The sequence below is a fragment of the Sminthopsis crassicaudata genome, chromosome 3, assembly GCF_048593235.1.
Source record: "Sminthopsis crassicaudata isolate SCR6 chromosome 3, ASM4859323v1, whole genome shotgun sequence".
Lineage (NCBI taxonomy): Eukaryota > Metazoa > Chordata > Mammalia > Dasyuromorphia > Dasyuridae > Sminthopsis > Sminthopsis crassicaudata.
In genome coordinates, this window is record NC_133619.1 from 101,581,220 (window position 1) to 101,653,308 (window position 72,089).

Below are 72,089 nucleotides of genomic sequence, written 5' to 3' on the forward strand. Positions count from 1 at the left end.
GCAGGAGGAGCACTTGAGGAACTGCCTTTCCACCAGGACAGCAAACACCACAGGGGTTGAACTGTCCCCCCCCTCCCCATCGAGTGTGCTGCACTATGGTAGGAATTTGGAGTCTGGCCCTGTTTCCTCTTTTATCCATCAGGATAACCGAATACCTCCAGGGGATGGTAAGTTGGATAGGCAGTGCTGATACTTTGCACTTCCTCTGACCCCTTCTATCCCTCCCCCATCAAGAGTGGAGATAGTAGGGGGGGAGAGGCTCAGGATCTTTGCCTAAAATATCTTGGTGATTTTATGGTGAGATTGAGGAACCAACTCTCTCTTTAAAAAATAATCCTAGGATAGCCATTAGCCCCAGGGAATTCAGAGCATTTTTTTTGTTTTTTTGAACTTTTTGTTCCTAGCATTTTCTCCTACTTTTCTTTGGCATTTGGTATAATTAGATGGGACATCAACATTCTTAATGCAGCCCACAAACAGGACCTGATGCAAAACAGCCCCATTCCTAAATATCCTCATTTCTACCCTGGAGGACACCCAACTTTTAATCTGTTGCTGAGATCTATTTTCTCTAGGCTTCAAGCTGAGAATTTCCAGCTGCCCTCCAGTCTGCAAAGGGGGACTGATTGGGACACCAACATACAAACAGATGCCCTGATGCTGTTTTCAGACCCCACACCTCAAACCTCACTTCCTGGCATGAACTCCCCCAAATTTCTATGACTCTTGTCAGCTTGAAGCAGCTACATGAAGTTGAGATCTTCGTCCTTTTTCCTTTACATGAATTTAAGTTTTAACTGAGTGTGGGGGGAATGAAGACAGTTGTGATCCCATTAAGAAACTATTTCCTATTGATCTGTGATTCCTTTCATATTCCCAGCCCCTCCTGGCTGAGACATATCTTCCCCAAAGAGTTGTCTTTCCAGGATGTCAGAGCCTTTGATTCAGTTACAAATCCTGGTCAAAAAGCATCCCTTTGAATTCCAGTAGGAGATCTGGGTTTGTATGAGCCTTCATTCTGATTTGCTTGGATCGCCCAGCCCCAAGGGCTCTGGTTCTAATTTGCTTAGACTTCCCAACCCACTAAGATACCCAATATAATAAGCTTCCATCAACTAAAGTCTTTGAAGATGGACTTTGGTAGTTCCCTTTGCTGCTAGGACTTTCTGTCCACTGTGAACAGTATTCTCAGTGCAAAACTCCATTTTCCATAGATCTGCCACTATAGAAGTCAGTCTCTTGGTAAACTGATTTCTATCTAACAATAAACTTTGATTTTGCAACTAATATTTGGAAATGAGTGAATTCTTTCACTCCTAAAACCTGCAGCTGTTTTAATGGGAATTGTTAATAATTCTCTTAGTGTCACTAACCTCTAGACCATCAGGAATCTAGACCACTCTAAACCTTATTTTTGATACATATTGGATTATTTACCATCTGGGATAGGGTGGGGGAAATAGAGGGGGAAAAGTGGAACACAAGGTTTTGCAAAGGTAAATGTTAAAAATTATCTATGCATATATTTTGAAAATAAAAAAATAAACAAATAAATGGACTCTTTTTACTTTTCTTGAGTTTTTCTTCTATTATCACATTGAAATGAAGGTGAAGACCTAAATACATTGTTTTTCCTTTTACCAATCTGAAAATGAACTAATTGATAACAATAGGATCAAAAATTGGAAATGCTGGCAGCTAAATAGTCCCTGGAAAAACTGAAATATTGGATGGTATAATTACAAAAACCGATTTAATTTGGTTGAATTTTGTCCTTAAGTTAAATCATAATATGATCTCCCTTATGGCTAGATACATTATCCTATTAGTATAATTATGACGAATCAAAACTTAATGCAAAATGCATTTGCTAACATTAAGACAACATGTTACAAAATGCATGGATCTGGACAACCCAAGTAAAAAACCAGTCTCAGAAATTTAATCACTCTGTGACTTTTAGCAAGTTACTTCATACCTGTTTACCTGTTTTCTAATCTGTGGAGAGGAAAATGGTGGCACTCACCTCCTAGAGTTGTTGGTGAAAATAACAAGATTATAATAAGCTTAGAAGAGAGCTTGTTCATGGTAATGATGAATTGAATAAGACCCTTCCCCATTTTGTATGGCATCATCCTCTTTTTTAATTATAAATTCCAGTAGGACACATAGCCCAAGTCTTCCTTGCTAATACTTAAATTGCTTTTGGCACTTAACCTGCCAGTCAATCATATAATAATAAAATCTTTGCTTCTTAATTTGAAAATGGTCTAAACCTAAAATTGGTTTTGAAACACTTGTGACACTGGCTTGGAACCTGAAAATCTTTTGGATTCAGCCCCTCTACCCCATTAGTGGGCAGTATAAAAATATTAGTAAATGCAAGTATTTCTTCCATATTGATCTTCAATGCAATCAATGTAGAATGTTAAAAGTAATAAAATGGATAATTTTCTAAGATAATTTGAAAATGCATTCAATTGAATTGTCATATCATTCATAAGAATTTTTCTTTCACTTTTTAAATGTATGATATTGTGAACATTAGGAAATAATTTTGTCAGAAATAGTTTTAGAAAAGTAACATCTTTTAATCTGCATTCTGATAAATTATGAATTGAGCTCTTAGAATACAGTTTGAAAACTATTAAATCTTTAATGGAGTATTTGCTTTGAAGTAGAAAATGAGAATAATTTATTATTGGGATATAGCACTGACCCTTTAAGTTGTCCTTATCTATGAAGTTCTTTGGGACTTTGTACTTGGGCAGGATCATAAGACCTTATTAACATTGCTGACCTTATATTGTAATATTCAGAAGCACTGAAATTTTGAGAAATTAGAACCATTCTCAACCATAGTGGGGAAATTACAAGTTGGCTTAAAATAAAGACAGTTCCATCTAAGACTATTTTTCCATCACTTATGAAAATTATGAAATTGTTTCTGTTTATAAATAGTATACATTAAAATTATATCTCCAAACAAACTTAGTAACTGTATTTTATCATCAGAAATTTCATTTTGCATTAGGGATTAATAAGCAATATGGATATGTTAGTCTAGAGACAAGCAATTTTTTTTCTGGAGAAAATGTGCACGTACAACTCCAGAATATTAATTTTAAAAATGAAGAATAAATGATTTTTAAAAGATTTACTTACTGTTAAATGTTAAAGAAACATGGAAAATATTTTCAAAATAATTTAAGCTGTGATTAAAGACTTTTTCTTCTATTTTAGGCAGAATATCTTGAAGCCATAATTTGATATTATTCTGTATTTTTATTATATGTATTTGTCCAACTTGTTATTAAGTCAATCCATCATTCAAGTAGATTGTCATATGATGATCAAAGCAAGTGATATCTGAGAGCTACTATCTGTGTCTGGGGAAAACAAGAGGACGATCATGCATAGGCCAAAAAAAAAAAAAAAAAAAAAAAAAAAGGATCCTCTTGGATCAGCTACACCATTGTGCTATTTCCTTTCTGAATCAAAAGTGTTCTTACCTGGTTAATTCTGATCCTGGCTTTTGATATCTTGTGAATAAATGTGGAACTTTGCTAAATGATTGGCTGTTAAATACAACTTGTGTTTAGAATCAGAGCTTAGAAAGTTTTGTTTTGTTTTGTTTTAGTTTTTTTTTTTTTTTTTTTTTTTTTATTTGTTTGTTTTTCTTTTATGGTTTGTCATATCAGTTTGTGCTCTTGAAGAGACCATTTTGATAGTGGCATAAGCATGTCCTTCCCTTTTCCTTTTTTTGCACATATGTGTAATCAAGGCAGATAAAAAGTGGAAGTTGGCATTTTCAATATTAAGTCTATAAATCAATACATAGCTTAATACCAAAACTTCTGAGTTATTATTTAAAATGTATGTAAGAAATATCTGAACTATTTTCAACTTCATATCTTGTCTCAAAGGAAAAGTGAATTCTTAAGCTGCCAATCCCTTTGTAATAGTTATATGTTCCTGTATTAAGATTAGATCTTTAAAGTATTTTATTCAACCATGATGATTTGAATATGAAACTCAACAAATGGTGGGAGGGTATAAAAATGTAATAGTTTTAGTTTTTAATGAAGTACTGAATTTTAAAAAATAACAAAATTAGACGCCCCCCTCTCTCTCTCTCTCTCTCTTTTCATTCTGTTTTATGTATTTTTATTTTAAAAAATGACCAATTTGGAAATGTTTTACATGATTGCACATATGTAATCTATGTCCAATTGCTTACCATCATAAGAAGAGGAGAAGACAGGAGTAGGAGGGATAAAAGTTGGAATTCGATACTTTAGAAAAAGCAAATATTATTATATTTTTCCTGATATTAAGTGAGTTGCTCAGTATGACACAACTAGTAATTTTTAAGTGTCCAAGGCTATATTTCAACTCAGATCCTCCTGACTTCAGAATTGGTGCTCTATTTACTGCACCATCTAGAGGCCCCAATTTTTAAACATGCAATTGGGAGCAAATAAAATATATTTTAAAATGAAACACTTAAGTGAGCATTTTGTTAGCATATTCACTTCTCTTATTATTCTAGTTCTACAGTGCTCAGTGAATATTTTTTTAATTGAATCTTTTTTTCCTTTAATGCCATTCCTATATTTTGTTAAAATAATTAAATTGGATTTTTTCACATTTTGTTTCCCCCTATTTTGCATTAAACTTGTTCCAAACAGAATTCATAATTTTCACTTACATCTTAACTTCCCTGTTTTTATGAGGGCATTAAAATCCTTTTAGATACATCAATGTTCATTCTTAGAATCATCCGAGACTCAGTCTTACTCACTTTTTTCAATTAATTATCTACTTATTTTATCCCTTTATAATTATTTACATCTGTTTGCTTTTATCCACTTTTAGAGCTACCATCTGAATTCAATATCTCATCACCTCTTACCTAATTGGCCTAATAAACATATCTAATTGGTCACTTTGGTGACTGCTCAATTCATTCTCAGTTTACCTCAAGAAGCTTGAATTGCCTCCAGTTGTTCTTTTCCTTCCATGATAAATTATGCATTCTTTTGCTAACAAGCCCTTGAAAATATTTCTGCACATATATTGTATCTAGGATATACTATATATCATGTTCATTCTTCCCAAACCCTTGGACAGAAAATCGCACTCCTTCCCTATTATGTCTAGAATAAAACACAAAATTATTCTCTTTTGCTTTTAAAGTCATTAATAATTTAGTCTCTTTTTACCTTTTCAGTTGTCTAATACCTTATTTTCTCTCTCTACTGCCACACCCTATTGAATATATCCAATTATAGTAACAATTATAACAGAATATTTAATGATACAGACAAATAACATTGTTGCCAAAAGTAATTGGGGGAGTATTTATGAATATCAGTCAGAGAAAAAAAATGCCAAGAACATATATAAGACTCATGAATAGTGGCTAGTTGTTTGCATTTTTTTTTCTTTTCTAAATGAAGAAAGTAGAAAGGTAAAGCTTTTAATCACACATGGAAAAATATGTTAAGTAGCATCTATCTAAATTGTACTGGCTTAGAATTATAAAATCAATATCTGTCATATAATTTGCCTGCTTTAGTCCCACCAAAAGTTTCTTATACAACTTATTCATTAAATAGTAGTACATGAAACAACATTAACAAGCCTTAGTAGGGCTTCAACATTAATGAATCTAATCAGGGTAATGTAAAGAAATCATTGCTAATATGCTTATATTCAAGCTAAATATGGAATAACTTGCTTTTTTCTCCCTAGGAAGACCAAGTTTCCAAAATAAAAATGAGTTTTTCTTTTCCCTAAATGGTAAAAATATTCTTCAGTGAACGAATTATTTGGACATATTGTGAAAAGAAGCAGTGCATTAATCTGGACAATAATATTCACATCATTTACTCTCTGATTTTGTTATAAAGAAAAGAAACAAAAAATAATTGGTCCACTTCCTCTCCTCCTACTTTTTTTCTCTATTTCCAAAAAAGAAGGAGGATTTTTTGGGGAAATTTTGAATATTTAATTCAGGATATTAAAAGCAATGTATGACAGAATATAGACAGTCATACTTCTATAATGTAATTCATCATGAAAAGGAACTATATGTCCATGTCAAATTTATATGAAGACTTCCATGTTTGATTTTATGACATATTTGAGAGATTTAATACTACTGTCTTATTGAATAATAAATTCTTAATTCATAAAGAATAACTGAAGTTATCCTTGTACTTTTTGAGGATTTATTTATGGAATCCTAAATAAGGAATAAAATTAATTGAAATAATTAATGGCTTCAAAAAAGTTTCATGATAGAAAATAAATTCTCAGAAAGCATAAATATTTCTTTATATTATCATCAAAGCACAGTAGAAGAGATTTTTTTAAAAAGATTCAACTTGAAATATCTATACAATATATAATTAGGTATGTACTCAGAAACATACAAGAGCTTTTAGTATTTGTAGCTAACATTCATACAATCCTTGAAAGTTTTCAAAACACTTTATAAATATTATCACATTTTATTTCCATACCAATCCTGAGAAGGAAGTACTGATGATAATAGTATTTTATAGATGAGAAAATTGAGATTATGTAACTTGCCTAATATCCCACAGCTACTTAAATGTATGATCCTAGTTTTGGACTCATGTTTCCCTGACTTGAGGTCTAGTACTTTATTTAAAAGTATGTCACCTCCTTGCATTAGTTTTACAGAGTAACTACATTTTTCTGTGTATGGAAATAAAAACAAAACTAAGTTATTGGAAAAATATTCATTGCTTATGGATGGAAGAGAAATACATGAAACCAAGATTGTACAGTTAAAAGGGGTAGGTATAGTTGAAATCCCCTCCATAGATGTCCTTCAAGTAGATCACGAAAATGTTCCAGGTTAAATCCCGATTAGAAAATTCAGAAAATGTCACAGTGAATGATTTTTTCCAGCTTGACTCCACAAAAGACAAAGAAAGTTGTACTAATAAAGCAGATTAGTTGTGATTGATTGAGCCTGGAGCTCCTTGTAACAACGACTCTAGCAATTACATGGAGAATGAACATTTGGGAAGAGGATCTTATCAGGACACTATTAGACCTACATCAGGATTCCATGACAGGAACATGTGCCTGCCAACTGATCACCATGTCACCCACTATCCAGTATTAGGTCACAGATCTATAGTATATGAAGAAAAAAAAGTGCTAAAGTGGTAGTGGTCCTGTATAGAGAGTTCTGGTGATGTCTACTGTACCAAAAACAGAAAGTTAAAAAGAAGGAAGCAATGATATATGTCCAGATATTAACAGATACCCTATTTTCCAGAGTTAAGACCAAGCAAGAAAGTTGTGTCCTGAGTTTAACAAAGTAACAATCCTTTGCACTTACCCTAAGGATGATCTCAACCTCAGTAAACCTCATGATTGGGACTTATTATTTCCCAGGGAATCTTGACCAGAGAGTTGTAATTGCAGCCAATGTACTGTGGTAGGAAGTGATCATCCATACCTTCTGTCTGACATTTTGACATTTTGAACAATTCCTGAGCTAGTATTGAACAAAACCAGGTGCTGCATTCCTGTGTCTGTTCTGCTAATTCTGGTTTTAAGTCCTGATGAATGATCACAAGGCTCAACAACTCTTAACACATGAGACAGTTACAATGCTTAATGATTCCCACAAGACCCAAGAACACTTATATCATTCTCAAAATATCAGTTATAGAAATTATTTATTCAAGAACTAAGAATGACTTATTGGTCCCACTTTTTTTGCAATTTTTATGCTTAAAAGCTATATCTTGCCATAAGTCATAGGATCTTTTACTCATGCGATGTCTGCTTGCCATTTTTTCCTCATATTGAAATTGAACTGACTATTTCTAGCCTGCTTAATTTGATTCCACTCCCACAGAAGATGACAGTTCTAACCAGTTGAAAGTGTGGCTCAGATACTAGGGACAGATTGGATTCTCATTTCTAGCGTGTAGCCCACCATATATTGTAATAACCAGGACAGGAATCCCAGACCAAAGGGGAACTTACAGTTTCATCACTCAACAAACGAAGTTTTTCTGGTTAAATGGCAGGACTTTCTAGAAGCATCTATTGCTGCTCAGATCAAAACTCAGGCCAGGAACTTACAAGTATTGTAGAGAAATGAGAATAAGGATGGATCATTATCAATGAAATTTTTGCCCCAAATTAGAACATTTTGAAAACTTGCAGTTACCCATGACATCTTGGAATAATAACACTCAATATACTAACAAAAAAAAAAAAAAAAAAAAAAAAAAAAAGAAAGAAAGAAAGTTATTGAAGCAGCCTAGAACTATGGCATAGCCAAGTCTGAAAGTGAGAAAATTGACTAGGAAAACACAAAAGCAAAAAATAAAAAAATAATAAACTAAATAAACTCAGAAAACAAAACCTAGAAAAATAATATAATACTAGAACTTTTACCACCAAAGTCTCAAAGTAAAACAAATTTGCATACAAATTTGACAAAATTCCAGGAAGCAATGAAGCAAGTGTTATAGGCAAGCAAACCAAAAAACAACAACAAATTTAAACTTATATATCTATATCTATATCTATATCTATATCTATATCTATATCTATATCTATATCTATATCTATATCTATATCTATATCTATCTATCTATATCTATCTATCTATCTATCTATACATAAGAATGATTGAGGAAATGTGTGTGTATATATATATATATATATATATATATATATATACATATATATATAATATATATATATAGAATGATTGAGGATGTATACATTATATATATATGAGAATGATTGAGGAAAATGAAGAGAAAATAAAAGAAATGAGAGCCATGGAAGGAATAATTGAAAAGGAAATTAATAGTTTAACATAAGATGTTCAGAATATTGACCAAATTAGAAACTCTTAAAAATTAAAATGGAGCAAATTGAAGTCTGATTCCATGAAACAATAAAATGTCATTAAGTAGTCAAAAGACTGAAAATGTACAATAAAATGAAGGGATATCATGGGAGAAAAGTAGATTTGAAAAATAGATTAAAGAGAAAAATATTTATAGAATCATTGGACTACATGAATGCTAATAGTATAAAAAGAGGTTCAGCTTTATATTTCAAGAAATCTTAAAGGGAAACACCCCAAAACTCTTAAAATAAGACGCTAAATGAAGATAGAAAACATCTCAATTTAGTTCCTACAAGAAATATCAAAATGAAAACTTCCAGGAAAATAGCCAAAATCCAGTTTGAGAATCAAACAAATAAACAAAAATAGCACAAATTTTCAGAAAGAAAGAATTTAAGTATCAAGGAGTCAAAGACAAGATCAATCATGATTAAGTTTTCCCTAGTATAATATAGTACAGTACCTGGAATTAAATATTTCTGAAACAAAGAATATAGCCTTTTATTCATGAATAGCTTAATCAGAAAATTAGATTAAATGCTACATTCCTGGGGAAATAATCTTTAATAAAGTAAGGGCTTCCTAACTTTGCAGATAAAAAGATCAGAGGAACATTGGAGTTTTGAAATTAAAGCACAAGAATGAAAAGATTCACAAAATGGTGAAGATGAAAAAACAAAGATACAGAGATAGAGTACAAAACAATGAGAATAAACTTCATATATTCAAATATAGGATGCTGAATGATGGATTCGTCTCTTCTTAACCATATAATCACTGAATATCATAAAAGAAGTCTAGGTGGAGGTATGCATAAATTTTTCTCTTATATCTTGGTCTTGGAAAAAAAAATGAAAGAGGGCAGATACAATATTGCAGAGAGCAGTCAGGGTTTTTTGTGACTTCTTCTGACCTTCTCTCAAACAACAGTAGATTAAAGCTCTGAACTGGAGTTGGAGTGACAGAACCCACAAATATTTAGAGTACAACACATTTCCAGAAGAAATATTCTGTTTCTCTAAATTGTGATCCTTTACTTTGGGGCAGGTCTCTTATGGGTGCTTCTGGAAGCAGCTTTGGCTTCAGTTCAGTTCAATAATTCCAAAATACAGCCAGGAGTTAAATTCCTTTACTGTCTCTTTCCAAATCTTATCTCCAGATCTTTTATTTTCTCCTTCAAGTATTCTCTCCTTCACTTGTGGCTCTGCTAGCTTTCTTAAAGGCCTCTCTCTTCCCTTTGGTTCCTGAGAGGTCTTGTCTGAGTGTCTCCAGCCTCTCCTCTTCTCAATTGTCTCCGGCCAGCACCATGGTTAAATTTCAAATGACCTTTCTTCACTGAATCCTGACTCCTTATATCCTCCCAGAGAATGGGCTTGTGGGTATTCCCTGGGCTTGTGGGAGCTCCTTAAAAGTATGCTCTCTAAAAGGTGTGAAGTCTAATGTGTGAACCAATGAGTGAACTCCTTTAAAGGTGTGAGAACTTAGTGCATAAGTCCCTTATAAGAATCCTAACAGAAAACATATATAATAATAGTAGAGTTTAAATATTTATAACTGTACATCTTTTCTTTGCTTCATTGTAGAGTCCTTTGCTCTGTGTTTACATGTGTTTACATTATTCTTTTCTCCTCCTTTCATGTACTATTCTCCTATTTCCCTTAAGCAGCCTACAATGCATACACACACATACACACATAAACATAGATATTTATACATATGTAAACATACATCTAAGATAATATTCACAAGGCTGACATATGATGTTGGTTTCTCTGTTGATTAAATCTTTACATTTGACTTTGTCTAACATCAATAATTACTAACCATACTTTTTTTTTTTCCTTTTTCCTTTTTTTTTTTTTTTAATAGTTTTTATTTACCAGATATATGCATGGGAATTTTACAATATTGACAATTGCCAAACCTTTTGTTCTAATTTTCCCCTCCTTCCCCTCTCCCCCAGATTGCAGATTGACCAATACATGTTCAATATGTTAAAGTATAAATTAAATCCTATATACATACATACAATATACATACATACATACATATATATATATATATATATATATATATATATATATATATATATATATGTATGTATATATCCAAACAGTTGTTTTGCTGTACAAAAAGAATTGGACTTTGAAATAGTGTACAATTAGCCTGTGAAGGAAATCCAAAATGTAAATATTAGGAAGGTATTCTTACTATAAATAAATAACTCCATTAGTATATAACTTTTAAGGAAATACTTTTGCATAAAGAAGTAAGAATTTGTAAGCATTTTGATTTGTAAGCATTTTAAGGATATGTAAAATCATAAAATCTAAAACTTATTTTTCAAATAGAAAAAGTTAAAACAAGGTATTTTAAAGGACATATAAAAGGTTCCTAGTTAATTTGTTAATAAATTTTGAAAGAATTCATTTTTGGTAAAACAATTAAATAGTTTTGATTTGAATTAATGTTATAATATAACTAGTGATTTAGGTCCTAGGGCAAGCAGCATGAAACAACAATTCTATAAGGCTATATGTTATGAGTAATTAAGAAATATTCAGTTAAGCAGAAAGATAGTTTCTATAGCAGTAATGTTATTAATAATATGTATTATTTTAAATAATCATTCCTCATAACTTGCTTCTGAGCTTTCCTGTTCTGAAGAAATCTATATAAAACATGGGCAAACTGATTTAATTAAATTGGATCAAAGTCTCCAGGCTCATGTTAATTCTAAAATTTCTTTAGGGTATTTTTATTTTATTTTTTACTTATTGTTTGTGTTGTTAACTATTTTGTATAAAATGGAATTCATATGATCATGAGTCTAGATCATTAGTTCATTTCTAACTGCCTAACTAAAATCTAAAAAATAATCAAACATGATAAACTGATAGAAATTGAAACAGACTCCACAAGAACAGCTAATAGGAACTATGAGTTATGTAAAAAGATTAATGAAATAAGAACAGTGAATAAGTGTGTTCAAACTCACTTTGCTCTAGCTTAAAATTAAAATATCAGTTGCAAAAAGTGGCAGAATCTTAGTGTCAAGAAACAAGCATGAGTGTCCTATGTGGATTCCCTTGCAGCTGTGACTTAATCTAAAATTTCCATCATATTGACATACCTATCAAACTATCAAAGAATTACTTTATAGATCTCAGAAAATAAAGTTTGTAGGACTAAAGAAACTCAAAAATCTTTTTTATTCATTCAAAACTAAATACAAAATAAGAAAAGAAAAATAGGAAAAAAAATATATATATACACACATGTATACACACACATGCATATATATGTCTTAGTGATGTGCCCAGCAAAACATCAGGGAGGATTCAAAGTATGTAATAATGAATTTCCATTTAAAGAAAACTGTACTGCCGAGAAGAACCAAATCTTTCATAATTGATCATAGCACAATCTTACTGTTAGTTTGTACAATATATTCCAGGTTCTGTTTATTTACTCAGCATCACTTCATGTAAAGCTTCCCAGGCCTTTCTAAAATCAGATTGTTTATAATTTTTAATATAACAATAGTATTCCATTACTTTAATATACCATTCCTCAATTGATGAGCATCTTCTCATTTTAAAATGCTTTTCCATCATAAAAAGAGCTGCTACAAACATTTCTGCCCATGTGGGTCCTTTTCCCAACTTTATAATTTCCATGAGATACAGACCCTTCTGAGTCAAAGAGTATGCACAGATTTGTAGTCCTTTGAGCATAATTCTATGTTGATTTCAAGAATGGTTGAAATATTTCACAACTCCAACAACAATGCATTAGTGTCCCAGTTTTCCCACATTCCCTCCAACATTAATTATTATCTATTCCTGTCATCTTACCGAATCTGAGAGGTTATTATAATTTACATTTCTCTAATAAACAGTGATTTAGAGCATTTTTTTCATGAGACTGGAGATGCTTTTAATTTCATTATCTGAAAATTGTCTGTTCATATTTTTGACTATTTATCAATTGGGGAATAACTTGTATTCCTTATAAATTTGACTCAGTTCTTCAAATATTTTAGAAATGGGGCCTTTATAAGAAACACTGACTTTAAACATTTCCTCAACTTTATACTTCCCTTTTAATCTTGTTTGTGTTGGTTTTGTTTATATAAAACCTTTTTAATTTAATGTAATCAAAATTGTCCCTTTCACATCCTCTAGTTCTTCTTTGGTCTTCTTCCTTCAAAAATCTGACAGATAAACCATCTCTTACTCTCCTAATTTAATTTTGGTATCACCTTTTATGCCCAAATCATTTACCCATTTTTACCTGATTTGGTATGGGATGTGAGTTACAGCTCTATGCTGAGTTTCTGACATTATTTTCAAATTTTCCCAGCAATTTTGTGAAATGTTCCTTTCCCAGAAGCTAGAATTTGGGGTTTTCTCAAATATTATTGTAGTCATTGATGATTGTGTTATGTGTATTGAACCTGTTTCACTTATCCACCACTCTATTTCTTAGCCTGTACCAAATGCTTATTTTATTACTGCTGCTTTATAATAGAGTTTTAGATATGGTATTGTAGACTACCACCCTTTTTATTTTCTTGATATTCTTACCATTTTGTTCTTCTGGATAAATTTTGTTAATTTCCTAGTTCTATAAACTTTCTTTATTTTATTTATTTTTTTTTTTTTGGTAGTTTGACCAGTATGGAACTGAAGAAGTAGCTCTATTTAGACAGAATTCTCATTTTTATTATATTAGCTTAATCTACCCATGAACAATTTATATTTTTCCAATTGGTCAAATCTATCTTTATTTGTGTGATAAATGTTTTGTAATTGTGTTCATATAGCTCCCAGATTTGCTTTGGCAGGTAGACACCCATATATGTTATTTTGTCTACAGTTATTTTAAACGGAATTTCTCTATCCATTTCTGCTGGATTTTATCAGTAATATATAGAAATGCTGATGATTTGTGCAAATTTATTTTATATCCCAAATAAACATTGTTTGGAAAGAGCCATCCACATCCAATGAAAGCTATGGAAGCTAAATGTGGATCAACACTAATTATTTTTACCTTTTAATTTTTCATAAATTTACCTTTTTGTCATGATTTTTCTCTCCCAACCTGACTCATATGAAAATATGTAAAAAATGAATTTACATGTATAACCTAAGAAATAATAAAATAAAATTTTGTAAAAAAGAAAAATAAATGAAAGTAAGAGCCATTCTCACATTGACAAATAAATCAAAATTATGAACAGTCAGTATTTAAATGAAGTAACCAAAACTATTTGAAACCATTTGAGAAAATGCTCTCAATTACTCCATTGATTAATGTATATTAAACTAATACTAAGATATTGCTTCATATCTATTACAATGTATAATAGGACAGAAAACAAGAATGACAAAAATTGAACAGGATGTAGTGCAATATTATCTCTAAAATGTAATGTTCTTTGTTGAGGTTTTCTTGGGGTTTCTGGGAGCAGCTTTCCATTCAGTTCAGTAATCACCATAAGTGTAACCAGGTGGTAAAGTCCAAATCCTTTATTATCTCTTTCAAAGTCCTAAGTCCTTCTCTTGGGACTCGGCTAGTTTTATGTAGGCCTTTTGGAGTCTTGATTTCAGTGGAGAAGAGAAGGATGAGAGCCTGCCATCAAGTTGCTGTGAGATGGGATGAATCAGTCTGAGTCCAAGGGCTTGTCCTCCAGCCTTCAGCCTCCAGCCTTCTGTCTACTTATCTCTGAATCTCTGAATGTCCTGGCTGAGCCTTCTAGTTTATATGCTCCACACTGAGTATAAACCAATCATTACATCATTAGGAAACCATTATTTGTTGTAGGATTAAATCAATTCTAAACTAGATTTAACCATTGTCTCAATTCCACTTAGTACCTTGTTTCAAGTTCTGGCCCATAAGATCTCCTTGTAGGATTAAATCAATGGTACTGAACTATGCTGAATTAGGTAACTATTTTCTCTATCAATTTCCCTGACTTATTACCTCGTAAGAATCCTTTGTTTCAAGTTCAGAGTTCTGACCTATAATAATGTAGGAAAATTGAAACAATGTATCAGCATTTTACTGATTCAACGGTTAGATAGAGCAATTTGGAACTATGCCTAAATATTTATAGCAGCCCTTTTCTGGTGGAAGAATCCACATTTCATTTTCTTTTTCTCTTCTAGTAGACAATTTAATGTTTGTGGTGATACCTAATTTTTTTTTTAATTTGAAATTTTCTCCTTATAAGTAATTTTATTTGATCATATGAATGTTCATAGCTATGATTCTTCTCATAACTTTGACTATTTATCAGTTGGGGAATGGTCTTAAACAAACATACACACACACACATGCATACACACTTACTCACACATGAGTAAGTTAGTAAAGGCTGCTTTGCAACTCCTTCAAGTGTTACGATTCACAGTTGTGAAGATTCTAGGAAAATTGACCTGCCCCTTGACCCAGGCATGGTCCTTAATAAATGTCCATCAAATGGGGAATGATTAAACAAATTGTGGTGTGTAATTGTGATAGAATACAATTGTAATAAAATAAATGATAAGTTAGATCTTCTCAGAGAAAGTTAGAAAGGCTTGTATGAACTAATATAGAGAAATGAGTATAAATAAAACATTGTATGTAAAGGACAGGATACTTAACCCTGAGCAGTCACTTCATTTGTGAATGCCCTAGTGTTACTCTGTAATCCTTTACATTGTCAGTTTCTCCTAATTCCCAGCGCATTAGAGAAGCCTCTGACCCCTGATCTTTGCAGAGTCAATCAGTGTCAACCAACCATCTCACTGCTTCTGTGGCCTTCAGAGGTCTCTAGCTATGATTTCTTGAACTATAGTTTAATAACTAATAGCACGCTCAAGAACAGCCATGTGCAAACGTAAAGTCTTTATTATACTTGCTCACATAATGCCCTGACCTATAACTCCCAGTGAACACCAGATCTGCAAGAAACCCACATGCTCACTATCAAGCTCCTTATCTCTCTTGGTGATCCATCAGGTTGGCACAGCTACTCCAGGATAAAAAGAATGTCCTCTTTCTGCACTGAGCTTAAGAAGGGTCTATGAGATCACACTCACAGCCAATCAGAGGGGGAGCTGAGTCCCTTTACCAAGGTATCTAAATATGACCAGGTTCCCGCCCATGAGGCAGTCTCTTGTCACAGAAATTACTTTCGGGCCACTCAAGATCAACCTCCTGTTTGCACTGGGCTGACCAATTGTAAAAAGACCCTACCTATTGCACACAGTAACAGCAAAATTGTAAGATGATCAGCTACTCTCAGCAATATATGATCCAACCAATTTCAAAAGACTTAGGATGAAAAATTTTATCCATCCCTAAAGAAAGAACTGATAGGCTCTGAATATAGATCAAAGCATACATTTTAACTTTATTTTTCTTGAGATTTTATTTTGGTCTATGTAATTTTATTATGTGAGTAATATGAAAATAAGTTTTGCATGATTGCACATGTATAACCTATATCAATTTTTTTGCCTTTTCAGTGAGGGATCTGGGGAGGGAGGTAGATAATTTTTAATTCAATTTTAAAAATGAATATTGAAATTAAAAATTAAAAATGAAAATTGAAATTGAAAACTCGTGATTGAGTGAAAATAAAATGTTAAATTTTTTAAAAAAAGAGTTGCTATAAGTATTTATGTACATATAGGTCATTTTATTTTTATCCCTTTGAGATACATGCTGGGCGAAGGTACATGTACAATATTATATCCATTTGGTCACAGTTACAAACTTTTCCCCAGAATGGTTGAATTACTTCAAAATTTCACCTACAGTATATTTACTCTTCCTGTTTTCTACCTCTTCTCATACTTTCTTCAGCATTTGTCATTTTATTTTTCTGTTCTATTAGAAACTTTAATCTTTTGGGTGATACCTAATTTTTTTTAATTTGAAATTTTCTCCTTATAAGTAATTTTATTTGATCATATATGAATGTTCATAGCTATGATTCTTTCTTCTCATAACTTTGACTATTTATCAGTTGGGGAATGGTTTCAAACAAACATACACATACCCACACATGCATAAGCACATACTCACACATGATAACTATAGCTCATTTCTCTTTATATGTGAGAAATGAAATGAGTGCTTGCTATAATTTTTCACATTGTCCTGCTTTAAAAAATGGCTGATTCAGTTACTAATATTTTAAAAGTTTTCTTTAATTTTTGAACCATTAAAATGTTTTTTGTTCTTCCATAATCTCTGGGAAATCAACATAATTTAATTTTTCATTGAAGGATTCAAGAAATTCAATAGAATTGGACATGTAGTTGTGAAGATATATCTGTGTCTGGAAATGACAAGTATAAGTGCAATGACTTTTCTGTCTAATAAACAATGGTGAGTATCTTTTGGAGAGTAGGCTACAAAAAGTGGATGGCAGGCACTAGGAATTAGGACTCTTGGGAGAACAGAAGAAAAAATATATATATGTATATGTATATATATATATACATATATACAGACACATATATATGGAAGAATATGTCTGTAATAAAAAGCAGGATCTTTATAACTAATATAATTTGGTCAAAATTGGCACTTTGGCCACTTTGAGCAAGAGTTCTATTTCCTAGAAAACTATTGGATCTTCAGAGAACAGATATATGGGTCCCAGGGAATAGTCATAAAATATGAAGAGAGGCATAGATCTAGAAATAAGATATATTGTCCTTAGGAACAATTAGAGATTAAGGACAAGGAGTGGGTTAATATAATACTCATGATTCATTATATATAGTGACACTTGCCGCATTCCACTGTTCTCTTCAAGACTTGATGTTTCTATGATTGAGGCACAATGAAAGGAAGTTTTATTTTTTTTAAAGTAAATATAAAAATAAAATCAAATCAAAAGAAATTCATATATCAGTGGAAGGTTGGATATATTGAAATTAATTTATTAAGATAAATTCAAAGAAAAAGAGTTATAGTCATGATATGAAAGTAATGCAATCAAAGTTTTTGTCATTGAGTCATTTAATTTATGTCTGACTCTTTGTGACTGCATTTCTTTTGTTGTTTGTGTCATTGTTGTTTTTGTTTTTGGCAAAGATACCAAAGAGATTTTCCATTTCTTTCTTCAACTCATTTTATAGTTGAGGAACTGCAGTAAACAGGGTTAAGTGATTTGCTCAGAGTCACAGAGCCAGTAAGTATCTGAAATTACAATTGAATTCAAGTTCCTGACTCCAAATCTGGTGCTATATTCATTGCATAATCTAGCAAAAATAAAAATTCATAATTTTAGTAAAGATAAAAAATAAATGACATCATTAAAGGTACACAAATAAATAATACAGTATCAAATGCATGCAACCAAATGTCAAACAAAGTATTTATGTTTATGAGGAAGAAATTACCTGAATTCTAAAATGTTGAATTTGATGGACATAATAACATCTTTCTTTTAAACAAAAAAAAAAAAAAAATAAAAAGAAAGAAAGAAAGAAAATATATAACTACAAAGAATCTTGGAGCAATTAGATTAGAAAGAACTGTATTTCTTGAAATGGTACATGAAAGAATATACACATCTCTCACCATCACATACTATATTGACTACTAAAACACAATGCTTATAAATAAGTATAAAATAGAAAGAGATATTTAAGCTTATCATTTGTAAATCATAATAAAATAAAATAATAATACTGGCAACCCAAGATATCTAGTATAGAATCTAAATCATATGCTGAAAATATATCAATTAAAGTACAAATCATTGCACTCTTTGACAAATTTGACAAATTTTGATTAGGAATTATAGTAATGCAATAACATACCAAATTTTGGGAAAGAAATTGGAGTAGGAATTCATACATAGAAAAAACACATATACATGTACTATGTATATATATATATATATATATATATATATATATATATATATATATATATATATATATGTGTGTGTGTGTATATATATATATACATATATATATATATACACACAGACAAATGTACACATACACACATGTCAATGTGTATATGTATACATTTGTGTTTATATGTATATATATATTTTGTGTGTATATATACATATATATAAATGTATATATATATATATATATATATGCACAAAAAATTAAGAAATAAAAGAAGTAAATCCAGAAAAACCTCTAGATATATATATATAAATTTAAAAGGCATAGGATAAAAAATTCAAATTCTTAATTGTGAAACCTTGAGAATGTATCAACTTCCTTTAGGCATAAAAATGAGATAATTATGAGAACTTTACAGACTTATGACAATAAAATCTCATCTTTTTGGGGGGCGGAGCCAAGATGGCGGAGAGGAAACACACTACTCAGTGAACGTCCTCACTCCCTCACAACCAATTAGATAAATTAAGTCTCAAAATTAGCTCAGGACTGATAGATACCACAAGGACTGGAAGCACGACTTACCAGCTGAAGAGAATTTGGAGTTTCAACAGGAAAGGTCAGTTCTCAGGGGAGGAATAAGAAAGACCAGCACAGACGGTGGGGTAGGGGCACACTGCGCCCATTGCGCTGGGAAGGGCTCTGGGATCAGAGAAGCCACTGAGGTAAAGGAATCTGGCACAGGCTGTTAGCTCTTCTCTGCTAATTATTTAGCAGTTCAGAAGAGAAAGCCAAAATATTTTAAAACTCAGATTAGATTTCCCCCCCCCCACCCTGGGGGTGACTCAGGCACCAGGGGGTGTGGCCTCAGCTACCGCCTGAGAATAGTTAAGAGACTGACAAGTGGGTGGATACGGCCCAAGGCAACACACACTGCCTAGCTTAGCTGGAGGGAGTGGAACTCAGCTCCAGGAAGTCCCAGAGAAGCGGAACCTTTGAACTAGGGACCTCGGTTTCTGGCAGACACTTCCAGTTTGAGCGCAGGGGCTTCTCACGTCACCTGCTGCAGACGTCCACTCCCCACCCGGACACATAGGCTGAGCTTCTTGCTGTCTTCACTATTCTACGCCCTCAAAGCACAGCAGTGCTAATCACCTCTGAGGCGCTTCCAGGGAGGGGGTGGGGAACTCTCTCCCAGAGCTCTCTCTTAGCGCGGGCGCAGGGGCCGCTGCATCCATCCGGTCTGGGAGGAAGCTGGTAAAGAAGTAAATAATTTCCTACCCCAGGGACAGACCCCAAAACATTTTTTAAGTATGAGCAAAAAAGCTAGAAAAACTATAGATTCCTTCTATACAGAGAAAGAGCGGGTATCCAACCCCGAGGAAGTTAACAGCAAAGATTCAGAAGATAACAACCTAAAGGGGAACGATTCCTGCCCCCCATCACATAACTCTCTCCTAGAAGAAGCTCTTAAGAAATTGAGGGAGATTGAAGAAAAATGGGGCAAGGAAAGGGAAGTTATGATAGAGAATAACAACGTCCTGAAATTGGAGTTGGAAAAAATAAAGAATTCACAGGAGATGCAGGGAAACAAAATTAGTGAATTAGAAAAGGTTAAAAAAACACAGGAAAGTAGGATTTCTGAATTGGAAAAGATAAAAAAGTCTCAAGAAAATAGAATTTCTGAATTGGAAAAAGAAAATAATTCTCAAAAAAAAAAAATTAGGGAAATGGAAAAAAATTCAATAGAGCAAAATAATTCATTTAAAAATGAAATTGGGCATTTACAAAAAGAACTAAAAACTGTGAAAGAAGAAAATAACTCCTTAAAAGTCAGGATGGAACAAATAGAAATGAATGATTCACAGAGAACCCAAGAATCAGTCAAACAAAACAAAAAAAATGAGAAGCTGGAGAACAACGTCAAATACTTACTGGGAAAATCTATAGACCTGGAAAATAGATCTAGGAGAGATAATCTGCGGATTATTGGACTTCCAGAAAACTATGACCAAAAAAAGAGCCTAGATTCTATTTTACAGGAAATTATCAAAGAGAACTGTCCAGAGATAATAGAAACAGAAGGGAAAGTAGATGTGGAAAGAATTCATCGAACTCCTTCTGAAATAGACCCTAAAAAAAGAACACCACGGAATATTGTGGCTAAGCTGCAGAATTACCACACAAAGGAGAAAATCCTGCAAGCAGCTAGAAAAAAACAATTTAAATACCAAGGTGCCACAATAAGGGTCACCCAAGATCTGGCTGCCTCCACATTAAAAGATAGAAGGGCCTGTAACCTGATATTCCGAAAGGCAAAAGATCAAGGACTGCAACCAAGAATGAACTACCCAGCTAAGTTTAGCATCTTTTTCCATGGAAGAAGATGGTCATTCAATGAAACAGAGGAATTCTATATGTTTCTAAGAAAAAAACCAGACTTAAACAAAAAATTTGATCTACATCCACAAGACTGAAGAGAAACAGAAAAAGGTACACAGAACCCTTGAGAACTGTAACTCTGTTGTGGGTATATAAAAAATACTCAAGGATAATTTGATTTTACTGATATAAAAGAAAAAAAGGGGGGTGTGGTAAAGGGAAGGAGGTCGGTTTAGAAAAAGGGGAAGGAGTGATAAAAAGAGGGAAACTACATCCCAGGAAGAGACATAGAAAATACACCATATCTGAGGGAACTTAGTGAGGGGGAGAATCATTGTGTGAATCTTACTCTCATCAGAAGAGGCTCAAAGAGTAAATAATTAACATATTTGTTTTTCAGAGAATTTTCTCTCACCTCATTAAAAGGGGGGAGAGGAAAAGGGGAAAGGAAAAGGAGAATAAGTGAAGGGACTTGGAGGGAGGGGGGAGGGATCCTAAAAAAAAAAAAAAAAAAAAAAAAAGAGGGAGGGTTGCGCGTCACAAGGGGGGTTTGTAAATTAAATATCGGGGAGGGGGATCAGGGGGGTCAAGGGAAAAAAGTATAATCTGGGGATAATACGATGGCAGGAAATACAGAATTAGTAATTTTAACTGTAAATGTAAATGGGATGAACGATCCCATCAAACGGAGACGGATAGCAGATTGGATCAAAAAGCAGAACCCTAAAATATGTTGTCTACAGGAAACACACTTAAAGCAGGGAGATACATACAGAGTAAAGGTAAAAGGTTGGAACAGAGCTTATTATGCTTCAGGTAAAGCCAAAAAAGCAGGGGTAGCTATCCTTATCTCAGATCAAGCAAAAGCAGAAGTAGATCTCGTTAAAAAAGATAAGGAAGGAAACTATATCCTGCTGAAAGGTAGCATAAATAATGAAGCCATATCAATACTAAACATATATGCACCAAGTGGTATAGCATCTAACTTTCTAAAGGAAAAGTTAAGAGAACTGCAAGAAGAAATAGACAGTAAAACTATAATAGTGGGAGATCTCAACCTAGCACTCTCAGATTTAGACAAATCAAACCACAAAACAAACAAGAAAGAAATTAAAAAAGTAAATAGAACATTAGAAAAACTAGGTATGATAGACCTTTGGAGAAAACTGAATGGCAATAGGAAGGAATATACTTTCTTCTCAGCAGTTCATGGATCCTATACAAAAATTGACCATATATTAGGACATAAAGATCTCAAAATTAAATGTAGGAAGGCAGAAATAATAAATGCCTTCTTCTCAGATCACAATGCAATAAAAGCTACATTCAGTAAAAAGTTAGGGGTAAATAGACCAAAAAGTAATTGGAAACTGAATAATCTCATCTTAAAGAATGACTGGGTGAAAGAGCAAATTATAGAAACAATTAACAATTTCACCCAAGATAATGATAATGATGAGACATCATATCAAAATCTTTGGGATGCAGCTAAAGCAGTAATAAGGGGAAATTTTATATCTTTAGAGGCTTATTTGAAGAAAATTGAGAAAGAGAAGATTAACGAATTGAGCTTACAACTTAAAAGTCTAGAAAAAGACCAAATTATAAACCCCCAACCAAAAATTAAACTCGAAATACAAAAATTAAAAGGAGAAATCAATAAAATTGAAAGTAAAAAAACTATTGAATTAATAAATAAAACCAAGAGTTGGTTTTATGAAAAAGCCAATAAAATAGATAAACCTTTGGTAAATTTGATCAAAAAAAAGAAAGAGGAAAATCAAATTGATAGTCTTACAAATGAAAAGGGGGATCTTTCCACCAATGAAGAGGAAATTAGAGAAATAATAAGGAGTTACTTTGCCCAACTTTATGCCAATAAATTTGATAACTTAAGTGAAATGGATGACTTTCTCCAAAAATATAGGCTCCCTAGATTAACAGAGGAGGAGATAAATTGCTTAAATAGTCCCATTTCAGAAAAAGAAATAGAACAAGCTATTAATCAACTCCCCAGGAAAAAATCCCCAGGGCCAGATGGATTCACATGTGAATTCTACCAAACATTTAAAGAACAATTAGCCCCAATGTTATATAAATTATTTGAAAAAATAGGGGATGAAGGAGTCCTACCAAACTCCTTTTATGACACAGACATGGTACTGATACCTAAACCTGGTAGATCGAAAACTGAGAAAGAAAATTATAGACCAATCTCCTTAATGAATATTGATGCTAAAATCTTAAATAAGATATTAGCAAAAAGACTTCAGAAAATCATCTCCAAGATAATACACTATGATCAAGTAGGATTTATTCCAGGAATGCAGGGCTGGTTTAATATTAGGAAAACTATTAATATAATTGACCATATTAATAATCAAATTAATAAGAACCATATGATCATCTCAATAGATGCAGAAAAAGCATTTGACAAAATCCAACATCCATTCCTACTAAAAACTCTTGAGAGTATAGGAATAAATGGATTATTCCTTAGAATAATCAGGAGTATATATTTAAGACCGTCAGTAAGCATAATATGCAATAGAAATAAACTGCAACCTTTCCCAGTAAGATCAGGAGTGAAACAAGGTTGCCCACTATCACCATTACTATTCAATATAGTACTAGAAACGCTAGCCTCGGCAATAAGAGCCGAGAAAGAGATTCAAGGAATTAGAGTAGGAAATGAGGAAATCAAACTATCACTTTTTGCAGATGACATGATGGTATACTTAGAGAACCCCAAAGACTCTGCTAAAAAACTACTAGAAATAATTCAAAATTTCAGCAAAGTGGCAGGATACAAAATAAATCCACATAAATCCTCGGCATTTTTATATATCACTAACAAAATGCAACAGCAAGAGATACAAAGAGAAATTCCATTCCAAACAAATGTTGAGAGTATAAAATATTTGGGAATCCATCTACCAAAGAAAAGTCAGGAATTATATGAGAAAAATTACAAAACACTTGCCACAAAAATAAAATCAGATTTAAATAATTGGAAAGACATTCAGTGCTCTTGGATAGGCCGAGCGAATATAATAAAGATGACAATACTCCCCAAACTAATCTATTTATTTAGTGCTATACCAATCAGACTCCCAAGAAACTATTTTAATGACCTAGAAAAAATAACAACAAAATTCTTATGGAAGAATAAAAGGTCAAGAATTGCAAGGGAACTAATGAAAAAAAACTCAGAGGAAGGTGGTCTAAGTGTACCTGATCTAAAGCTATATTATATAGCAGCAGTCACCAAAACCATTTGGTATTGGCTACGAAATAGACCGGTAGATCAGTGGAACAGATTAGATACAAAGGACAAAAAAGGGTACATCTATAGCAATCTAATCTTTGACAAACCCAAAGATTCCAACATTAGGGATAAAAATTCATTATTCGGAAAAAACTGTTGGGAAAACTGGAAATTAGTATGGCAGAAATTAGATATGGATCCACACTTAACACCATATACCAAGATAAGATCAAAATGGGTCCATGATTTAGGCATAAAGAGGGAGATAATAAATAGATTAGAGGAACAGAGGATAATCTACCTCTCAGACTTGTGGAGGAGGAAGGAATTTATGACCAGAGGAGAACTAGAGATCATTATTGATCACAAAATAGAAGATTTTGATTACATCAAACTAAAAAGTTTCTGTACAAATAATACTAATGCAAACAAGATTAGAAGGGAAGTAACAAATTGGGAAAATATTTTTAAAAACAAAGGTTCTGACAAAGGTCTCATTTCCAAAATATATAGAGAACTGACCCAAATTTATAAGAAACCGAACCATTCTCCAATTGATAAATGGTCAAAGGATATGAACAGACAATTCTCAGAGGAAGAAATTGAAACTATATCCACTCACATGAAAGAGTGTTCCAAATCACTACTGATCAGAGAAATGCAAATTAAGACCACTCTGAGATACCACTACACACCTGTCAGATTGGCTAAGATGACAGGAACAAATAATGACAAATGTTGGAGGGGATGTGGGGAAACTGGGACACTAATACATTGCTGGTGGAGTTGTGAAAGAATCCAGCCATTCTGGAGAGCAATCTGGAATTATGCCCAAAAAGTTATCAAACTGTGCATACCCTTTGACCCAGCAGCGCTACTACTGGGATTATATCCCAAAGAAATACTAAAGAGCGGAAAGAGACATATATGTGCCAAAATGTTTGTGGCAGCTCTTTTTGTTGTAGCTAGAAACTGGAGGATGAATGGATGTCCATCGGTTGGAGAATGGTTGGGTAAATTGTGGTATATGAAGGTTATGGAATATTATTGCTCGGTAAGAAATGACCAGCAGGAGGAATATAGAGAGGCCTGGAGAGACTTAAATCAACTGATGCTGAGTGAAATGAACAGAACCAGAAGATCACTGTACACTTCAACAACAATGCTGTATGAGGATGTATTCTGATGGAGGTGGAAATCTTCAACATAAAGAAGATCCAACTCACTTCCAGTTGATCAATGATGGACAGAGGTAGCTGCACCCAGAGAAGAAACACTGGGAGGGGAATGAAAATTGTTAGCACTAATATCTGTCTGCCCAGGTTGCATGTACCTTCGGATTCTAATGTTTATTGTGCAACAAGAAAGTGATATTCGCACACATGTATTGTACCTAGACTATATTGTAACACATGTAAAATGTATGGTATTGCCTGTCGTCGGGGGGAGGGAATAGAGGGAGGGGGGGTAAATTGGAAAAATGAATACAAGGGATAATATTATAAAATATATATATATATATATATATAATAAAAAAAAAAAAAAAATCTCATCTTTTTAAAAGTTCCTAAAGCATGTTTCCAGTGTTAAGGAACTATTTAAATGCTAGCTTTCACAAGCAAATAACCCCTAAAATATCAAATATTATAAAAAGTTATTATAAAAATAAAAAGTAAAAATAAAATAAAATTATTTTAAAATTTATAAACAAAAATTTTGCTCCTTTTGTTAATAAAGGAGTATTTATTAACATGGTATAGTAAGAGCTTATGAAATATCCCCCCTCCCAACAAAAATAAACACATTTGTGGCATAATCTCCCTAATGTACTTATAGCATAGGGGGAAATAGATTCCAGTATCTCTGACAAAGAAGCAATCCATGGATATGGATTTCTGGATGTCCTTTCCCCTTCTTAGGGATTTTCACAATTTTTTTTTGCTTCTTTTACTTCTTTCAGAAGCAATTTTTCCTTCAAGTGAATACTTGACCCATGGTTCCCAATACAGGTCCTGTCATTCCACAACACCGATTGATGAAAAATTCTGAACATTTTCACCCCCTCAAAATTGCATTGTTTTCCAATGAAACAGTAATATTAAAGGGAGGCTAAAGCTCATTCAAGTTTTAATGGGAAATTTGAACATCCAGTTCAAAGTCTTATATGTATTCCAAGATGTGTGCCTATGATCCATACACCCATCATCATAGTGAAGATAATTGAAGTAATGAGAATTTATGAGTTCATCAAAAAAGAGAATGTAAAAGAGACCTGAGAAGATTCATGAGGAAAGAACTTTGGGTTATAGTCATTGAAAGGGGCCATGGTATAGATGATGATACAACAGTTCCCCTTCAAAGTTATCTGATTGATTTGCATGATGGAGAAAAGAGAGAGAAATAACTTTCTAAATCTCTTACCCTTCTCCAAAGTCTGTCACCAGAACTAATCCACATCTTGATTTTAAAAATTAATTGCTGAAATTATAAGAAAGTAATTTGTTTCCTGGTATGCATTCTAAAGGGATGGGGGGAGACACAGAGACAGAGGCAGAGAGAGAGAGAGAGAGAGAGAGAGATAGAGAGAGAGAGAGAGAGAGAGAGAGAGAAAGAGAAAGAGAGAGAGAGAGACAACAGAGACAGAGAGACACACACACATAGAAAGAGAGAGATTGAGAGACAGAGACAGAGAGAGAGATAGAAACAGAGACAGAGAAAGACAAAGAGACACAGATAGAGAGAAAAAAGACAGACAGAGACATATGGACAGAGAGGAGGGAAGATAAGACTGGAAACAGAGCCAGAAAAGAAAATTAAATTGCCAAATACTACAAATTCAATGCACAATAATATTGAAATTGAAAAAGTAAAAGCTACTATGTATAATAATGTAATAATAAAACTGATAATTATAAAGAAATCAATGACTAACCACCAAAACAGGTAAAATATTCCATTTAATAAATGTGACAAAAAAACAAAGAACCTGAACAGTACATCACAATAATTAGTTATTATGATAATTACAATACTTTCTCTTAAAAGTGGTTTAGTACTGTGACCTAGAGATATTAATGCAGGATATATACTCAAAGAAAAGCAAACACAGAAAAATATTAAAAAAATTATAGTTGCATTTTGATGGTAATAATGATCAGGAATCAAAACAGGTATCCATTGATTAGGATTAAGAAACCTATTGTGACACATTAATTCAATGGAAAGTTATTGGGCTGTGAGAAACAAAAAGTATGAGGAAATCAGAAAACTTCAGCAGTCTTTTTTCATTTAACATTGTGAAATAAGAGAACCTAAGAATCAAATATTCATGTTCTGTATAACATTATAAATGAAAATAATAATTAAGATAAACTGTATACAATATAATTATGCTGACAAGTCTTACTCTTGAGAATGAATATAAGAATATACTCCACTAATTCCACTGGAATTGTGAGGGTATATAGGAGTGGAATTTCACACATGATAGTTGACATAATTATTTTATCATTTTGTTTTGGATAACCTACTTTCTGACAACATGACACCTGCTTTTGATATGACAGTAAGTCACTTGGTATAAGAGTTTGGAAGGTTACACTAATAAATGACTATGATGTAAAAACAAAAAGCATCAAAACAACTTTTGGAAAACAACAATAGCAACCACAACACAAAATGAGGGATAGGACTTTGAGTCATAATTACTTAATCAAATTAAGTGGTGAGAGCACTCTATATTCTGAAAAAAATGTTTTCTTCTATACAAGAACCTGATTTTTTTTTTCCACCAAAATCAGCTGAATGTCCTGAGTGGATTGCTTCACCAATCAGTGGTATCATGACATTTTGATTTTGTTAACAGTCCCAACTAATTTTTGCATTTTAGATCAAATGAGAGGTATTTCATTGATCTTGATTTGTTGGTAAATTGCCATGACTTATTTTAATTTAATAACAACCACCTCTCTGAAAAATGTCAGTGAGGAACTAAATAAAAAAAGCAAACCAAAAAAAAAAAAACAAACAAAAACAAAACAAAACAAAACCAAAAAAAACCCTACATTTTTTTCCATTCCTCCATTATTAACATATGGGGTTAACTACTGATCTGGGGATATATGCACAAAATTCTGTGTTCTGTGGCAATATAACTTTATACAAATTCATTTAAAAATTCACCCACACTAATAAAGACACACATGGAGAAGCACAATGTTGGTGTTGGAAAATGTTGGCAGCCTTCTTAATGATATTCATGAGTAGAGAGAATATTTCCTCTTTCGTCCTTCATAGTTTAGAAATAAATAATAAATTCCTTAGTTTGGTATCAGTGCAACATTATAGCAGTACCTTATTAACTGGATAAAACAAATGCAGCCTGAAATTTTATAATACATAATTATTAAAAGGGTATAATTATTAGAAGGGCATCTTAAAAGCTATTCAAGTTTAGGCTCTCTCACTTACCTACTGATTTTCTTGAAAATATTTAAATCTTACAGGCAGAGCCAAGATGGCTGGCTGAGAAGATACACGCGATTTTGTGAGCTCCCTTCTTCCCTCATTACCAATTAGTTAAATCAGCTCAAAAATAATGCTGGACTGATAAAAACCACAAGGAGTGGAAGCACGACTTACCAACTGAAGAGAATCTGGAGTTTCAATAGAAAAGTTTGGTTCCCAGAGGAGGAAATAAAAAGGCCACTACAGACAGGGTGAGGTGCTAGCACACTGCATGGATCAAGCTGGGGAGAGCTCTGGGATCAGAGAAGCTAATGAGATAGAATAATCTGGCACAGGCTGTTAGCTCTTCTCTGCTTATAAAACAGCAGTTCACAAGAGAAATCAAGCCACTTTAAAATATAAAGCCAGATACTAGAACCACCCCAATCTGGAAGTGACCTAATATATCTCGGCAAGGTTGTGAAGCCACCTTCTATTGTCCAGGGCTTCACCTTGGGGTAGTTAAGACCTTGAAAAGTGGGGACACGGCCCAAGGCAACATATAATCCACATAGTGCCTGGCTTGGCTGGAGGCTGTTGAACTCAGCCGTGTAAGTCCAAGAGAAGCAGAACCTTTGAAATAGTGACCACGGTTTCTGGGCAGACACTTCCAGATTGAGCACAGGGGCTTTTCACATCAGCTGCTGATATCCACGCCCCACGGGACACATTGGCTGGGCTTTGTGTCCCCTTTACTGTTCGTTCTTAAAACTCAGGGAAGTCGCTAGGACACACAATGGGGTCCTTCACTGGGCAACCTCACAGCACACAGCTGTACTAATCACACCTGAGGCACTTTCAGGGAGGGGGAGAGGAACTTTCTCCCAGAGCTCTCTCTTAGCTCAGGCACAGGAGGCGCTGCATCCATCTGGTTTGGGAGGAAGCTGGTAAAGAAATAAATAAATAATTTCTTACCCCAGAAGATTTTTTAAATATGAATAAAAAGCTAAAGAGAACCATTGATACCTTCTACACAGAGAAAGAGTGGGTATCCAACCCCGAGGAAGTTAATAGCAGACAGTCAGCAGATAACAGGCTAAAGGGAAACGATACCTGTCCCCCATCACATAACTCTCTCCTAGAAGAGACTATTAAAAAGTTAAGAGAGTTTGAAGAAAAATGGGGAAAGGAAAGAGAAGCTATGATAGAGAATAACAACATCCTGAAATTTGAGTTGGAAAAAATAAAGAATTCACAGGAGATTCAGGGAAACAAAATTTGTGAATAAGAAAAGGTTAAAAAATCACAGGAAAGTAGGATTTCTTAATTGGAAATGATAAAAAATTCTCAAGAAAGTAGGATTTCTGAATTGGAAAAGATAAAAATGTTAAAGGTTCTGATAAAGGTCTCATTTCCAAAATACATAGAAAACTGACCCTAATTTATAAGAAATCAATATTGATAAATTGATAAATTGTCAAAGGATATGAACAGACAATTCTCAGATGATGAAATGGAAATTATATCCATTCATATGAAAGAGTGTTCCAAATCCCTACTGATCAGGGAAATGCAAATTAAGACAACTCTGAGATACCACTATACACCTGTCAGATTGGCTAAGATGACAGGAACAAATAATGATGAATGTTGGAGGGGATGAGGGAAAACTGGGACACTGATACATTGTGGTTGGAGTTGTGAAAGAATCCAACCATTCTGGAGAGCAATCTGGAACTATGCCCAAAAAGTTATCAAACTGTGCATACCCTTTGATCCAGCATTGCTGCTATTGGGCTTATATCCCAAAGAAATACTGAGGAGGGGAAAGGGACCTGTATGTGCCAAAAAGAAGATCCAACTCACTTCTAGTTGATCAATGATGGACAGAAATAACTATACCCAGAGAACATCTATCTACCCAGGTTACTTATACCTTCGGAATCTAATACTTAATGTGCAACAACAAAAATGGTATTTACACACATATATTGTATCTAGGTTATATTGTAACACATGTAAAATGTATGGGATTGCCTGTCATCAAGGGGAGGGAGTAGAGGGAGGGAGGGAGGGGATAATGTGGAAAAATGAATACAAGGGATAATGTTACAAAAAAAAAAAATTACTCATGCAGATATACTGTCAAAAAAAACTTATAAATGAAATTAAAAATATATATATTTAAATCTTGAATATTAAAGCACTAAAAAAAAAACCTTTGTTGTGTATTATTTAACTACCTGGTGAAAATGTTGATTTTCTTCAACCTAAACAAAAAAATTAGCCTTGAACTCTTACAAAAGTATGATTTGAAATATAATTTGAAATTACATTAGAATTCAAAGAACTCTTAAGTAATATAATTTTAATATCATATTTTCATTATAATAGCTTTTTAATAAACTCAGATAAATAGTCAAGCAGAAGCCAAATTTGTTTAAAAATGTGCTTTACTTTATGTGTGCATGTATATATGAATAAGGTTATGTTTGGATGTTTATATAAAATCAATATATGGTATTCAATATTCATAAATGCTTTTAATAACATGTTATAAATATATTTGTTTAAATATACATCTATCTATCTCTCTATAAGGAATTGAATGTATATTATTCAGAAAAATGTGAAAACTAATTTTCTTTATTTTAGATTCATCTATATAGTATTTCAAGAATATTAATGCTCTATGGTAAATTAATTCCAGATTGGATAGGGTGTGAACCTTTATATTTAGATCTTCTACTTCTTAGAACAATAATGGAATAAAAGGTTATTGTTCTTCTAAGATTTCACATGAAACTTGGGAATTTCATGCTTTGACATTTTAAAATAGGAATGCAAATACACTGGGATGCTACTTTTCTCAAAAAAAAAAACTTCACTAAAAGTTCAGTAATGATGGAACTTATAAAAAACAAAGAAAATAAGAAAAAATGATTCAATTGCTCATGCATACATTTAATATAGCATTTTGTTTTATCTATGAAGTTGGAAACATATTACAAATTGGGTTTTTAGAAACATTAGTTTGTAGTCTGCTATTTAATGCAGAATTCTCTAAAACTTTGAAGAAGTTGTAAATAAAAAATATATTTAGAAAAAAAAAACCACTATTTTCTCTGAAATTATTCATTATATTCCAGTGATACAATTGCCATTTTTTTGCAACTTTTGGATACTTTTATAATTAAATGAAGAAAAAAAATTAATGGTTTGTTTTTCTACCTTTTTTCAATATCATAATCTCTGCAATTTAGTAAAATGATGTAAAGAAAATAGCTTAAGTGGAATGTACTTTAACCTACTGAAATTCCTGTAGAAAAAAAATCTACATTTATAAAGTAATTTTATGTTATTTTATTTCCTGAAGCTGAAGTTCAGAATATAAGTGGAAGAAATGTCTAAATTATTTTTGAATGCCAATTGCATATTAAAACAATAGAATGATATATAATTTTAGGTAGTAGCAAACTGGCTATTCAATTGAGTAATAGTAACATACACAGATCTACAGAATGATCCAAAACATGTATTTCCCTAAATAATAACTAGAAGCAAGAGACCTATCAGAAAAAGGAAAATAAAATCACCCATCTTCATCAGCAATATTAGATTTGTTACTATCATTTATTTAAATGGCATTAATAGATACTGGAATTTGTATCTCTTCTCTATTTTTCTCTGTCTCTCAGTTATCGTCTGTCTGTCTTTCTCTTTTTCTTCCTCACTTTAGTCCCAACTTACTATTTTCCATTGCTGTAGCTAGTTTTCTCTTACCTTAATGTTCTCAATCGTCACTGAAAAGCATTTCTGAGAAAATTAGTGTTGATGAGACATCCTTGGAATCAGACTTACTCTCACACGTTTTTTCAGCTTTTTAACTTTGAACAAATCAATACTTTTCAGACTCAGTTTAGTCATATATATATATATATATATATATATATATATATATATGTATATATATATATATATATATATATATTACAGACAATTTTATTATGCACTGCCAGGGTTGTGAGGATTAAAAGAGACAATATTTTAAAAGCATTTTTCAAACCTTAATGTACTGAATAGATTCTAACTACAGTGCTGTGCTAGTGATTATTATTATTAGTAGAAGTACTAGTAAATTGGTACATCTACTATTATTATAAATACTAGATACATTTGGGGCAGCTAGGTATAACAGTGGATAGAGCAGGAGATCTGGAGTTAGGAAGAATTGAATTCAAATCTGTTCTCAAAAACATACTAGCATACTAAGTCACATGTATAATAAACCCTAGACAAGTCAGTTAATCTTGTATGGAATATAAGTGAGATGGAGAAGGAAATGGCAAACTACTCCAGCATCTTTACAAGAAATTCCCAAATGAGGTTATAAAGAGTTACAAACAATAACAATAACAAAAGCTACATTTATAATGTTAATAAAATGTTAGAGAGAGATTGGCAGACAAATATAAGTGCACATATACATAAAATTAGGTTTTGATTTTTTTTATATTTATGTCCTGAGAGCATGATCACATGATGCCAAATTAAAATGAAAGCAAATAAAAATATAAGTACCTAAGCTGATCACCTTACAGAATTTGCCTCCTTTTCTAGAACTTATCCCCTTTAAGTTGGAAATAAATTTTCTCAATATTAGTATCCCTGACTCATTAATGATATTTGTTGAGCCATTTTGGTTATATTTTATTAAGATGGTTCCAGTGGGAGTTATTTTTAATTGATGGTGCTTTATACCTTGGCATACCTTGGTATCCTCCTCAAAAATGTTCTTCTTGCAATAACTCATTTTAAGGAATACTTTCTCTTCTAATAGTACTGGAACAACATGTATTCATTTTTAAAATCTGAGCTATTGCAGAATTATAAATTGAAGGGGAAATTTATTTGAATGAGGAATTATTTCATTTTCTTATTAGTTTCCTTGAAATCATTACTGTTCTGCAGGAAAGAAACAATGTTCTTAAGCACAACGGAGATTGGGTTCCAGGGTTTATCCAAAGTTAATTCGGCTCATTTTCCACTTAGCCTCTGACATACTGATTAATGTTTTTCTCGGCATATCTAAATGTTCAAGGGATTGCATGCTTACCCTCGCTTTTAACAACTACTGGCTATTTCTTATATTTGAAGTTGAAACTTGAACCCTCTTCACTCTTTCAAACTATTGGTTTTTTAACTTAGTTGTCAATTAAATGAGTTGGATAAATTTCTATGTCATTTTCAAAATTTTGTGATAAAAAACACTTTAGTCATTTCACAGTACATCATTTCATAATTTTAAAAGATAAAATATTAATGAAAATGTATGATGTATAATTTTAACTGTTTTTAAGTTGGAAAATTAGACTCATTTTTGCATGTGAATTATATGATTTTGTGGTTCCATTTTCATTCATGTTATCCATTAAGATTTTATATTAGTTTATATACACAAATACATTTTCATCAGATATAATGAATTAATCAGGGACTTTCTGTGAGAACAAAGTTTAAAAAATATAAAAGTATCTTTGATATGAGTATCATCCTTACTAATACACACCAACCCAAAGAACATTTATAAAAGGGTTGGGGGAAGGTTTTGTAATTATTTTTTTTAAATGAATGATTATGTTAAGAAAGTTAATTGGAGAAATGAGTTTCAAATTAGAAAGAGTACTATCTAGAGGACTATGATGGCTAATGCTTAATGCTTAATAGATTTTAAAATGTCACTGGTTTAATAGGCTTTATTTGCATTCAGCAGGGGAGCATTTCTAGCCATGTCATTCACCTTGCTTCTTACTTTCAGTGATAATCTTGATATTGTTTGGAAAGTTAGAATTTCTTTTGGGATTAATCAGAAAATGGCCCAAATAAGAATGAGAGAGGCTGATAAGAGGTTGGTAGTTAGTGTGAATTGCTACCCTTGCATAAATATACAATATGGAAGAGGAAAATGAGAACAATTATAGTGAACCTTAAGTGAACTATGTCCAACTATTGTTTCTAAAAGATTCTACAAAGCACATGTTCTTAGAATACTGCTGATGAAATATTTCAGTTTATTAGACAGCCAATTGTTATAGTAGTAAAACGAGCTCACTGAACAGTATTAAAGCAAAAAACAACTGATGAAATTCAGAGTATCTTGTTATCACAGGAATGGCCTTTGTTTTACATTAGAGCATATTCTACTATCCTTACATTAAAAGACAAGAGGCAGAGTTTGTAAACCTGCCTTGCATTTGCATTACAGTGTCAACTATTTCCCTTTTGATTTGGCAAAAGAGCATATTATAGTATCAAGGAATTAATAAATAGTGAGTTCAAAATTGAATTATAATTGATAACAAAAAAAAAGATTATCACAAAATGTGAGATATGTTATTCAAAATAGCAGGTTGTTGAAGACAAAATCATGTAGACAGTAACCATAAGTCTAGAAATCACTGATTCTATTTGAAAATCAACTTTGCTCCAAAAAGGGAAGAGAGCTTTCCTTTCAATTTAGAAAAGTCAGTGTGATGAGAAAGTTGATCATCACATCAAAGTTTACCTTTTACTCAGACAGTACTAAAATGATTAAGTAACAAGGAAAAAAATTCTTAGCCTGGAAAGGTTTGAAAAAGGGAGAATTAGGTTATTACTTCCACAATTGTAGACATTCAATTGTTTTCATACAATATTTCACAGACTGTCTCATTTAAATCACCAAAAAATCATTTAAAAACTGTAATGAAATCCATTTTTCAGTAAGAATGCACAGAATTTGGAGAAAGATTCTGAGGAACAAAAAAGGTCCTAGTGTGTCCTAGCACACATAAAAGTAGGTAAATATAAGGATACCTAAAAGGTAGGTATGGATTTTGCTGTGAAAGGCTTCAAATGAGAGCTGAATGTCTTTCATTTAATCCTAAAGTTAATGGGGAGCCACTGAAGTTTAATTAGTAAAGATTAACACAGTTGTATTATTTTAGGAAGTATACATCATTGACAAATGAGTATAGGATTGGAGTAGGAAGAACTGAATGAGGGTCATTAAACAAAATGTTATCAGATACCCTTATTAGCAAATTTCCCTTTTCTTTTATTAGCATTCTTTGGTTTACTACAGAGCAATGTACTTATATAGATATGAGTTAATGTATTAAAAATAATGAAAATTATTTTTTCAGCTGGAATATTATGATAGTCTTGTATCTCAGCCCTCTATTTCTGTTATTTCATCTTTCATGAAGATGGCACTTTTGAGAGTAATATTTCTATTACATCGATTTGAACATATCTCTTAGCTTAAAAATCTGCAGTGGCTCCCTATCTCTGATAAAATACAGTACAAACAAGATAGCTTGGCAATAAAAAAGACTCTACATATTGATTCTACCAACTGTCTAAAGGCTTGTATTATTCTTTATTATAACTACTTTCTGGTCAATTCGCATTATTTGATTAGATTCATCCTCATGCTTACTATCTTTAGTCCTTTGTCACTTTTTCTATATTTGCTACATTTGTGGATTGATTTCTCTATAAATTCTGTCCAGCAGACACACACGTACACAAATACACACACACACACACACACACACACACACACACATGCACAGAGTTTAATATGCTTTCTATTAACATCAGAGCTATATCTATTATAAAATTAATTTCTCATATTCCCTATATGATCACTCTTGTTTTTGTCTCAAATTTCTTTTATCACTCTGTTCAGATTTCTATGAATGTTTCCATTGTACTTTTTGCATCATTATTTTCTAAAGCAGCCTTTGAAATTTTGAGGACCTCAAAGGTCTTGCATTGATTTTAAGTTCCTAATACTGGCATAGTACATCCAAAATAGTAGTATAGATATAGATATAGATATAGATATAGATATAGATATATGGAAATATAGATATAGATATAGATATATATATATAGATATAGATATAGATATGTCTCTGTGTGTATGTACATATATATGTATATTTTTTATCCTGACATGACGGTAGAACCTGCCTGAATAGAGGCAACAATTAAGTCCAACTTTACTAATATTCCAGGCAAACAACTTCACATTTATGGCTTAAATAAAATTCTAGAGAATGGCAGAGCTAACAAAATACTAGAGTCACATATTTTTACAGACTAAAACAGCTTAGGAGATCCGCAGAAGTGCTCTGTGACACTTGGGTAAAGGGTGACTGGAGTCATATGAGGTGACAGAATCAGTGATAGGACTTAGATCCAGTTGCAACAACAGCAACAGCAGCTTTAGGAGTCCTCAACCTAAATATGGTAAAAGGGTGGGCTAAGTGATGTGGAAGAGATTGTAAGTGGCATTGTTGGCACTTGATGCAGAATCTAATGTTGATTGACAACTATTGCAATGTGCAGTTCTTGGTTACATTTCCATGGTTTGAGAAGAGTGTTTGTGGTTGTACACAAGGGAGTAAAAACTGTGGCTATAATTCCAAGACAGAGAGGTGCACTAGTGCTTCTGTGTAGAGTAATTAGGGGATCTGATAACAGTTACAGGATTCACAGAAGCACTAATAATTATGGATAAAGAGAGAGCGTGATCTTTCCTTTGTAAAGATCAGAGCACTAAGAGTAGAGTAACTATACTTCCTGGAATATAACACTTGGATATAAGTTGATTATGTTAATATGATTTAAAAGTTGAGGGAATGAAAAAAAAAAAAGAAATTATTTGAGAAAAAAAGAAAAAAAAAAGAAAAAGTAAAGGAAATAAGAATAATTTCCCTCACATAATGTAGTGGTCTAAGAAGAGCTTTTATAATGAACAGGTAATGGGGCTAAGGAACAGGCAAGGTTTGAATATCAGTCCCAATGAAATTAGTGGAAGAATATATATAACCAGTTGGGTATAGAAATCTAGCTTACCAAGTAGAGAATTAGGAAAAAAGAATTAGTAAGGGTGATAAAAGGATGGGCAAGTTAAGTTAGGTTATGGTCAAAACCATAGCAGATGTGTTTGGGATGGATAGAGTAAAAAGAGAACATAAACAGAAGAAAACAGAACAAAGGGAAATGTACAGTAATTGTAATTATGAAAGGCAATGGGATGAATTCACCTATAAAATGGAAGCGAGTAGCAAAATATATTAGAAGCCATAACTCAACAGTATATTGGTTGCAATAAACACATGTGGGTGGGAAAGGAAACATTCACAGTTAAAATAGGGATTTAGAACAAAGACTATTATCCTTCATTTAAAAAAAATGAGTAGTAATCATGATGTCAGACAAAGGAAAAGCAAAACCAGATCTATGTAAACAGAAAATCAGGGAAACTACATTTATAAACAATGAAGTAATAGCCTATAAAAATGATCCAAAACAATTATGAAAAAACTTCACTCATGATTCAGAATTTCTATCTCAATGTAGAATAAAACTTTTTTCCTTTAATTTCATTAATTTTTGTACAGTTTTTATCTATATATTTTCACATGACTAACATAGAAATATGTTATGTAGGACTGTACATATATAATCTATATCAAATAGTTTGCCTTTTGAATTAGGGTTGGGGAGAAAGGAAGAGTATTTGGAATAAAAAAAAAAAGCTATCATTTTTCTTTAAAAATGCAGGTTAAAATTATTTTCACCTGTAATTGAGAAAAAATAAAATATTAAATTTAAAAGAAAAATGGGGGGGGGCGGAGCCAAGATGGCGGAGAAGATACAAGCAAATCTGTAAGCTCCCTTCTTCCCTCATTACCAATTAGTTAAATCAGCCTCAAAAATAATGCTGGACTAATAGAAACCAAAAGGACTGGAAGCACAACTTACCAGTTGAAGAGAATCTGGAAATTTCAACAGAAAAGGTCAGTTCCAAGGGGAGGAAGAAAAAAGGCCAGCAAAGATAGGGTGAGGTGCTAGCACACTGTGCTGATCAGGCTTGGGAGAACTCTGGGATCAGAGAAGCCACTGAGATAGAGGAATCTGGCACAGGCTGTTAGCTCTTCTCTGCTTATAAAACAGCAGCTCAGAAGAGAAATCAAGCCACTTTAAAATATAAAGCCAGATACTAGAACCACCCCAAAGCAGTAGTGACCTAACAGATCTCAGCACAGCTGTGCAGCGACTTTCTGCTGTCTGGGCTTCACCTTGGGGTACTTAAGAGCCTGAACAGCGGGGACACAGCCTGAGGCAATATCTCATCCACATAGTACCATGCTTGACCAGAGACTGTAGAACACAGACACAGAAGTCCCAGAGAAGCAGAACCTTTGAAATAGGGATGGCGGTTTCCGGGCAGACACTTCCAGTTTGAGTGCAGGGGCTTTTCACTTCAGCTGCTGATATCCATGCCCCATGGAACCCATTGCCTGGGCTTTGTGTCTCCTTTACTGTTCAGTTGTAAACCTCAGGGAAGTCACTAGGACACACAGTAAGGTCCTTCACTGGGCAACCCTCACAGCACAGTCATTCTAATATCCTCTGAGGCAGTTCCAGGGAGGAGGAGGAAAACTCTCTCCCAAAGCTATTTCTTAGCTCAGACACAGGAGCTGCTGAATCCATCTGGTCTGGGAGGAAGCTGCTAAATAAATAAATAAATAAACTTCTTACCCCAAGGACACACCCCAATTGCTTAAATAATCCCATTTCAGAAAAAGAAATAGAACAAGCTATTAATCAAATCCCCAGGAAAAAATCCCCAGGACCAGATGGATTTAAATGTGAATTCTACCAAACATTTAAAGAACAATTAGCTCCAATGTTATAGAAACTATTTAAAAAACTAGGGGATAAAGGAGTCCTACCAAACTCCTTTTATGACACAGATATGGTACTGATACCTAAACTAGGTAGATTGAAAACTGAGAAAGAAAACTATAGACTAATTTCCTTAATGAATATTGATGCTAAAATCTTAAATAAGATATTAGCCAAAAGACTTCAGAAACTCATCCCCAGGATAATACACTATGATCAAGTAGGATTTATACAGGAATGCAGGGCTGGTTTAATACTAGGAAACCTATGAATATAATTGACCATATTAATAATCAAATTAATAAAAACCATATGATCATCTCAATAGATGCAGAAAAAGCATTTGATAAAATCCAACATCCATTCCTACTAAAAACACTTGAGAGTATAAGAATAAATTGACTATTCCTTACAATAATTAGGAGCATATATTTAAGACCGTCAGTGAGCATAATATGCAATAGAAATAAACTTCAACCTTTCCCAGAGTGAAACAAGGCTGCCCACTATCACCATTACTATTCAATATAGTGCTAGAAATGCTAGTCTCGGCAATAAGAGCTGAGAAAGTGATTCAAGGAATTAGAGTAGGAAATGAAGAAATCAAACTGTCACTCTTTGCAGATGATATGATAGATGTCATGATGGTATACTTAGAGAACCACAAAGACTCTGAAAAAGCTATTAGAAATGATTCCTCTAGGGGAGAAAGTAGAAGGAGGGAGGGATAATTTGGAAAAATGATTACAAGGGATAATCTTATAAAAAAATTATTCACAAATATATACTCTCAAAAAAATTTATAAATTAAAAAAAAAAAAAAAAAGAAATAGACCAGTCGATCAGTGGAACAGATTAGGTACAAAGGACATAAAAGGGAACATCTATACCAATCCAGTCTTTGGCAAACCCAAACATATCAATATTAAGGATAAATATTCATTATTTGAAAAAAAAACTGTTGGGAAATCTGGAAATTAGTATGGCAGAAATTAGATATGGATCCACACTTAACACCATATACCAAGATATGATTAAAATCGGTCCATGATTTAGGCATAAAGAATGAGATCATAAATAGATTAGAGGAACAGAGAATAGTCTACCTTTCAGACCTGTGGAGGAGTAAGGAATTTATGACCAGAGGAGAACTAGACATCATTATTGATCACAAAATAGAAGATTTTGATTACATCAAACTAAAAAGTTTCTGTACAAACAATACTAATGCAAACAAGATTGGAAGGAAAGTAACAAATTGGGAAAATATTTTTAAAGTTAAAGGTTCTGATAAAGGTCTCATTTCCAAAATATATAGAGAACTGACCCTACTTTATAAGAAATCAAAACATTCTCCAATTGATAAATGGTCAAAGGATATAAACAGACAATTCTCAGATGATGAAATTGAAATTATATCCTCTCATATGAAAGAGTGTTCCAAATCACTACTGATCAGAGAAATGCAAATTCAGACAACTCTGTGATACACCTCTCACACCTCTCAGATTGGCTAAGATGACAGGAACAAATAATGATGAATGTTGGAGGGGATATGGGAAAACTGGGATACTAATACATTGTTGGTGTAGTTGTGAAAGAATCCAGCCATTCTGGAGAGCAACTTGGAACTATGCCCCAAAAGTTATCAAACTGTGTTTACCCTTTGATCCAGTATTGCTGCTATTGGGCTTATATCCCAAAGAAATACTGAGGAGGGGAAAGGGCCCTGTATGTGCCAAAATATTTGTGGCAACTCTTTTCATAGTGGCTAGAAACGGGAAGATGAATTGTATATCCATCAATTGGAGAATAATGGTTGGGTAAATTATGGTATATGAAGGTTATGATATATTATTGCTCTGTAAGAAATGACCAGCAGGAGGAATACAGAGAGGCTTGGAGAGACTTACATCAACTGATGCTGAGTGAAATGAATAGAACCAGAAGATCGCTGTACACTTCAATGTTGTATGAAGTTGTATTCTGATGGAAGTGGATATCTTCAACAGAAAGAAGATCTAACTCACTTCCAGTTGATCAATGATGGACATAAAACAACTACACCCAGAGAAGCAACACTGGGAAGTGAATGTAAATTGTTAGCAGTACTGTCTATCTATCCATGTTACTTACACCTTTGGAATCTAATCCTTAATGTGCAACAAGAAAATGGGATTTACACACATATATTGTATCTAGGTTATACTGTAACACATGTAAAATGTATTGCATTGCCTGTCATCTAGGGGAGGGAGTAAGGGAGGGAGGGGATAATTTGGAAAAATGATTACAAGGGTTAATGCAATAAAAAAAATTTACTCATGCATATATACTTTCAAAATTTTTTTATAATAAAGTGACTTTGTTTTCAATAAAAAAATAAAATAAAAAAATGGAGGATGCCCAGGGATCACTAAGTACATTATCTTCATTTTATAGATGATAAAGCTGAGAGAAGGTAATAAATAACTGATATATCTGGCAAGTGAGATAGAGATAAGAATTCAATGAGAGAAGTTATAAACAATTTATTTTGGCAATCCACTGTTTAGATAAGATAGAAAGTCGTTGCTCTCTCTCTCTCTCTCTCTCTCTCTCTCTCTCTCTCTCTCTCTCTCTCTCTCTCTCTCTTTCTCTGTGTATGTGTGTGTGTGTGTGTCTCTGTCTCTCTCTGTGTATGCCAGTCATATATCTTGTAGTTTACTTCATTGTTGCCTTTTTATCTTAATAAAACCTTACTATGTTTTTATTAGTTCGTAAAATCGAGAATGCAGTGTACTTTCATAGGATGAGCAATTAGGGCAGACCAGAAGAGGATACTACCTGGGGAAAATAATTACTGATATAACCATCTAACGTGAGATGGGGTGGAGAAAGAGAAAAAAAAAAGTCTATGGAAATCAGAAGTTGATGGGAAAAAGCAGGAAAGAAAAAGCAATGATGTGTGAATCATATTTCAACTTGATTTAAAATGGCATCAGGAAAGAAAATATGAAAACATGAAACCTGGAAACAGAATAACTAAGTAGCAGGTAAAGTATATAAGCGTTACATGTAATGTGGGCTTTAATTCATAGAGTTAAGGTTTAATAAATATTGTTGACTTTGTATTCTAGAGGAAATAATATTTTTAATAGCATTTTTCCCTTAACTCTAAAAATGTTTTCTGAATTTTCCAGGAAGAGTATTTAGGGTAACAGTTATTTATGACTTTGTCTTTGCAAGATGCACTAGCTTTCCCTATTTTGAGATTGTGCAGATGAATAAATGAAAGAAGTGGGGGACTAAAAGAGCAGGTGATTGTATATGCATTAAATATTCAACACTTTTCCTAATCTATTATTTCTTTTAATAGTTTTATGTTAGTCTCTGGGGATAATTCCCAAACATTTAAGACATAAGTAAAATTGTATTTCCCTTCCTCTCTTTACTGTTGAAAGCAGTATTGAAGAATAACTTTGCAAAAAGTAAGAATATATAAAATACTGAGTTTTTTGTTTATTCTGTTTTTCTTTCTTTCCTAGCATTTTAGTTTGTATGAACTAATCTCTATCAGTTTAGTTAATTCATTTATGAAACAAATGCAAGTTTATACTAGTCATATATTTTTTGGCAATGATCCTAAAATTTTTTTTCATAGTGGAAAATCACAGAAGTCAATTATCATTAAAATTATGTGTTTTTACTATATGTCTTCCTTATTTTTTTTTCTAAAAGAAAATAAAAGATTATCTATATTCTCATCTGGTTCTAAAAATATAATTTTTGAATGAGTTTTAAATATTTTTAAATGTCTCAAATAAATTCCTGGATCATCAAGAGCCTTGGTTTCCAAAGGGCTTGGTTTCCAAAGTCATTTTTTGACATTATTTGACATTTTTACATGATATAGATTCAAATGTTATAATCTATTATCAATTCCCACATTCCTGACTCCATCATTGTATCTCATAGTTTTATACTTGATTAGATTATTATTATTTAATTATTTTACTTTCATTTTTATTTTTATAATTCTTTGGAATTCATTTAAAACTGAAAATTAAATATGTTCCAACTGATTTTTGTTGACTCATGAAAAAGATAAGGCTGATTGTCAGATGAAAACACACAATCTGTCTTATAAATTCCAGACTAGCTCCCTGGAGACCTCAGTATCAGCCAGAGTCAGGTTAAGCAACATTCCTTGGTCTTTAGGGGGAGGAGTGATGGACATGGACAAAAATGCCACAAGCTCTCCACCAACCTCCCTTCTCCTTATCCTGCTGCAGAGTGAGTTTGACTGTCTCTCTCCACCCTGTAATCTCTCCTACAATTATCTGTACACACCAAAAGATTGAGACATTATAGAATAGTGAGAAGGTCCATTTTTCCAAACATATGCTAATAGAAATATTGTTTGATAGGTAATTAACCTTAAGCACTCCATTGTCTGATTCAAGCACACCTTTTAACAGTTTCATCCCTTTACATCTCCCACTTTCTTTTGTTTTAGAACACAGGTGGTCATGCCATCCCTGACTTCTCAGGAAGGTGAGAACCTCAAAAAGGAGGTAATCATACCTTCCCTGACTTCTCAGGAAAGGAGGTGAAAAACACCAAAGGGAAGTGGAGAATAAAGCCACATATTGTTAGAGGGTTTCTGGGCTGAATAGTCATACTAGAAACTGTTATGCACAAACCCATCAGCATGAGAGGTAATATACAAACACAAAGCAATAAAGCACAGGCTATTAGTAATGACTCTCCCCACAGCCAGTGCAGGCTTAATTCATAAACATGGATTGTACATGCAAGTAATAATATAACAAACATTATAAATCAACATGGTGTTGTAAACGACTTCCGAAGGAGGGTATGTAAACATCAGTCACATATATGCCTTCTTCAGCAGCCAAGAGATAGTCCAAAGCCAATCTATTGTCCATCACTTCACGCATCAGGGAATCCAATGATCCACACAAGTTTTTGAAGTTCTGCAATAGCCTTTTTAGTGGCTCCTGTAGGAACAAAGGTTTTCGTTGAAAGATTTACAGGAAATGAGTATTTAAGAAGTCCTTCCCTCACAACACGTACTAATTAATAACAGACACAAATAGGCACATATTCACTAATATGAGAGAGGGAGAAGTATACCATAATAAAGATTAGTGAAAGATTGAAATACACATTCAGAATTCTGAGCAGATTTTTTTTTCTGTTTTAATGCAGAGCTTACTTGAGAACAGATAAAGAAAGGTAGGTATTGTAGGAGACATTTTTAATCATACTCAAATGTAATGAGGAAATTCATTGAGTCACTTAGCAATACTACTTTGGGATTGAGGTATTTGCTCATTGAGACTTAAAATACAATAAAACTTTCAATTGATAATCAGGAACAGCAGGAATTTGTTTTTCCATATTGCTGCTACCCTTGGATATGTCTCATCCTAGCAGGATCCACCAATGTTTACATGTTTGATAGAAGATCAAAAGGAGTCAAGTTGGTGAAAAAAATATTAAGGGTTGTCTGTCACTGTTTACATTTTTATGCTTATTAGGACAATTTATCTGAAGTTACTCTATGTTCAGGTCTTGTCATTTTAATTACAACATATAAAATATATTTAAAAACTCACAAGCATAACACAAAACTGTTTTGTTATTTTATCAAGATACATTCACCCACCAGTATATTGTAAATATACTGTTGGAGTAACACAAACTTGGCTTTTAAAAAGTGCTTGGCAATAAGATAAGAGGGCAAGGAAGTGAAATAAAGCATATTGTGAAGTAGAACTAGTTTACCAAGGAGTAAAGATATTAGAGGATAATATAGGCAATTAAGGGATAATGGCCTGGGAAACAGAAGATTGGTATATATGTTTGAAATCATGATCCTTTGAGTGTTCAGGACATAAGGTAGAATACAAAAATGGAATTATAAACAATCATTTCCACTGAAGGAATATTAGTACTCATGAGAATTGGAAGTTCAATAACTTTGGTTGATGGTAGGATCATTAGTATATCCATTTCTGCAAGCAGTTGAGATATAATGGACAAGGCAATTATGAGAATTTATTAGATTGAAAAATGGGGAGAATATGACATGTTGAGTATATTAGCCATATACAAATGAATGAAGTAATACTATTAGCTAGTGATGTGAGGTCTCTTGAGGGAAGTAATGAGGGATGCATGAGGTCTTAATCATAGGAAGGAAAAATATGTGGAGATATAGAACAAGTTAGTCTAGACAGGAGGTTGAGCTGGAAGATGAAGCTGGTTCTGATTTAGAAACTGGCTTGAGGGCATACTGGCAAAAGCCTTAAAACAAATATAGAAACCTGTGGGCTGAGGTCTGGGTTAGGGTTGATGAAGAGCCCTTGGAGTAAAGAGTCAAGTCAAAGGATAGGGCTTTGTTCTTAGGGTTCATGCAAGGTTCCCTGGAAGTTTCTGGTGAAAACATAGATAATAAGAAGAAGTAAAAAAAATAAAGTAATTGAATATAAATTTAAATATAGACTTCAATTTTTTATACTTCTGCTCTCAAAATTACATCATGCTCTAAATGAAAGTCATAGTATTCTCAATACTTCACTAAGCTCCTTCTATATCTGATGTCTTTCACTTCAGTTTTCATGAAAAATAATTCATAATGATTTTAGTATAATCATAACCAGAGAATTTCTTTGTTTCCTTTAGGATAATTTACATTAGTTTAAGTAGAAATTATTTGTTGTCTGTTACATATATAGCTCCTTTAAACTTTCTTCTTGAAATAAGTATTCATAATAGATAGGCAATCAGCACCTGAGTAATTTAATAACCTTATATCTCTTCAATTTTTTGATCCCCAACTATGTTGTACAATGCAATTTTTACTGTAATCTACTAGCACAACTGTTTCAGCCCTCTTGGTACTCCTATGGGAATAAGAGACCGTGTAATGGAGCAGCAGATAGAGCAATCATCTTGGCTCTAGGAAGAAGTGAGATCGATACATAATGATTGTCTGATCAGTTGATCTATCATTACTAAATGCATGTCTTTAAGATTATTAAGATCAGATAATATGCCAATGTGAATTGTTAAAGGGATTTTCTTCATCTGTAATTGCTCTATTTTACTGAAATCAAAGATTGAATATCTTGTAGCCATACTGAAATTTCAATGAGCATTTGTTGACTTAGTTTGGGGGACACTACCAATTTCATTATGTAATTCCTTTATATCATCTTATTCACAAAATAAGTTATTAGCTTCAATTAATATCATAACTTAACTTCTTCTTAACTTAGAAGGATTTTGAGATAAAATGACCATGTACTATCTTAATTCAGATCTCTATATTCTCTGGGAATATAATCAAAACCTTTCTGACTTTTGTACAAATATATGAATACATGCATAAACATGCATATGTATTCATGATACAAATGTATGAAATATACTTTCATTTTATTTTGATGTCTTTATACATTCCATTTTAGTTATATAATATCAAAAAAGCTATTATGAATGTTGTTAAATTCTTTTAATTATATGTCAAGTTCTTGATGATTATAAAATTATTATAATTTAAGGACAGCACAGTTAAAATGTTTATTGAAAGTCTAATGCTTGTATTATCTTTAGCATTCACTTCACAAGGCTATTTACTAGGATAAAATGAAATGAGATTGATACAGTTCTTTGCAAATTTTAAATATTAAATTTTTTCTGCGTATTATTTTTATTATCTTAATCCTTTTTTACTGCAATTGCCACTGTCACTAAAAAAAAAAAAAAAAAAGGAGAGATTTGTTCTATAAAGAAAAAAGAAGAATTTAGGAAGCTTTTATTTTGGGGTTAATGTAAACAAAAAATTAATCAGTAAATGTTTATAAAGGTGACATATAACCATTCTTATTTTTTAAATTTTTAATAGAAGATGCTGCTAATATTTAAATGTGTCCCATGATGACAGAATTCTTGAGATCTTCCTTTGAATAATCTTTGAGACTATTAAAGATTACTTTAGAATTTAGAAAATTTCTTAGAAAGAATTGTGAATATTTAACATATATTGAATTACTTTCCATCTGGGGGTTGGGGGGAGTGAAACAGAAAAAAAACTTGAACACAAGGTTTTGCAAGGGTGAATGTTGAAAACTATCTATGCATGTATTTTGAAAAAGAAAAGCTATTCTTAAACACATCTTTTTAAGACAATTTAATCCTGACATCTGTCTTGAATTATTTTTAAAATATATACATTGAACAACAACAATAATAACAAAAAAACACTTATTTGTTAAAACTTGTGACAACTTAGCTTTCAAAAATAAAATGTAAAGAAAAAAATCAATAACTCTACCCTACTAATCTTCTTTTCCATAGATATTAGTATTGCCTTTTTATCTTAGAATCACAAATTATCACTCAGATACATACAACTCTTCTGTAGCTGATTTTATAGAACTTGAAAAGATCCTCAGGGCAATGTTACTTAATGCATTCCATGCTATGATCATAAATCTTGGGGAAAGCCACCTTCACCCAAAGAATATCTTGTGCACACCATCATTCTTTAATTTCCACTGCCATGAGCAGAACAGAGGATACTGGATGTCTAAAACATTGATAGACAAAATGAAGATCTGAACCAGAATGCTTTCCATTGACCCAATGATATAAAAATAATTCCTACACAGGATAATGCACTTATATTTTGAACAAGAATGCAATCCGGCAAAATTGAAGAAAGAAAAGGGCATCAAAAAAAAGTTCATTTTTCTTTTCTTCTATCTGTGCACTTTTTTTTTTTCTGTAAGGTGGGTTATCCTACACAAAATTTATTTTTGCCAAAATTTGCACTTTTTTCATGTAGAACATTAAATACAAACAGAAGTACCTTTCAATCCTCCATGATAATTGTAAGCTTTCTCCTTTCTCCTTCAAGCCCTGAGCATAGCAGTTTTGTTGGATTTATTGCAGTTTGTGTGTGTGTGTGTGTGTGTGTGTGTGTGTATGTGTGTATGTGTGTATGTATGTATTTGTGTATGTGACGAAAGGAAGAGTTTAAGTCAAATTGTTTAGATACTTTGGATTACACTAATATTTTTTCCAAAAGTGTGAGGATAGAAAAACAATGTCTTCAGGCAGGTTTCAGCCAAAATATTGGATTCAGGCCTTTTTTTTTTTTTTTTTTTTTTTTTTTTTTTTTTTTTTTTTTTTTTAATCATCTCAGGATTTCATTACTTCCTTAAAGTACAGTCAGTCCAATATTAAATGAGGAAAACGTGTATACGTGTATACATATATTACCCTTACTAAATTAGGGTTTCAAATTTATTCAGCATGCTTATATTTTGATGAAATTTGCCAGATCATATTATCCCTAGTATTAACATGTTATATAGTACATTCCTTCACATGATGGTTCATGCTTAATATTTTCTCTAGTTCAATGTCCCTTCATCATAATTTCTGATGGACTTAAAGGAAAGATGTGTTTTATTCTCTTTAGAGAAAATAATAAATGACTTTATTTTCTTTTCCTTATGAAACAGATATTTTTATGTGACTATATCCACATAAAAATAAAACTATGATACAAGAAGTCATATTATAATCATCTTAATGAATCCCTGAAATCACACAGTGCCAAACTGGCACTTTTACCTACTCAGGTTGGTTGATTCAAGAAGCTTATGTGTAAGCTGTTCATTTGCTAGTCTAGGTACATAGCATAATTTCAGTTGTAGAAGTTAATAATAATGTTTTTTATATGTACTGAAATCTATTTCTTTATAAAACGATAAGTTATCCCAGTTGACATCCTGCATATGCTTTAAACTTAACTGAAAAACAAAAATGACAAAGAAAGATGTAAGACTTCACCTTATTTGACACCACACATCTTGTCAGTAAAGATAATGAAAAGAGTCAAAGAAAAGGATTTTAAAATAGAAAAACAGAAACGAAACCTAACCAGCTATTTAGAGACTGTCTGATCTCTTTGAACATCCCAACTCATGATTTACTAAGTAGTTTATGTGCCTTGTAGACTGTTTCAAAAACCTGAGAGGGAAAAATAATTTTTCATCTACTAAATTCCACAAATTTTTCCTCATTTTAGAACACTAACAGCTCTGTACTTATCACAATAAGTCTAGTCTAAATGTCTAGTGCTTTAAAAGGCTAATTCTTATCAGTCCTGATGAGTGTTTTTTTGGCTAAAACTTCTGATAGTGAATAGAAAACATAGCTCTTTAAAAGTACATGATTTGCTCCCTTGCATTTCTGCAAAATGATGTTTTCTTACATTTATCCAGGAATAAAAAATTGTATTCCCTGATTTTTCTAAAGCCATTTCAATTTCATACTTGGATTTGATTCTTCTCTCCTGTATTCATCCAGTGCATTTAAGCTGTGTTCAATGGATTTGATATATCTAAAATTATTATTATAGAACTCAAGGATGGAACATTATTTATGCTAGAAGAAAAAATAATGACAAGGAAAATACTATAATGTGCATGTGTCCACAGGTAGACATTATACTGTGTCCTCTGAATAAAAATATGAATAGATAACATACTTTACTGAAGCTATGAAAATGTAACAAAGAAAAATTGCCATAAAACAAATCATCATCCTTTTCTTTTTATACTGTCTGCTTTCCATTTTTCTTATAGATATGAAACTGACATATTTCTGAGTATCGAGAATGTTATAGTCCTGCTTATAATTCTTAGTTTACATTAAATAATACTATAGAAAGAAGGATAAAGAAATTATATAAGCATTGAAATTATTATTCCTATGCAAAACTCAGTTTGACTGAATCATATGTTGAGAATATCTCAAATCTTCAAATGAATCTGTGGTTTCACCAGTGGTTCCATCTAGTGATTAAAATCATAATACACCCATGCTTGCATAGGCTTCATTATTCTTTCCCAAGTTCTCCTAAAACTTTGGTTGGCACTGATTTTAAGGATTGACTTACTTATCTCAGCATTTCAAGGATGCCACATTGCAGGGGCACCCTTACAGTTCATTTATATCCTTCTTTTGCCCCATATTCAGACCATTTTTTCTTTTTGTAAAACAATGACTACTGTTATAATTTGCCCCACATTGAATATATATTTAACCAGCATATCTCTTCCATGTATATCTTCATCACCCTTCACACGAAGCTTATCTATAGTTTTTCAGAGGCAATGGGATTCCAAGAATCTCTACTGTGTATTAACATTGTTCATCTTCAATTTTAATGTTGTAATGTATATATATATATTTTTTTTTTCTGGACAGCATTCATGTAATATCTATTGGAATAAATGTTGGAATCTAAGCAAATATTTTGTTCCACTACTCAGTCTTTCTTTCTAGATGGAAGGAGTAAAATCTTCTGAGTGATTACACATGTCTTTCAGGCAGCTCTACAATGTATTTGATAAATGTCGCCAGCATTTAAGAACATCTGGAGGACTTCACTATCAAAAGAGAATCCCTCCTCATGCTGAATTGTTTGCTTTATTTCTTTCATCAATATGACACTTACCATTGGGGTGCATGTATATCCATGTTTCATGCTTTAACCAATATTTACTATCTGAAAGGCATTGCATGAAATTATTTCTCTTGCTACATCTTTCGGAGAATATTGAATTATTTTGATGTATGAATGGGATATACCCTTTTTTCTTAAAGAAACTCTAACATGATTTTAAGAAGCTATTTTTTTCATAGAAAACACAATAAGTACTTGCATGGAATTTCACTCAAAAAATCACCTCCTCTCATACATTTAATTTTTCATACTTAAGTGAAAAAATACTGACTGTTGAATAAAAGTTCAGCATCAATGTTCTTTGATTCCTCTGGAAATGCATTGTAAATAGAAATAAAATTTGGCTACTCTGATGATTTAGAGGCAATATTTTAGGCATTTTGTTTTTGCCTTTTAGAAAAGTAGTATACTTAGACAAGTAAAGGGATAAGCTTTGGTTTAGAAAAATGATAATGGAAATTTTGCCTCTGACACTGGTGATCTTTGTGACCTTTAGCAAGTCAATTTAGTATAGCGCTCAACACATAGTAAATGCTTAAGAAATCTTTGTTAACTTGACTTTGTGAGTCTCAGACAACTATCAAAGACAGTTTGATATCTGTGTTTTGAAAAGGTTTGATTTTTTTTTATTATATTTAATTGATTAAACTTCTTATTTATAACATTGATATTAGCATTTTCAAATTTCACCTTTTCCGGTATATTTTCCTTACATCATAGATTGAGTGGAAAAGAATTTCAGAGGCCATCATGTAAAAACTATATTTTGATATCTAAATATCAGTTTAATACAATATACTGTTGATCATAATGATATGAAATTTGTAAGTTTATTCCTAATGATTAACTCAAAATGTTAACATAAAATGGCATTACATTCATCATTTGTAAGTTTGGTTTGTTACAAGGGGGGAAAATAAAGGTTCCTGCTGACATTTTACAAAATGCTACTATTCTTGGTGAAATCTTCCCTAACTTCTGGTGAGAAAATCTTCTTCTAATGCCAGCTACTAATTCTCTAATTCTATTTTAGGGGGTTTTCTTCTAGCCTATCTTACTTGTATCTTTATATTTGAAGCACAAGGGGGAAAATGTATAAGCCCAAAGTCTAGTTAGTTATTGGAAAGCATGTCATTCAAGATGATTCAACAGACAGTAATTGAGTAACTACTCCCTTTATTTGACTTTAAAAGGTAGCTAATATATAGCAATATGAATAATATTTGTATGTACCTTCCATTTGTGGACTTCTTAAATTAACCATCCTTTAAGTATTTATTCAAACAGTAAAACAATGAAAAATATTATAAATGTTGATCTTTAATGTGATCTAGATTAAAATTAAAATTAATAATAAAAGTTCTTGACTTGAAGGACTTTTTTTATGGGAAACATCCCAATTACTGTCTATAAGCATTTGTACTAATTTCTAATATCTTAAATACCCTTACTCTTCTTATACACAGCAACAGCAATATTATACAATCTTCAATTTTGATGAACATGGCTCTTTCCAACAGCAAAGTAATTCAGGCCAATCCAATGGCCTTTTAATGAAGAGAGCCCTGCATCCAGATCAAGGACTGTGGGGATTGAGTTTGGTTCACAAACTGTGATCAGAAAATACAAAAGTATTTTCACTTTTTTTTTTTTTTTGTTTACTTGAATTTTTGTTTCTTTCTCATTTGTCCCTTTTTGATCTGATTTTTCTTGAACAGCATGATAATTATGGATATAGATAGATAGATAGATAGATAGATAGATGAATTTCAATGTTTAATATATATTGGATTACTTGCCATCTAAGAGAGGGGTGTGATGATGTTTCCCTCCGAAACAATTAGAAAAAAAGACATTTTGCAAGGGTGAATTTTGAAAATTATCTATGCATATATTTTGAAAATAAAGAGGTTTAATTTAAAAAATGAACCAAAAAACATTCTTGTTCTTCAACTCTACCTCTTTGAAAACTTTTGAATTACATCTTTTCCTTATGATTTATCTCAAAATACAACCTTCAAAAGTTTTATCTTGATCACCATAAGTGCTATTGCTTTTATTTCTTAGGTTATCTTTCACATATTCTAAATGTATATTGTACATGGATATTTATATGTAATTGTGGCATAATTTACCCTATCACATCTCACTAATTGCTAATTTGCTACCAAACAATCAACTTTGTATTTAAACTTTATAAGAAACACAACAAAAGTATATCAAACTGAGATCGTGTTTTAGGAAAATCATATTTCCGGAGCCATTTACAAAGTATCAATTTAATTGGAAAGCTATTAATTACTACTTTGGCCTATTTATGACTTTCTAGCACATTATTGAGAAGAAATTTCTGAATAGAAGAATATGCCTCAGCTTTGATTTTGACTACTTCTCGTCCTCTCTCCTCCCTTCAGCTGGAGTAGGGCCTTGTAAGTTTCAAGAGCCCAGAGGATTTGGAACTTAAGATCTCCCAATTGGTCCTAGCTACATCCTTCAATCAGCTGATTAAAGTATTTTTATTGGGAACCAATAATCAATAGGGACAGATGGAGCATGAAACTTCTTTAGTAACCAGGAGTGGGGTTTCTCCTGAGACATGGATGATCTCTAGAATTGAAATAAAATAAAATAAATAAATAAATAAATAAAAAATAAATAAGTAAATAAATAAGTAAATAATAAATAAATAAATAATGAACAAATAAATAAATAAATAAATTTTCTTGTATTCTATAAGTAATATAATTATAAATAAATAAATAAATTTTCTTGTATTCTATAAGTACTTGTAAGAGATTGTATATTTACATTTTCTTTTCTTACATATATAGAATTTAGAGAACATTCAAATTTTTTCAAGGTAAGGGAACTCAAACAAAAATAACATGGCTTACTGAGATTTATGAATCTTCTGTGATTGACTACTTATTACCTAGTAGAAGAGCTTAGATTTGAACTTAGATCTTGATTACTGTAAACACACTTTGCCTACTTTATTGCAAGATGCTTCCGTGTCAGGGGCACAAATTCTCAGCAGATTCATACATTGTATCTGTGTGTGTGTGTCCGTGTGTGTGTGTGTATGTGTGTGTGTGTGTGTGTGTGTGTGTGTGTGTGTGTGTGTGTATAATATTTATAGTGACAGGAAACTAAAACTTCTCCATATCAATCTGTCTGTTCAACTTTAAGTAATTGTTAAATAAGATTTAAAATTCAAAAGACTTTGAAAAATAGAAATGAAAATTAGAGGTGGCATATGATATGATTAGTGAGCTGCTATTTTTAAAGTGCACATTAGAGCAAAGTCACCTGTAACTAATGGGGTTCCCTAGTGTGAAAACTGTAATATTTGTAGTGGAGAAAGATGCTGCTTAGATCCTCTCTATACATGTATATTCAGTTTTAGAAGAAAGAGCCTTACTTTTCCCCTCTTCAACAACCACTTTTTTTGAGTATTTTGGCTCTTCATTCAAAAGATCAACATTGTTCAAAGTCACGCTCTTACAACCTCTGAATTTTTTCCCTCTTCCCCACCAAGAAAAGCAAAATCAAAAATAAATAAATAAATAAATCCATCATTTCTTTATTCAAACAAAAGAAAAGTAATTGCAAACCATTTTCTTCCAAAAATCCCTTTACTTTTGGTTATATAGTCCTAGAAAAAAGCAACTCATTCCATAGCTTTGTTTTATTTTGTCTTAAAATATATCATATATGGTAAGAAACAGTAATTTGGGAATAGCATTATTATAAAATTACTAGGTGGCAAAATATGCTATCATGTATGTTATGACTTGATAACCATAGCATACACACTCTGAAGTCAGAGAGAGGGTGGCAAGATTGCCTCAAAGCATCAAACCATTAATTCACTCTCAATTCCACCAGGAATCCCTTTAAATGTATGATTTCATTACTATATAATTTCTCTGAATAATGTTTTAAGTAGAAAATATTCAGTAATAATATCATACTTTTACCCGGGAGCCTACACTGAAATAAAGTGGCATATATTTGTTCTTGCATTACTCAGAACTGTTTGATGAATGATGGCAATTACTGGAAAGAACAATATTAGTTTTACAGTTATTGTTATTAACTCAAAGTACTAAGAATAAAATTCCATATTTCACTGGATATTCCAATCACCGCCAAAATATGTGACAAAAGAACAGTTTATAATCCTGTAATCTTGTATTTTACACTGGCTGCACAACTAGAAATTGGCAGAGTCAACCCATTTATATCTCCTTATTACTAGCTTGCAAAAGCCATTGAGCATATGAGACTAGTGATGGATATTTTGTGGTAGATGTTTTTTTGTTTGTTTGTTTGTTTGTTTTGTTTTTTTGTTTTTATTAAATTTACCATACAGTAGTTCTGTTGCAGTTTATGGATACCACAAAAAAGATTAGCAATGGAATTGCAAGACACATAACTTTCTTATTCTTATTTTCCATTGACACTACCATATTTGTTTTTAAATTATAGACATGAATATTGTCAATATGAGACATGCAATTGGTAAGTTTTAAAGGAAACAATTGAAGGCAGGAAATTTCTGATTAAAGAGATTTAGTTAAGAAGAAGTGTTCAAGGTGGGTAGAAGTTTTGGAATTAACTTTGGTAAATAAATTAATTTCTGTATAATAAGGTTGTCAATAAACACCAACATATAGAAATTACAGTGCAGAATATGCTTTTAAATGAGTTCATTTTTAATAAAAAAAACTTAGCAATTATTGTAAGTTAAGATAAGGAAATAGTGAGTAACTCATATATAACCATTAGACACTGGGGTCTAATTTAATTGGTACAGTAAAGTATGGACTCCCCCCCCCCCCAGAATATCAATGGGAACTTTGAACAGATGAATTCCTCCAACGTTAGGCTTATAACCCTCAAGCTGTGATTATACTGTTTTTTCAATTGATGTGGTATCCTGTATGATACATCATTAAAGAAATTTCTTAACTTTCTCTCTAACCATTCTCAATATATCTAACTTTTAAAAGCATATCTTAATACTCATACTGTCAGTTGGAATTTTTTTTAATTTAATTTTTATTTTATAATTATAACTTTTTTTTGACAGTACATATACATGGGTAATTTTTTATAACATTATCCTTTGCACTTACTTCTGTTCAGATTTTTTCCCTTCCTCCCCTAACCCCCTCCCCCAGATGGCAGGCAGCCTTATACATGTTAAATATATTACAATATATTCTAGATACAATATATGTGTGTAGAACCGAATTTCTTGTTGCACAGGAAGAATTGGATTCAGAAGGTAAAAATAATAGTTTACACTCATTTCCCAGTGTTCCTTTTCTGGATATAGCTGATTCTGTCCATCATTAATTAATTGGAATTGGATTAGCTCTTCTCTATGTTGAAGATATCCACTTCCATCAGAATACATCCTCATACAGTATCATTGTTGAAGTGTATAATGATCTTCTGGTTCTGCTCGTTTCATTCAGCATCAGTTGATGTAAGTCTCTCCAAGCCTCTCTGTATTTCTCCTGTTGGTCATTTCTTACAGAAAAATAATATTCCATAACATTCATATACCATAATTTACCCAACCATTCTCCAATTGATGGACATCCATTCATCTTCCAGCTTCTAGCCACTATGAAAAGGGCTGCCACAAACATTTTGGCACATACAGGTCCCTTTCCCTTCTTTAGTATTTCCTTGGGATATAAGCCCAGTAGTAGTATGGCTGGGTCAAAGGTTATGCACATTTTGATAACTTTTGGGGCATAATTCCAGATTGCTCTCCAGAATGGTTGGATTCTTTCACAACTCCACCAACAATGCATCAGTGCCCCAGTTTTCCCACAGCCCCTCCAACATTCATCATTATTTGTTCCTGTCATCTTAGCCAATCTGACAGGTGTGTAATGATATCTCAGAGATGTCTTAATTTGCATTTCTCTGATCAATAGTGATTTGGAACACTCTTTTATATGAGTGGAAATAGTTTTAATTTCATCATCTGAAAATTGTCCTTTGACCATTTATCAATTGGAGAATGGCTTGATTTCTTATAAATTAAAGTCAATTCTCTGTATATTTTGGAGATTAGGCCTTTATCAGAACATTTAACTGTAAAAATGTTTTCCCAATTTGTTACTTCCCTTCTAATCTTGTTTGCATTAGTTTTGTTTGTGCAGAAACTTTTTAATTTGGTTTAATCAAAATTTTCTAATTTGTGATCAATAATGGTCTCTAGTTTTCCCTTGGACACAAACTCCTTCCTCCTCCACAAGTCTGAAAGGTAAACCATCCCCTGTTCCTCCAATTTATTTATGATTTCGTTCTTTATGCCTAAATCTTGGACCCATTTTGATCTAATCTTAGTATATGGTGTTAAATGTGGGTCCATGCCTAGTTTCTGCCATACTAATTTCCAGTTTTCCCAGCAGTTTTTGTCAAATAATGAATTCTTATTCCAAAATTTGGGATCTTTGGGTTTGTCAAACACTAGATTGCTATTTTTATTCACTATCTTGCCCTGTGAACCTAACCTATGCCACTGATCAACAAGTCTATTTCTTAGCCAATACCAAATGGTTTTGGTGACTGTTGCTTTATAATACAGTTCTAGATCAGGTACCGATAGACTACCTTCACTTAATTTTTTTTTCATTACTTCCCTTGAAATTCTCGACCTTTTATTCTTCCATATGAATTCTGTTGTTATTTTTTCTAGGTTATTCAAATAGTTTCTTGGGAGTCTGATTGGTATAGCACTAAATAAATAGATTAGTTTAGGGAGTATTGTCATCTTAATTATATTCGCTCAGCCTATCCAAAAGCACTGAATGTCTTTCCAATTATTTAAATCTGACTTTATTTTTGTGGCAAGTGTTTTGTAATTTTGCTCATATAATTCCTGACTCTCCTTTGGTAGATATATTCCCAAATATTTTATACTATCGACCGTTATTTTGAATGGAATTTGTCTTTGTATCTCTTGCTGTTGGATTGTGTTGGTAATGTATAAAAATGCTGAGGATTTATGTGGATTTATTTTGTATCCTGCAACTTTGCTAAAATTCTGAATTATTTCTAATGTCAGTTGGAATTGAAAAGAATTTATTAAGTGATTATTGTGTCAATGGATGTCAACTCCTGAGCATACAAATAGAATAGTTAAGACTATTTCCTCAGAGAATGCATATTCTCAAACAATGAAAAGCAATACATCCACAGGAGTGATGACTGGTAAGAAGTGTTTTGGTTGTACTGATTTGATTATCTGATTACTATTGTTATAGGAGCAGGACAAAGAATGGGAAAAATGTGTGATGTCATGAAGATGACTATGGAGTAGCAAGGCTGACATATGCCCAAGGCTCATAAGATGAATGTTCCCCAGGGAAAAGGGCAGGAAGTTAGATTACTAAGGGATGGGAAGGCTAGAAATACAGACACATTTCAACATTAAGATAACTAGAAGATAAAAGTCAAGTAAGAATTCAGTTTATATATACTGAAAATTTTTCAGTTACAACTCCAGAAGCCCTTGGTAGGAGTTTGAAATATTGAGAAAGAGGCAGAGATAATGAATGAAGATATCCAATTAAAGTAATACATATGAGGCATTATGATTATAAACAATTCATTGGAGCAAGTAACTGATAATTTTTTTTAGATATTTCGATCCATGTATGTGCCTTAAATTATTTTGTAATGTTGTATTAATTGAAAGATGCATATTATAAATTCAAATAACAACAGTTCAATAGGAAGAAAACTTTGTGACTTGGAAAATGTTCTATCCAGCCCTAGTTCTTTAATTAAATATAGATATGGAAATATTAGTCCTCAGGTATATTAATTATAAGATTAATATTAGAAGAATGATCTATAAGAAATTTCAATGAAATTCTGACTCAGATATTATTAATATAAAGGAAGAAAAATGAGACAGTTATAAGCCAATGACAAGTGCAGCCTGCTGGTTGAAACCATAAGACCTAGAAAAATTCTATTAATCTCTTGGTCTCATCTACAATTAATCATAAGGAAGCAATGTTATCTAGTACATAGAGTGATGTTCTGAAGTAGAATTGGCTTCAAGTAACAATTCTGACATAAACTAGGATTAGAATCTGAATAAGTCACTTCATTACTAAATAAGTTACTAAGAATATAATTTGTAGAACTTGTACTAAACTTCATGATAAAATTCCTATGTTTTTGAAATCTGAAATTCAATACAAAATAAAAAAAAATTATATTTGAATTTAATACTAGTATTTCTAATATTTTCTGGATCACAATAGCAAAAATATTTAAAAATAAATAGAACATGAAAGAAAAAACTAAAAAGAACAAACAAACAAAAACAAATAAAAAACAAACAAAAAGTCCCAACAAACAAATATATATATATATATATATATATAAATATATATATATAAATAAACATTTAGTTGAATGTCTCAAAATTACTTCATTCCATTATCATGAAATTAAATCTCCACACTATCACGATCCAGATAGGAGTGGTGAACAGGAAGGGAAAAAATGGCTTAAAAGTTATGAGCATTTCTGCTTTCAAACCTGGATGCTTTTCCCAATAATCTTGAAACATTCAGGTAATCTCCTATGTGGGAAACATGTAGTATTATCTATGACTAAATTGTACAGGGACCAGCGCATTAAGGAAACCAGTCATCAACAAACCCTGGAACCTAACACTAATCCATTAAAAAAATATCAATTCTTCTTAGGAGCTGCCATTTTAAAATATTCAATCTATATATGGTACAAACACTTTTGAAATAACCCTGATATAACTGAAGAGTTTATTCATTTATGTTCTTAGAAATGTGTTTATAATGCTTTTAATTAACCTGAAGGTATTGAGCTTGTAGCCTGTTTTCCTCAACTAAAAATGTGTTATCCAATTTACAATCAACTACAGAACATTAAATATTAAAGAATAGCAGGATGGTAAATTGTCAGTTTTTCATCAGAACAAATTGTAAAACAAATAAGACCTAATATTGTCTAAGTTGCCTAACTAGGCAAAAACCAAGATACTTGTAATAAGTTGACTTTTATAAAATCATTTTAAAATGTATAGCATGATTATATATATATATATACACACATATATTTATGTTTATGTTAAGTTTTCTGATGTAAACATTATAAGTATCATTATCCTCATTAATCAGGAAGTTAACCTTTAAAACCAAGAGGTCATGTAATTTGCATGTCTGTGTGTCTGAATATTAGTTCTTCCATTCCATGAACATGGAAATTTCAGAATGCTATTCATTTTGTAAACTAATTATGGACACAGTAAAATGATTCCCAAATTCGAATTTCAGTGAATTCAACCTAATCTAATTTTAAAAGTATTTATTTATTATTTATTGGATATAATATATATGTCATTCAATCAAACCAAATTTCCTCTGATACATTAAAAACATGATGCATGTATAGAAAATATTTAAATTAATAATAGAATTAAATATTCAGGGTGTCTCATAGTCTTGAGACTTTTGACATATTATGTATATATGTGTATGATTATATATACAACTTCCATATACATACATATGGATGTATACATGTATATACATGCATATATGTGTGTATGTGTGTGGTGTCCACATCTTGAATCATATTGGTTTGTAATTGAACTGATTCTTTTTTTAATTATTAAAATATGTACTGATTATCTAAATTTTATATTTCTAATAATTGTGTTACAATATTAACACTTATGGCATTTTTATGATCTAGGTAGGTTATATAAATTCTACAACCTTAGGCAGCTCACTTTATCTCTCTGTATCTCAATTCCATTATCAATAAAATATGGTGGTTAATTGGATGAAGTCCTTTGCAACTTCAATATGCTATGATTCCAGTCTCTGAAATTCAATGAAAACAACTGAAATGATATTCTTATCTTCTTTTGGACAATGTTAAGTTAGTTACAACAACTGTAAAACTATTTACCACATCATCTATCTTATTGACTCAGTGAAATGGGGTTCATAGATATACTGATCATTTTTTTAATTCCCATTTTTATTCATAAACTATTGATAGGCTATCAATTAATCTTTTCATGTTCAAAGATTTTTTTTAAAATAACTAATATATGCTGAATGGAAGATTACAAGAAAAATAGAAGTTATATGATTCAAAGATCACTAAATAGAAAATAAAATAATTATAAATCGATCAGTTTGTTATGCCATGGACAGAAAGAGAGGGAAAGAGAGCAAGACAGAGACAGACAGACTAGACACACACACACACACACATACACACACATGGGCACAGAGCAAGAGAAAGGGAGAGATTGAGAGAGAGAGAGAGAGAGAGAGAGAGAGAGAGAGAGAGAGAGAGAGAGGCAGGCTTCACTGATTTCAGTGAGTTGATGTAATTTGCCCAGTTTAAAATGTGTGTAAATGCATAAATAAGACAATCATTGTCATGGAGAAAGTATGATATTAAAGTTGCTATTAGTTCAAGAGAGATGCTTTTTAAGGACAAGAGAAAATAATCTGTTAAATGTGTGTTAAAAATTGCTTTATTAAATATATTCATCCATTTTCTTTTCTCTGCTGAATGGAAAGAATGCACATTTAAGCATAAGTCAGGGAATTGTTTTTGCTGTGCTCCTCCAGTGAGTTAACTATCTTTTTTTAGTGATGATAAAAGTAATTTTAGAGATATAGCATTCCTCACCTTTGACCTGTGTTCAGTTGAGATAAAATTAAACCTTGTCAAATTACTTTTGCATTGAACCTCCTACAATGCATTTTATTATAATCCCATGTTTAAAATGCATGTACTTCCTAACTCTAGTATCCCTTAGCAGCAAACACATTTCTTGTATTTTAACTTAGTATATAATCAGTTAAACCCATCAATTTGCCCATTCAGGTTCCTTATCTTGATCTTATAATGAATTGCATTATAAATCCATATCACATGGTATTTAGGCAACTTAGATAACATTAGGTCTTATTTTGTTATACTTGTTTTCTTATGCTACTAATATATTATCATTAAAAGTTTCAAAATAGAAGTAGCAAAATCAATTGAGTTAGCAATTTTCAAGGGGATTTTAAATTTAAATTTTCATACTTGGTCCCAAAAGAATGATATACAGAGTCATGATAGCAAGCCTGCATTTATAGCCTCCCTAATCAATTGCTAATTAATTCCATAAGGTACAAATCATATTCTATTTAACATTGAGTTAGCTCAAGTAAGTTTACAAGGTAAAATCATCCATAATATTTAGCATATACTCTTTTCATCACCTCTTTTTATTATTTCTTCAAAAAGCTTCTTTTTACTCTCTTTATTATCTGAGTGTTTTTTTAAATGAAATTTACAAGGAAGACCCACACTATTAACAATGTTTAATAGAATAAAGTAATATCTACTTTTCACAGGCTAGAGAGGCAAAGGGATCATTACCTTATGGCCTTCCTGCTAGAGATAAGATTGTCAATATATATTAAGGTAGTTTTTGCCTCATTCTATTGCTAGGACTGAAGCCCTTTCAATTTTGTGACACCTAACAGAGCATATTCTCTGATTGTATACCATTTGAGAGTTTAAGACTACATTTAGGTTAAAATAAATAAAATCTACATATGAAAAAAGAATAATGGGGAGATAGAGCATGTGGTATCATTATGTTCAAATCATTGGAGATATCTTATATATAGGCTGAGTGATATACTACTATCCATAAAGTAAAAACAGAGAGTCCTTGCAAGGCCTAAGTTTCAAGAGTGATGTGATCTGCCAGCATCAAGAGATTGCTGGGGCATTATGAAGAAGTCCAGAAGAAAATGTGTATGTAGCCTGTTGGGAAATTTGGTTAAAACCATTATTTCTCAGTTTAAATCATGTTATAGATGATTTAAATTTTAATAATATAATATGCACTCAAATTTATTCAATAAACTTCTTCAACTTATTGTAAAGCTCAATGTAATGTGCCTGATAAATTAGTTCTATGCTTCTTTAAAATTTTCAATCCATAATCACTAAAATGCAAAATTACCCCTTGATAATTACCTAGGGAATGGGGAAGATAGGTAAATTAAAATAAAAAGAAAAGTCCTTTCCAATTAATCTTTTTCTCAGATAGAAAATAGAGAAATAAATAAAGAATAAATGAAGAAGATTAACCTTGAGGACATAGGAGGCTGATTTTCACCATATTATATTCAATTGAAGTCATCACACTAAATGGCTCCTTGTAGTTTTATAGCTATGAATTATTTGACACCTTCAGATTTCATCAGATTTTTAGCTTGCAAAATTTAGATTTAGCTTATTCTCCTTACTCTTGACATTTATATGCAATCTTAAAGCTAATTTATTATAATTTCAGTTTTTTTTTTCTGTTTTTGTTTTTGTTTTGATTCCTTATGTGAAAATATTAGAACATGATAATACTTCCTTGGCTCATTGAATTCTGTGTAATTCAAAGATTGTTGTGGAGGGGAATCCTTCATATGTAATAGAAAATGTTTCAAAAAATTTTTTTTAGAAAAATGTGTGCTTATAAAACAAAACACAAAAACAAGGAAAAAACTAACAAAAATGATTCCTGTGAAATGTGATTTAATAAACTTCAGGTCTTTATTTCAAATGTAAACTAATATTATTGTTATATTCTTCTTTATATTTACTTCCATAAAATACTGAAGGATTAGGAAGCTTTGATTTAATATACCTCATTCCTAACCATGTGTTATTAGAAAAGTTTCTGGACTGAGTTAGTATTTATATAGCCATGGATCAATTTATGCTAATGACAGAACGTGTTATTCAGAATGTATTCTTTTGATGGATTGTCTTCATGAATTTGGATCTGACTACAAAGATTTTGAAATATGCCCTTTTATTACATTGTTTCAATTATAATTAATAGAAATTGAATTATTCCCTAATACTAAAAATGTTTTCTTTTGTGTGTCTCAGATTAAGATTATATAATTAAAATGATTTTCTAGCCCTCCCAAAAAAATCTGCTTCTTTCAAATGATAGTCTTTCTGTTCTTTTGAAATCTATAGATGGCAGACTTGTTCCATGAATGACTCCAAGACATTATTTTATTCTAGAATCTTAGATATATACATAGAATGCTGTCATAAGTAAAAGGAGAGAAAATTACTTATTTTAGAATTATATTTTTCTTATATTAACAGAATATTTATTTTGCAAATCAATGCCTATATAATCTGGGGTTAAATTAATTAAATTCAATATTTTCAAAAATTATGAGAGCAAACTCACTTCAGTCAATAGGATATATAGTGTCAAAATCTCTTAGTTAAAATAATTAATTGGTTATTATACTTCTCAAGTGAAATACTTTTTTGAAATTAATATGACAAATAAGAGTTTTTTATTTCTTTCCCTGTGATTCCTCAGTTTCACAACATGAGCAGATTTAGCAATCCTAAAAAAATAACTTTTTACCATGAAAATACTTCAATTCTTTCAGCAATGAATAGAAACTGCTTGAGATTCCACTTATATTTCCAGACAAGCATATAGATTGATAAACATAAGTAGTTTACATGAAAAAAAAAAGAATTGTAAGTCATTTGTTGCTCACTAATGTACTATATTGAACCTCACAGTGTTGGACAGTTGGATGAAACATATTATTTGCTGCCTGGGTCATAGGATGACATCACTTGATATGACGCATCAAATCATATAGCATGCCATTTCTCAGCAGGGCAGAGAAATCACTCCTGCAGAATGTTTCATGTGACATGTAGCAAATCATATTGAGATGGATTAAATCACCCCATATGAAATCTTACTTCAAAAACAAAAATTCATTCTTTTCAACAAAACTTTCCATTTCACATGTTACTTTGAAAAGTGAAATAAGCAAAATCATTGTGCTATATAGCTAACTCAAAAAGGTAGGTTATCTTGCATTTTTCCCCTTTTCAAAAGAAATGGATTTGACAGAAAGGTAGATGGATGCCTGAGGACAATGTCACAATCAAACTGATTTACCATATACAGTACTACCCTTTTCTAACATGAGTATTTTGTAAGGACTATTCTGGGTCTTAGTGACCCAGGGAAGTCAGGGAAGATAAAATAAGACAAGTTAGAAAAATTTACCTAAATGCATCTTTAGACTCTTGACCAGGGCAATTTTATCTCTTATTAGTTAATGCCATATTCAAATTTTAATTTTTTGTAGGTAGTTTTCAAACTTACTTGAGATGGTAGACCTATATAATACAATTCTTGCTGGTTTGGGGCAACACTATTAAATTATTTTTTAAAAATGAACTCTAAACTCTAAGGAAGGACAGAAGAACTCCTCTGCCTCACTTACTACCCTGCTATATTTCCACTTAATAATAACAATTTTACCTTGCCAGTATTAACAAATTTTATTCTATCCATAAAGTATATACATTTCATTCTTTATGCATGTACTTCTCTTGATAGCTTTTGATAATATTTTTCTCTCTGATTACCTAACTCAGAAATGCTTCATCATCTTACAGACTGACAGCCAGATATGTTAGAATATCTCTTTCCCAAATGAATTTCTATGATGACAAAGAGGTGTAGTAGGCTATTATTATAACAATATATTTGGCTCTTTATCATTTTATTACACTTTTAGAATTAAAAAAAAAAATTATTAATTCCCATCCCTTAAATTGAGGATCAACCTATCCTTTGAGGTTACTTATTTATCAATGATACAAATTCAATATACTTAACCTTTTTTGAAAAAAATAAAGCTTTCTTCTCTTGCACAATTTATCACCCTCTCAAAAAAAAATGTTAAATATGTCAATTCTTCTTGATCATTGCGTCATAGGTCACTATGACACAATGCTGTTTGTTGAATTGTAATCTCTTAATAATAGTCTACTATTTTCTATCCATTCTCTCTAATATAAAATCATTAATTCCTCTAACATCTTTCATACCATTCTAATCTATATTTAATTTTTTGGTGCTGAGACAACTAGGGTTAAGTGGCTTGTCTAAGGTCACAAAGCCAGGAAGTGTTAATTGTCTGAGATCAGATTTGAACTCAGGTCCTACTGATTTCAGGTATGGTGTTCTATCCACTGCACCACCTAGTTGTTTAGTTAATGTCTCCTCTATGATTTTATTAGTGCACATCACTCCTAGTAAGGAAATTCCTCTACCAAAGGAATTTGCCACATGTTCTACATTTTATAATCTTGGATTGTTCTGTGGGACACTGAGAGTTTAGATGACTTGCTCAGGGACTGTCCAGTGTAAGTCAGAGATGGAAAATAAACCCAAATTTTTCTGTTTCTGAATCTATTTCCTCCTGATTATACAGTGATGCCTCAGACAAATGTATTCATGCATAGAGTTGAAAGATATTGAATCAATGCTTTTTGGTTATGAATTGGATTTGTATTTTTAAACATTATGGCAGGTCCCTCTTTATAGGAGAGTTTTGGAATCAGTGGTCTATCCTACTTTCTGTAGGATCAACTTTGTTTATTTAGAATTGATTTTTCTTTTATAGGAAAATTCTTGTGATATTCAGTACATTATTCCTATTTCCAGGAACCACTTTAAACTGATTGAAGCATTAAAAATAACCTTTTTAGGAGAAAAAAAAATGCCATGGTTTCAGCTTAAGTCATAGTAAGCATAATAATCTCTGTAAATTAAAAATTAAATTTTGCATATGCAGAAGAGAAGGTGAAATAAAGGCAACTTTCTTCCTTTATGCTGCTGTTATTCAGTCATTTTTGATTCTAACCTTATTTAAATATTCTTAATGAAGATACTGGGAATAGTTTCCATTTCCTTCTCCAGCTCATATCACATATGAGCAACTAAAGAAACCAGGATTACAAAGCTAAGTAAGTAGTTTAGAAAATGATGATGGCTTTTCTTGGTTTTAGGCCCAGTACTATATTCATTGCACCCCCTAACCTGCCCATTATTCTTGTCTTAAAAGTCTCATCCTCTCCCAGCCTCCCAGCCTTGACTTATTTTGTTCTTAAAATCCTGACTTTTTTTTTTTTTTTCTTTAGGTTTAGCTCACCTTTTCAATAGACTTTTTCCACTGGAAGTATTTGACTCTTAAGAATGTAGCATAATGAATGTTTCCAATTAAGTATTTAGGGTTCCTAAATATAATGAATGCTATGAAATGGAATGTAATGGAATAGTCTATATGGAGAAGCAGAGGAGTAAATGAAATCACATTATTCAATCATAATGCCAACGTCTATTCTTGAAAATCTCTCAGAATGATCTTGAGATCTCTATTGTTCTAGATTCAATGCAGCTATTAGACTAGATCTTAACAACTTTGTTCATATAAAATTGTCTAATTTTAGTCCTCTTCCACATTTGTCTTTTAGCTGTCAGTTGTTATTGTAGCTTTGAACTGAAAAGTATTCTTTTTACAATACATCAAAGATTAGCTTCCAAGATTATCATCCACATTTTACTGTGGATTATCTACTTCCTTTCTTAAAATTGGGCTATAATAATGGTTCATTCATCTGTCTTATGACCAAGTATCACACATTTCAGAAAATGAGATTGTTTTACATAATATCATTGAAATTTAGAACTAGGAAGAATTTTGTGAATAGTAAAGAATAAACCTGTCATTTCAGAGATTAGAAAATTGAGGTTAGAGAGAAGAAATGTCTTTATCTAAATGATGCAGGAAGAAAATGGTAGGATTATGATTATAGCTCCTGGCTCCCAACTCTGGGTCAGAAACCCTCTGTATTATGTTTATTTTATTCTTATTTAAGCTCTCCTTAATCTCTTAGCATGGAAAATCAAATGTACTATCTTAAACTTCTTAAAGCAGATGGAAAATTACCCATACTTTTAGAGATACATTAAATGAGAGAGATGAAGAAAAAAACTGGTCATGGCCATACATAAAATCATCATGGAAACAATTTTCATGGACAATTTGTGGAAAGATGTCAAAAGACATGAACCTATGACTTTTATCCAAAGGTCCATTTGTTAAGATTAAAGATTTCAAATCCCCTTTTCTAGTAGCATTTGTCCTTTTCTAGGACCTAGTCTGATATAGACAAAACCTGCCTCTAAGTTGAACCCTGTTCTTTATGATAAGACTGTCAAAGAGATCAGAATACCAATGATTCCATTCTACATTTCAATGAAATGCCAAGCTTTCATCCTTCAGGGACCCTAAGAACAGTTATCCTTACTTAATGAAAGATTGTGACTGATTGCCATTGCCATCTTCTTCATGGAATCATTTGATTAAAACATTTTGCCCAAGGCAGGTTTATGGACCAATCTGAATTGTTTCTATAAGTTTTTGTTGGTTTGTTGATTTTAAGGTTAATGTATATTCTGGATTTTATTAAGTTCTGCTCAAGCCAGAATTTTAAAAAGTGAAAAATTATAAATTATATCTTACTTTCAAAACATGTATTACACTGTTGCTTTTATAAGAAAATGGCTCATAAATCACACATTCCTGAAATGCATTCCATATTTCCCATTGACTCTTAAGATCCCACATTTTGTTCAAAGGTCTCCACAAATGTTATTTATTACCTGAAGTCTTTCCTCGTCTCATCAATTGTTAAGGCTATCACCCCGAAGTATTTTATATCTATACTGAATGCATTCTCTATATAATTATATGTGTACATGTTGATTCTAATGATAGATTATCATTAGAATTGCATCTCCTAAAGATCAATTTAAAAGTACTATTTAAATTTTACTTTTGGTTAACAAGTGTCAGGCTAGACAGTTAGTCCATAAAAGCTTGTGATTGAGTGACATTTGAAATTTCTTGCAAACTATTTTTAGTAGAAACATGTGGGTATGTGTATTCTGTGTTTGTGTGTATTACTACTCCTGTTTCATATTTTGTTATGTTTACCTATTTGAGTTGTTTACTGAATAGTAAAAATGAGGATCAGTGTAGAGTTTATGCTGAACACAAGTTTAGGGAGTTTTATGCTATTATAAATATAAAATGCATTTATGTCCCATCAGTTTAGAAATGTCAATTTGCCTCAACAAAATACTTTAGCTTCTACAAATAGTGACTGAAATATATATATTCCTCATTACTTCACAGCTACATTAGTATGAATTGATGAAAAAATAAAGTTTTCTGTTCAGATCTGTTCTTTGGGAGAGCTATGGGTACCAGTCCTGTGCCCTGATCCATAAACAAGGAGTTAAGATGTGGGACTCAACAGAGGGCAAGATGGAAGGAGGGGTCCACTTTATTGATCAACTTCAAGCACTTATATGCTATAGGATTATATAAACTAAGGCATACACAGAGCATGTGTCAACTTCTAAGAAATTTCTTGTTCTAGAGATAAAACACATGGTCATCTATACCTTAAGTCTCTGATTTATATCAGATAGTCCTTGACAAGATTTTGTCATATTTATGATTCCAAAAACATCCTTTAATTACAGATATTGAGACAACTTTCAAGCTTATCCTGCTGTTGTATATGTCTTTGCTGACCTTGGAAATAGGCAAGGGCAAACTGTTCCAATACACTATTGGTGCTTATAAATCCAGGAGATAGCAAAAGTTGTCATGTTTCTATAGTGGGCCACAGATAGTGGGGAACCCTGGGCAAGGTTAAGCGCCTTAGTACAGTAAAAGAAACTCTGCTTACAGTGTCTGGTTTGGCTCCTCATCTTCCCTAAGGACTCTTGGCCTTCTTGAGAAGTTAGGAGGCAGTGACAACCTATGTGGTAATTAAAGCAAAGTGACACAAGTAGCAAAGAATCACCTACACACAATAGCAAGTTATTTATGTGGTTCCACATGTACAGTCTGTAGTTAGCGAGTATGCAGTGTGCTATGGTTATATAAGGGAATTAGGGTATATAAGGCTGATAAAATTTGGAATAAGTAGACTGCATGTTTGACCATTCACATGACTCTTGCAACTTCACTCCTCTTCCAAGATAAGGACTCAGGCTGGTATTGAGATCTTCCAGAGAGCTAGTCTGGACTTTACAGGTCCCCTAACTTAGATTTAACACATTTTTCCAGTTCTTTTTCTTTTTCTTTTGCTTACTTTATTGTATCTTGATTTCTCATAAAGTCATTAACTTCTATTTGCTCAATTATACAATTATACTTTTTAAGGAATTGTTTTTTTTTTTTTTTTTCAGTGAGCTTCTTTTTTAAGACATTCTTTTCTTCATTAGTTTATTTTTTGTATTTCCTCTTGCACTACTCTCAGTTCTCTTTCTATTTTTTTTCCCTCTCTTTAATTTAGTTTCAAAATTATTTTGGAGCTTTTTCATACGCTGAAGTAAATTTTTACTTTGCTTGGATTCTTTGGATGTAAGAGAAGAGCTTTGACTTCCTTGTCTCCTTAGTGTGTATTTTGATTTTCTTTTCACTATAGAGACTTTATATGGTCTGCTCATTTTCCTTGCCTAGTGCTTTATTTTTAACTCTTTGTTCAAGTAGAATTCTTTTCCTAAGGTAGAGGGTATACTGTCTCCAGCTAACTTTTAGGAGTGTCACTATCCCTCTGTAGCTTTAATATATAATATGCTTAAGCAACAAAATTCGTTCTCATTGCTAATAAAGAGACAAGTGAGCTGAGGCCTCTGGAAGCTGCTATATCTACCACTGTCCATGTTCACTCCTTATATGCTGGTTTCCCAAGGTTTGCTCATCCTATGGAAAAAATCTTTCCTGATGACCTTCCAAGTTATCTTTGGTGTCTTTGGGCTGAGAGGTCTAGAAACCATTATTGCTGCTGATTCAAAGACACATTGCTGTTTTTCTGGCATGGGGACGACACTGTGATCAAGGCTCCCACCTTGTTGCCACAAAACTTTCCTGCTGATTTTTAAGTAGTCTCCAGTTGGAAGATATTCTACTCCATCTTTTTGTTTGTTCCGACACTCTAAATTTTATTTTGAATAATTATTTTATGGAATTTGGAGTGATTTGGGGTAGAAAGCAGAAAATTCCTGCCTTTACTCCACAATCTTGACTCCACCTTTTGATAACAAATTCTTAACTCTCTTTTGAACAGATATTTTAAAATAGAACTCATACAATTGGGTGAAAAACAATCCTAAATTGTTGTATTGTTAATTTTGAAATTTTTTCTAGTTTAGCAGGGTCTTATTCTTGCTATCATAAAGAGCAGCTTTTCTATCTTTGCAGTTTTGGTAATATCAATTATAGAGCCAACAATATCTTTAATTTATACATAATTCAAATATTTTAATTGAGGTTTTATTTTCCTCTTTGTGGTTTCCAATATATATTTTGCTCATTTGGAACTGGATAGGCTACTCATAAATTGGAGGATGGCAGACTTTGGGCATAACAGGATGTAAACACAGAACAAACAAATGAATGCTGGCTCTAAATATAACTTTTAGAAAGGGTGTAGTGAGATAGAAAGAAAGAAAACTTAGAATAGCTTATGGATAATATATTCCTAGTTTCTCACACATGCAAAAATCACGTATAATTTAATTATTTACCATTTTCCATGAGTTTCAAGTAAAGATCAGGGAAAAATGTTATACTCATAAATATGTTTTTCATACAATGAATTTTTTAGAGATATGAGACAGACTGACAGAGAGACACTGAGAGACAAAGAAACAAACAGAGACAGAGACAAAGCAGAGAATCAAATACAGATAAATAGAGCCAAAGACAAAAATGAAGAGAGAGATAATACATTTTTAGATTTAATTCAGAAACTAGAATCTGAGCACTGCATGTTCGATTGTTTTAGCCAGTTTTCCATGCTTTTATTTACTCTTAAATTGAGGAGAATGAATTTTATAAGGCTTTTTAGGAAAAT